A 72089-nucleotide genomic window follows, 5' to 3' on the forward strand; every position below is an offset into this window, starting at 1 on the left:
GGGTCAAGTTCCTTGAGAGAAAAGCGCTAGGAAAGTTGTTGAATGAAAGTCTGTGTAGCTTTGGCATTATTCCCAGTGATAATGATATTGTCGACATAGACTAAAAGATAAAAGATGGTGTCACCGTTGTTGAATATGAACAAAGAAGTGTCAGCAACAAAATTGGTGAAGCCAGATTGGAGAAGAAATTGGCGCAACTCATGATACCAAGCACAGGGGGCTTATTTGAGGTCGTAGATAATCTTGCGTAGCTTGCAGACATGATGAGGATGATTGTGATCAATGAAGCCCAGAAGTCGAGACATAAACACATTCTCAATGAGAGTGCCCTGAAGGAAGGCACTGTTGACATCAAGTTGTTTGAGTGACTAACCCTGGCTGATCACAAGGCTGAGAACAAGATGGACATTGGTAGGTTTAATGACTGAACTGAAGGTTTCAGAGTAGTCAACTCCAAGGTGTTGGTGGAAGCTTTTAGCAACCAATCGAGTTTTGTATATGTCTATAGAGCCATTAGGTAAATATTTAGTGCAAAAGATCCACTTACAACTAACCAAATTTCGAGTGGGATGAGATGGCACGAGGTCCCATGTCCCATTACGAAGTAAAGCATCAAACTATTCAGACATAACTTGTCGCCACTTAGGGTCCTCGAGGGCATAAGTAACAGTGGTGGGTTCAAGGGTAGGTTGTTGGAGTTGGGCAATAAGGTTAGGCTTTTGAATTGGCTTATAGATGTGTTTGAAGCGAGTGACTATGACACGAGGTGAGGGTGAAAGGTCGGGTGGTTGGTTAAGGTTGTTTTGAGTAGGTGGGGGTGGGTTACTGGCACGATTACACTCAGTTTCTGGCGCGGGCGCACTAGAATAGCTGTCGGGCTCTGGTGTAGGTGGCATTATTTTGACATGGGTCTTAGGGTTGACTTGGGGTGGTATGAGTGAGCAGATTTGATAGGGGAGCAAAGCCGACATTCACGGATGGTGTGGCCACAACTGGTAAAGTAATAGAGCACTACTCAGAGATAGTGGATTGAGTGGCGTGAGGAAGAGAAGTGTAGATACGTGATTTTCGATTACGATGACCACATTGTAGATACGTGGTTTTCACCATTACGACGGCCACATCTACCATGAATAAAAGTCGCCACCATTCATGTTGTAAGTGGGTGTGAATGGTCACCCGATATACATTTTTCAAAAAATGACATTTTTAACATTTTTGCGACTAACGATGGATAAGAGGTAATCAACCTTGAGATTCGGGTAAGTGGCTCGGTTGGAGAAAAGGGAAGGTGTTAGGCACCCTTTTCTCTCCGCCAAGTGGCGGTAACCTCTACGCAACTCGATCATTTTAAATTTTTCAAAAAGTGAAAAAGAAAGTGCCACGTGTGTGCATTTGTACCCTAAGTAGGGATTTTATTCTTGGCTTGATCATAGGACCATTTCATTGATGGGAATAACCCTCATAGACCTTTAGCCTTGGGATCCATTCATTCTAAACCATTTTAAATAAAATGAAGAGGAGGGGGATGATAGAAGAAGGTAGAGAGAGAGGGGGAGAGTGCACTTTTAACCCACCTTAGAGCTTCTCTTCTCTTCTTTCTTTCTTCTTCCATGTCTTCTTGAGTCCTTAGTGAAGTATGAAAGAGTGTGTACACATTTTTTAAGGTTGTAGTGAGAGTAGGAGAGTAGGGAAGAGATGAGTTGAGATTATTTTTCTTTTTTTTCTAATAAGACTTGGTAACCATTTTTGGGATGAGGGGAGAGGTATTTATAGATGTTTGGAAGAGGTTTAGGGGTATAATGGGGTGAAAGTTAGAAAAGAGGGATAATGACATAGGTTTTAGGGGTGGGAGGTTTGAAATTTAAAATGAAAGTGAGGGTATTTGTGTAAAAGATGAAAATGGGTGAGATTTTGATCCAAATGATTTGGATCATACCCAAATCCATTTGGGTATAGTATTTGGTAGGATAAGATGAGTGATGGTTGATGAAGATAATGGGAGTGTAAGGTGTTAGGTGTTTGGTGTTTGATTGAGTGTTGGATTGATGGAAGGGGTAAGGTGTTTGAATTTGGAGGGATGGGTTGTATAAGAGATTGGTTGATTGGATTTTGGGAGAATAAAGGAGGGAATGACATGTGGCATATGTGATGAGGAATTATGGTGATGAGATTGGTTGATTGGTTGATGGTAGTTGTTTGATTAGAGAGAGATGTATATGTTAGTTAGTTGATGATAAGGGGGTATGGGTTGAGGTGATTTTATTAGAGTGTTTTAAGGAGAATGATGGATGTAGATGTGGGTGGTTGTTGATGTTAGAGAATGATGATGGGTTAGGGTATGTTGGATATGGGTTGATGTTGGTAGTTAGAGAATGAAGATAGGTTAGGGTAAGGTATGGGTTGAGGTGATTTAAGAGAGAGGTGAGGTGGGTTAGATGAGTTGTTTAGAGAATGGTGATGGGGGTAGGTGATTAGATGAGGGAGGTGAAAGGTGGTGATGACATATGTCATCTTTTGATGTTGAGAAGGTGATTGGTTGATGTGGGTAATCGATAATGGGTTAAGGTTGTGTGTTGGATAATAAATTGGATATGGGTAGGATTTTATGGGTTTTGAGGTGTTGGGCTTGGGTTTTGAAAGTGGGTTTGGATTTTAAGAATTGATTAGGGTTATTTTTAGGAATGATTTTGAAAAGGTAGGGTGATTTTGGATTTTAGATGATGTAGGATTTATTTTTAGGTTAGGATTAATGCGAGGAATTAATTTAGAAAAAGGTTGAGTGTTTGTGGGTTTTGGAGTTTTTAAGGTGTTTGTGGATTTGGAGGTGGAGCGGTGGAAAGTAGATGAAGGATAGGTGTCCCAAGTCTCACATTTTTTTTATTTTTTTATTTTTTTAGGATTTTTAGAAATTATTAAATCGATTAAAATGCCACGTGTTGGCGAATCGGGCTTTTTAGGCCCGTTGGAGAGTTTCATCTAGCGTTCGATTTTTCTTAGATATAAAGGAGGTGCGGTGAGGTTGAACATGTGTCGGATGGGTCACAACCCTTTTTGTAGGTCCCCTAGACCATTGGGAAGTCTTAGGGGCCTCGGTCCAATCAAATTGCCATTTTTTAGTGGTTTGGGCCCTAGAATCCGTTGGCCAATTTCATTGCAAAAGTCGGTATTTTGAATGGAGTAGGGTAGATGAGAGCATGCCGAATCTTTTTGGTGGACCTACTAACCCATTGAGAGGTGTTAGAGGCTTTGATTTTGACGAAAAAAGCCATATTTCGATGATTTGAGCCATCGAGACCCGTTGGCCAAATTATTGAAAAAAAAAACACTACTTTTGGGCCCTTTTGAGTGAGGGCCCGTTCAAATTGGAGTGTCTACACACATCTACTAAGGTTAGAAGTCGCCACCATTCATATTGTAAGTGGGTGTGAATGGTCATCCGATGTACATTTTTCGATAAAATGACATTTTAGCATTTAGTAACTCACGATGGATAGGAACTAATTGAACCTTGAGATTTGGGATAAGCAGCTCGATTGGAAAAAATGGAAGGTGTTAGGCACCCTTTTCTCCCTACTAAATAGTGGTAACCTCAACTCAACTCGATCATTTTGATTTAAAAAAATGCAAAAAATAAAGTGCCACGTGTCATGCATTTGTACCCTAAATAGGGATTTGCTTTCGGCTTGATTATAAGATCATTCCATTAAAGGGGATAATCCTTATAAACCTATGCCTTGATGATCATTCATCCCAAGTCCATCTAAAATAATATTAAAGAGAATGAAAGGGATAATAAAAGAGGGAGGAGGAGAGGGTAAAGAAGAAGAGAGGGGGGTAATATACTTTGAATCCACCTTGATGCTTCAATATTTTCTTTTATTTTATTTCTTTCCTTCTTCTTCTTTGAGTCTTCTTGAGTTTTTAGTGATTTAGGAAAATGTAACTTCTTGTATGATTGAAGGAGTAGGAAAGAGATGATGAGAGAGATAAGTGGAGTATAGTAATTTTTTTGTGAGATTTGGGGGAGAAAATTAGTAGTATTTTTTTTGTAGCGAGAATTGAAAATAGTGGTTGGTAGTGAGAGTTGGGCCTTTTTTCTAGGAAGAGGATGAGGGTATTTATAGATGTTGAGGGGTTATTTTAGGGATATAATGGGGTAAAGGGGGAGAGTAGAGAATGACATATGTTTTAAAGGTGGGGGTATGAAATTAGGAGTTGGGAGGGGTAATTATGTAATGAGAGTAAATGAGTTGTGTTTTGATCCAAATGATTTGGATCTTACCCAAATCATTTGGGTGGAGTGTTTGATGAGGTGAGATGATAAGTGTTTAAGAGAGTGATTGATTGATTGAGTGGTATTTGGTTTAAAAGAATGGAGAGGGTGTGAGAGATGGTGACATGTGGCAAGATGTGTGGAGGTTAAGGGTTTAGATTTAATTGATTGGAGAGAATGGGTGTTTGATTTGAGAGGATGGGTATAGGTTTAGGTTGTAGAGATGCGTTTATACGAAATGATGATGGTAGATTAGGGGGAGGTATGATGATGATAGGTAAGGAGGAGGTGTGGGTTGATGTGTTTGATTTGAGAGAATAGGGGTTAGGAAATTATGAAGTAGGTTAGGGGAAGGTGGGTTGATGTGTTTTTTTAGAGAAAAGATGATGGGTTGATGTGTGGGTAGATGAGGTTTAATGGGGGTAGGTAGTTGGATGAGGGAAGTGAGATGGGGTGATGACATGTGTCATATTTGATTATCAAGATGGTGATTGGTTGATGTGGGTAGTGGTTTGTGGGTTAGGATTATAGGTTGGATGTGAATTATGTATGGATAAGGGTTTGTGGGCTTTTTAGTGTATTGGGCTTGGGTTATGGAATGATTTTGGATTTTAGGAATTGGTTGGGAGTTGTTTTGGAAATGATTATGAGGGTTTAGATTGGTTTAGATTTTTGGTGATGTGGGATCAAGTTTAGGTTGGGGGGACAGATGAGAGATTGATTTTAGAGGATTGAGGGTTTATGGGCCTTAGGTGGGTTAAGGGTCTTTTTCGGATTTGGAAGTAGAGAGATGAAGGGTATAGGAGGTGGTAGGCGTCCCAAGTCTCGTTTTTTAATTTTATTTATTTTTTTGAGATTTTTAAAAATCATTGGTTTGATTAAAATGTCACGTGTTGGCAAATCGAGCTTTTTAGGCCCGTTGGAGAATTTCGTTGAAAATCAGGTATTTCGGGATATAAGAGAGGAGCGATGAAGGTTGGGAAGGTGTAAGGTATGTTAAATCCCTTTGATTGGCCCACCAAACTATTAGAAGGTCTTAGGGGCCTCTATTCGATCAAAATGTCATATTTTGATTGATTTGGGCCTTTGAGGCCTGTTGGCAATTTTTATTAAAAAATCTGTTTTTTGGGCCCTTTTGAGTATGGACCTGTTCAAATTGGGGTGTTTACAAGAAGTATGAGAAGTGGCAAAGGGAAAAATTGACTCAACAAAGCGGACACGACGGGAAGTGTATAAATGAGTGGTACATGTGTCACGACATAGATATGCACTTTGAGTGGGATAATATCCGACAAACACGCAAGAAGAGGAACGAGACTCGAGTTTGTGGGATGTGTATGGACGAAACCAAGGATAGCAGAGACATCCAAAGCTTGGAAGTTTTGAATAATTGGGGAATTTGCCAAAGAGCTTGAGATATGGTGAGAGGTGATTTAAAGTTAGTGTAGGGAGGCGATTGATGAGGTAAACAACAGTAGAAAAGGCAAAAGGCCAATACGATAGAGGCATGGATGCATAGGTAAAGAGAGAAAGACTCATTTCGACAATGTGGCGATGACGACGTTCAAAGTACCCATTGTGTCTAGGAGTATGAGGTGAAAAAGTAAGATGTGAGACCCCGTTGATTGTTAAGAGTGAAAAGAGAGCTTGATATCCCCCCCCATTGTCAGAGCAAAGAGTTATGATTGGACTATTAAAGAATTTTTCTACTAAGGCTTTAAAGCGCACAAAGAAATTATGTGTGTCAGATTTGTGTTTGAGGGGATAAAGCCAGATATATTTTGTAAAATGATTGACAAAAACGACGTATTATTTAAAGTTATCAACAAAGTAGACTGGTGATGTTCATATATCAGTAAATATAACTTCAAAAGGCAAAGAGGTAGAGTGAATAGAAGTAGAAAATGGTAATTTATGATTTTTATTGCATTGACATGAATTACAATTAAAATTGAAATTGGATGGACGAGAGACATCTAAACCATTCTACTCTTTTTCACCATTTCACCCCAACCTACCCCTAAAATAACCTCCAAGTTCCTATAAAACCCTTATCACTCTCAACTCACAGCACCTAATGAAAAATTAAGAAAAATATTCTCTCATTCTCAACCCTCTACTCTAAACTCTCAATTCCCAACTCATTCTTAAGTTAAGCATCACTCTCAAAGTCAAGCATCATTTTCTCTCAACCTTTTATCTTCCATTGAAGAAAAGTCAAGGAAGATTCATTATTTGAAGGTCAAGAAGATCAAGGTAGGTTTTGGACAAAGAATACCCCTTCTCGTCTCTCTACTTTCTCCTCTTCTACTTCTCCACTTTCTCTACACCTATGCACACACCACAAAATACTTGAACCATCAAATGGCCCATTTTTCAATAAGAATGCCCTCAATGATTTGAATCAAAATCAAAGTCCCTTGAGGGCACATATCGGATCTTTTCAAATTTTTTAAAAAAAATATTTTAAATCAATCGAATATGAGATTACCACCAACGATGGAAGGAATAGGGTGCTTAACACCTTCCCTACTCCCTAATATGAACCCCCTTACTTAGATCCAAAGTTGGACTAGTAAACCTTATCCGTACGAGAGTCACTAAACATTATAAAATTGATTTTTCAAAAGGTGCATCACGGGTGACCATTCACACCCTTTAAAAAAAAATGGTGCCGACTCCAAAAACCCAAAATGATTGAGATATTTGGAAACGAAAATTTCGTGTCCACAGTACTCAAATGAGACCTAACTTTTATTATGTCCTTAATATAACTACCTAGAACAAGACTTGGAAATGATCAGGTTCATATTGGTAGACTCAAAACCGACTAATCGGTTTAAGGTACATCAAGTAATCAGGCAATTGGATACCCATTAACAACCTTAGCCAAAACTCATGTAAAGATGACCTATGAAGTGGCATTATTTAGTGTCTCTAACACGCGGTAAAGGTATTTGTGAGAAACACCATCTCAGCTTTCATGTTACTTGAACGCAAGTGGAACGGCAGCCAAATCCCTAACCTGTCTTTACGTGGGATTTGGGAAAAAGCAAATAAAGCTAAAAAGATCTCCGTCTTCAAATAGTATCGATATATCGAATTCTTGATTCTCTTTCCTTTCTAAGGTTAGGCCTCTCTAATTTCCTTTCTGTTTCTCCCAGTAATCTATTTCATTTTTTGTAATTATCTAGAATTATTGTATTTGATGATTAAATTTAGGGTTTGGTTGTTCTGCAATACGTTCTTGTTCTTAGAGACAATTAAAGAAAAATAAAACAAAAATAATTTCAGATTGATTGCTGGATTTTTTATACTTTTTTTTCCCCTTTAATTTCACACCTTGTATTTAGCAAGAACAGGTTTCAACTTCATCAAACCACATATAAAATTGCTTTTTTATTTGCTTGTAATTCTGCTTTTATAGCCAAAAATACTTTGGATTCGAAGTCACTCGACGATGATAACCAGTGAACGCGTTGCGAATTTGGCTTTAGCAGGTGAGGATTTGAGTATTAATTAATTTCAGATTATTTGTTTGTTTGTAGGATTCTTGATACGAACTTAACCAATACTTTAATAGGAGTTCATGGTGCTTAATGTTAAGCAATAATCACTTATCACTTGGGGATTAGGTCTCAAGCATGGTGACAAGTTCGGGATTTGGGAAAATTCAGCAAGGGAAAAATAAAATATATTGTCAGTTGACATTAATATTATACAAAATTTCATATTAAAGTACAATCTGAAAATGTATTTTTCAAAGGTTTGTGAATAAGTTGGGATTAAATCGCCAGTTGAAAGAATCATGAATTAATCACGACTTTTTCAAAAAATCAGAGAATCTTGTCACTATGGTCACAACCCACAAGTCATGACACCTCACCACACTCCTAGCTGCCCGATCGTGGTGGCCCACTACATTGGAGCTTTCACTTTGATACCCTTCTTTTTATGCGCACTAGGTAGCCCTCTCCCGGTTGTGGGAGTTTTCACTTTGGTACCCATTAGTTGGCTTTGATGCCATTTGATATGAACCAATAAACCAAAAGCACATGGGCAATAATGGTGCATAAAGTTTTAAGCCCTTATCTTTTGGGGTCATAGCCATAACAACCAAGTTTGGATTCAGCAATTATTTCAGTTCGGATAGATCTGGACAACATTTTGGCAAACAATTGTGGGATTATACAAATTATTTGTGGGGTTTCTTCTCGAAAAGCCATCATATTCAATCTCCCTAAAAACATACTATCTTGTTCTTGAGATTTGAAGGTTGAAGAAGATAGAATCTTGTGGGTAAGTTTTTTTCCTTTGAGGTTCATTTTTTGTGCTTTTAGGAAAATTGTTGATTAATTTTTTGATTTAGTCGGCTGGTCCCTTTTTTGATAACAAATCGACTGGTCCCTTATTTGGTGAATTTTGTGACAGTGGTCATAATATAAGTTTTAGACCCAAGTGTTCAGTAGATGACGCCATGATGGTACCTAATAAACTTGCTTTAATAGTTGAATTGCAAGCTCAAACAATTGTCTAATAATATCTTTTATTATATTAAAAAAAAAGTGCCTAATATATATATATTTTTTATGGGTAAGCTGGACTTGACCCACGACCTTAAAGTTGCTTAATTTTTTAATTGTCTAGTATTTTGGTGAAGCTTGTCTTGATGAATCTCGCTATGCATGCTTTTTATTTGATAAGCATTTGAGTTAATGAACTCATATGTTTTGTGTCCCAGGTTTAACATTGGCACCGCTTGTTGTGAAGGTAGATCCAAATTTAAATGTTATTTTGACAGCATGCTTGACGGTATATGTGGGTTGTTACCGGTCGGTCAAGCCAACCCCACCTTCAGTAAGTATAGTGGCCTTGTTAAATTTTTTATTTTTCTTTAGTACAGGTTGCCAATATACCTTTTCTTTGGTATCGTTTTAATGTGATAGCTTAATCATGCAGGAAACGATGTCGAAAGAGCATGCCATGCGCTTCCCTTTTGTTGGGAGTGCAATGCTCTTATCCCTATTTTTACTCTTCAAATTTCTATCGAAAGACTTGGTTAATGCTGTACTAACATGCTACTTCTTTGTACTTGGGATCATCGCACTTTCGTAGGTTCTCTCATTGCGGGTCATTCTCTAAAGTTTTAATTTTGAGTTTCGTTAGTTTTATTCTTTCAGTATTTCACATCATCTGTTTTTTTTTTTCCCTTTTTCTGGACAGTGCAACATTGTTACCTGCAATTGGACGTTTTCTTCCAACACATTGGAATGACAACCTTATTACTTGGCATCTTCCTTATTTTCGCTGTATGTTCTATTTTCCTCTTTTATTCCAAATGCTGATTGTAAATGTTTGTCCTGTTTCTATTTAGGACATATTTGCATTGTTTCTTAATAGTCTTGGTGATGGTTTATTACTTGATTACTGGCTTTGTTTATGATATTTTGATTGCTTCCATTTGAAAAACACTATGTTGACACTGATACCCAGAAACACGCACACACGCACACACACACACACACACACACACCACACACACACACTATTTTCCCACGTCATTCGTAATGGGGATAAACATGATTTCTTTTCCAGAAATTATGTTTTTCTTTTCACATTTTTAAGAATATCATTATTCGGCTGCCAAAATGTTTTCAAGACAATAACGCAGGTGGTCATTTCACTGGCACAAGTCATACTCAATCAGTCAATGTAATCACCAAATCTGATTTCTACAGATATGGTTCATCTCTTCAGAGTAGCTGACTTAAAACCAGTGAATGGTACAAAGAAACTCTTGTTGATTTTAAACAAGAATAAATCGTTGTTAAATTCTTGGGAGATTATGTCGATCATACTACTAGGTATTAAAAATAGCTTGAATCTGCACCTCAAATGTCCTATTAAAAGCTGTATGTAACTGAAGAGAAATTGAGTCATCTCTGATTTGATTCGAGTAACCTTTGTTTGGGATGCTTTAAAATTTATTTAAAAATAATTCATCTCCTTTAGGTTTAGTATGAATATGTATGACTTCAAGTTCAACAGGAGAATATTTTTTGACATTTTTGTTTTACAATAGTAAAACTTCAGTGCTTTAGATGGAAAAGAAACAAGACCTTAGGGTCCACAATTTGGTATTAGGAACCTTGTATCCATGTGTTACCAACATGTCCGAGATACTGAGTATGTATTTAGTCTTCCTGCTCTCTAAATTTTGCTTGTATGTTTAACAGGACTCCAGATTGGTATGTTTTTATTGTTCAACATATGCTTCTTAGATGACAAACATTTTCAAATTTGATTTCATAAATGGGTTGATGCTGTTGACTTACACAGGCATGTACAATAAAATGACTTTCTGTTTCAAATGTGGTGTCTGCTTACGAGTTGTTGTAGTTTTCTTTGTTGGGGAAGTTAGTAGATTTTCATCTTTTAAGTACACTATACTATGGTTGTGCACTTGTTTACGTATTGCTTTCTTTTCTTTATTTCTGTTCCTTTTAATGACCATTTGATCCAGTCGCACACTGATTATACCTGTGTTATGCAGAATGATTTTACCTTTGTGCCTTTCTTACACAGCTGTGGAGGTTGAGTTCACGAGGTCTCAGGTTCTTGCAGCAATTCCAGGAACTTTCTTCTGTGCATGGTATGCTAAACAGAAGCATTGGCTTGCAAACAACATCTTGGGGCTTGCATTCTGCATTCAGGTTTGATTGTGTCTGTTGCACAGAAGGCTGAATGTTCGCGTTTTGTATTTTATTAATCACATATTTATTCTTCAGAGTCCTATATTGCCTTGGGAAACTGGTTAGTTCCATTTCCGCAGCTACCAAGTTGGAGGGTCACATATTATTAGATGCCTTACTTTATCATCCAAGCCTTATCTAAAATTTTTGGGTTGGCTGCTGTTCTGCCGTTCAATTCTGTCTAAATTCACGTCTTCTGTCCAGTAATATGTGTTCATATCTGCTCTCATACCCATAGTCACCAAAATCCTTGACTTATTGAAAAAGTCAAGATTAAAACCTGAAATTTTCCTTTACTGATTTAATCACGATTTGATTGTGACTTTTCCACTAACTCTCGACTGTAACAAACTTCATGATTAAATGATGAACATCACGATGAAATCACAAACTTTGTGATTAAATTGAAAAAAAAGATGTCCTTGATGAACTAGTAAGAGAAGATGACCACCGATAAAGTGTTTGATAAGGAGGATGCAAATGAAGATGTCATTGATTTTGTCAATTCATGAATTTTAACTTACACTCATGATTGTAATCTTTTTGTATTTTGAACAATATAAACCTTGATTGTCTTATAGCCTATAATTACTTGCAATTTAATATGGGGTTTGGTTTTTTGTTATTGTAATTTAACATGGTATTTGATTATATAATATAAGAACAAAACCTAGTAGGAACAATTACCTGGTCCTAACCCTAGCTCAATTTTTTCCGATTGTATCCTGATTTTACCGTATTTTTTGAATTTTGTCCTTATCGCGATGGTGACTGCTCATAGCTCAATCCACGTTCTTTTTGGTCAGCCTCTGGCTCTCTTAAAACCTTCAACTTGCACCTATATGTTTCTTGTTTCTATTCACAAGCTTTTGACTTAAACTTTATCCTCTTGTAGTGTTAAAAAAGTGCGTTGACGCTGCACCCTGAATATATTGCAGTTTAAATAAGTTAGTTGGTGTTTAAAATGCATCGCGTCAGAGGAAGTTGTTGTATTTGGTTCTTCTAGAACAAAGATACATTCTTAGTTTGTTTACAATAAATACTTTCTCTATCTCTCTTGCACACACACACATACACTCCATGTCCATGTTCAACTCTCTTTTGAAGCAATGTGATTTGGGATTTTTAAGAGGGTGTTATGGATTGAATGATTGTAAGTTTCACATGCAATTCTTTGGGAAAATTCAAGAAAGTGAATGATGAATGGAATTTTTTTTTATAGGTGACTAATGGAATTACCTTTTATGTGTTGGATTGACCTTAATGTCATTCTCTTTCCCCATGAAAGCTTGGGGTTGTAACTTGTAAGATCACGCCAAGCATGTGTAATTTTGTGGAGAAACTTGAACTTACCAATCTCTTCTTAGCCAATGCATTTTTCCCTTGGACAAGTAGTGAAGTAACTCCAACATTGTGCAATCTTGATTATATCCTTACTTAGAAAGTTGGGAATCTTAGCCAAGTGGTTTAAAAACTAAGGTCCATACCTTCCTGTGGTTTCAAAACTATAGTCGGGCTGCAATCGAGTCAAAAGAATCAGATCTTTGTATCAATATACTGGTAATCCTGGATCTGTAAGAAAAAGAGAAGTTTCAATATTGATTCATTCATAAGTTCTGAAAAAAAAAAAAAAAAAAAAAAGAGACCCAACAAGGAGAAGAGATAAAGTATAACAAAATAATCAAAAGAAGGATTCAAATCACAATCAATTCAAGAAGATTGTTTTATATGCTCAAAGGACTCTATTCATATCCTTCAACAAGTTGTTCTAAAAAGAGGAGGATTTTGTTATACTTTAGTGAAAATCACTGTGTCATGGGTTGGTGAATGAAGTTAGATCTCTGAACCATGTTAGCTAGTAGTTTGGATTAACAAACTAAGTGTAGAATTCCATTCTAAAGTTGGATCTTCTAACTATTGATTTTTGGAACAAGTAAAAGTTGTCTGGTATTATCCTAATTATCAAAAGGTATTAACTGCGGTAGAGATTGTGATTGAAGAAACAATGTATGTGAACAGCATTGTGAATGTCATTATAAATCTATCCAAAGATGGGAAATTACAGGATAAGGAATTGCCTTGTACACAACTTCGAAGATCAATAGTGAATTGTGCTGCTTTCATATTAATGACAATATCGACCACATCTTTAAGGGTGCTAGTGCAAAAGATCGCATCCAAAATATGTTGGTGAAAGGGTCTATGGGCAGCCTCTACTACGTGATTCTCTAAGAAAGTATAGATCTGTGTGCTAAAAAAAAAAACAAAACAAAAAATAAGAGAAGACAAACCTTCTACAGCAACTTGTGTTCTATTTATCAGAAAATAGAACCCTACTCGATGAGATGTGAATTGTCGAATTAAATCTTTCGAAATAAAAAAAACTCTCGTTGGTGCGTTCTATCCATAAGGAAATTGAAGTCCAAATCTCTTTCAAACTCGTTGTCGAGTTTGTATGAAACTAAAACTCTGTTTAGAGTAAAAAAAAAAAAAAATGGAAAAGAGCCACGAACCCAATTTTACAAAAGTCAGAGTTTTATCAGAAGAAAAATCTAATCGAAGATTCCGATTCTAGATCGATGAAGAATTTCAAATCCAAGAAGATTTATCCAAATTAGGAATCAATCTTAAAGATTTCTAATGGAATAAATCTCCTGATCAGATGAAGTTCCAAAAAAAAATATAAATGATTTGCGGCCTATTGTGAGTCCGCTCAACTAGACCCGATTAACATTGAGGTTGCTCAATCAAGAACAGCCCCAAGATCGGAATCAGCCTCAAAATCTGAATCAGTCAAACTCAAACAAGAACATTCCATCAAACGTTTCTTCAGCATAGATTGAATAGCGTCCTCAACTCACGATCCACGGATGCTTATACTCGGTTTGGATCAGATTTAAACGAACCCAGACGGTTCGTTTGTGGGTAGAGGCCGCAGCCCCTGTTTTGGGCACACAAAAAAAAAGAAACAAAATTTTTTTTTTTTAAAGAAGACGAAGGAGAAGGAAGAGAGGTTACCTGTGGGCACATAGTGGTCTAAGAATCAACGTGTTGCTGCAAAATCTCTTCAAAAATCAGCACTCCAAGAATCAATGTGTTGCTGCCAATCCCTAAAAAAAAAAAAAAATCAATTGCCGCCATTAGCAGACGTCTGTGTTATTTAAAAGTGACGAATCTTTATTGAAATCAGTTGGTGTTTGAGATGGATTGAAAAAAAAAAAACTCACCCAAATTCGTTGAAGAAGAAGGCGTTCTTCTTTGGCACGGTGATGAGGGCAAAAAAACGGGGGGAAGAAGAGAAGAAAAGAAAGCAAGAGAGATGGAAAGTTGCCGAGATCCAAAATCGGTTTTCAAAACCTACGAAACTCTCCTTCTATGGCTGAGTTCATGGCTGAAATCTGAGAGAGAAGCAGCTCCAATCGAGTTCTCAAGAACGAACTGAACTTTAGAGAAAGAGGGATTTAGATATTAGTTTGGATACAAGTTCTATCGGCACCCCAGCTTTTAATTGTTAAACCACAAAGGGTTTATACAAAGGCGTTAAAAAAATCGAAAAAAAAAAAAAAGAAATTGATAGCAAGGCTACTCTTACTAACTTAGTAAGACTCAAATCTTACTAAGGGACGTTGGCTCCTTTGGAGGACGCCTAAATCCAACTTCAAGACTTTGAAGCACACATGTACAATGTACAACCAAAGCACATTATTCATGTGGGTTAAATTGTTCTCAAGGATCACTCATCCTTTAGTGAAAAACGTCCTACTATAAGATTCCAAAGACACGTGGCAAATCTTTCTAAACTCGAAGCTTTCACATGTCAGCCGAGATAATCAAGGATACCTCATCCTCAGCCTCGCATTCGATGATGCATCCTTGAGGGGGCATTTGTAGGCACCAAAATTTTGAGGAGGCCTTTACAAATTTTATAAATAAAAATCCCTAATTTTATAATGGGTCTCAAATCCAAATTGAGTCCATTAAATGGGAACGTGCCTCTTACAAGCCTGGATTTTGGGCTTTCGCAGATAAGGCCCATGATTTAAATAAAAATCAAGTGATCCGCATATTAAATATTGGGCCTCAAACCCAAGTAAATGAGTTTGGCCCAATAATGATCCATAGAATCCTTAAAATGGGATTTGGACAAATTTAGCCTTTTAAACAAATCAATTAAACCTCTTTAAGTTGGGGTATAATTGGAAAGCTAAATTATTTTAAGTCTATAAATACAAGAGCCTCTCTCATTGAGAGGGGATCTGGATCACTTTCTCTCAGAAGACAGAAGCTCTCCCTCTAGAGAAGAAGAAGCTCTCAAGCCCTCCTCCAGAGACAAAACAAGGTTCTTCAGAGATCCGGACTCCGACGAAAGAGAAGATCAAGCATAAAGCCCTTCTCCGAAAGCCAAGAAAACATTCTCAACCGATAAAGCGCGAAGTCCGGAGAGAAGAAGATCTACAGAAGATCAAGCACAAAGCAAAGTCAACGTCAAAGCATCATTCTCAGCCAATAAAGCGCGAAACCCGGAGAGAAGAAAAGCTACATACATCATCACTATTTTTTTGTACTTGACTGTTAATCAGAGGAAACACTGGGATCTGTATCTCCTTTTTCATCGAAATCAATAAAATCATTTGCGATTATTTTTCACGAATCTCGAGGTAGATCCGTAGAAATTTATTGTTGACTAATCAAGTACAAAAAAAATAGTGATGATGTATGTAGCTTTTCTTCTCTCCAGGTTTCGCGTGGCTGAGAATGATGCTTTGACGTTGACTTTGCTTTGTGCTTGATCTTCTGTAGAGGCTTCTGTAGATCTTCTTCTCTCCGGGCTTAGCGCTTTATCGTTTGAGAATGTTTTCTTGACTTTCGGAGAAGGGCTTTATGCTTGATCTTCTTTTTAGTCGGAGTTCGGATCTCTGAAAAACCTTGCTTTGTCTCTGAAGGAGGGCTTGAGAGCTTCTTCTTCTCTAGAGGGAGAGCTTCTGTCTTCTGAGAGAAAGTGATCCAGATCCCCTCTCAATGAGAGAGGCTCTTGTATTTATAGACTTAAAATAATTTAGCTTTCTAATTATACCCCAACTTAAAGAGGTTTGATTGGTTTGTTTAAAGGCTAAATTTGTCCAAATCCAATTTTAAGGATTCTATGGATTATTATTGGGCCAAACTCATTTATTTGGGTATAAGGCCCAATATTTAATATGGATCACTTGAATTTGTTGGATAATGGGTTTTACCTGCGAAAACCCAAAACCAAAACTTGTAGGGGGCACGTTCCCAATTAATAGACTCAATTTGGTTGCGAGGCCCATTTATCATTTTTAGGGTCTTTCTTGTAATTTTGTGAAAGATGTAGAGACCTTGCCAAAATTTCGATGTCTACAAATGCCCCCTCAAAAATGCATTGTCGAATGCGTATCTGACGATGATGCATTGTTGATATGTTGTAAGGAGTGTAAATGCTTTAGTAAAGAGTAACCTTTATGTTGGCATTTTCATCTGATTTCCTTGTAATGCTTTTTAGTTCCTTTGTCTTTCAAGCTATTGAAGCCTAGTGAAGGTCCTCAATTTTGATATCGATCGTACTTTGCCTCCTTGAAAACTTGTTGAAGGAGAACACAATCAAAATGAACTTCCTTTATCTTTTTGACTTGGTATTTTGAAGGATTTACTCGAAAAATTACAAGTACTTGAGCTTGGAGGAGTTTGTAACGCATGACCTCAATTTGCAATCATGTGGGAAGCAACCTTTTGATAGTTCCCAAGAAAATAATCTTTCATAATTTTCTTTTTAGATAATATTTTCTTGAAAACCACAAAATTATATTGAGATTTAGTTTACTTGAGAAGCACCATATTATACCCCCAAAATATTCCAAATCAAAACTTAATGGTACCTGAGATGTATAGGATTAGACCTTCAAAATATCTAAAACCCAAGGCTTGTGTATATGAGTTGTATAAGATCAAACCCCCAAAAATATCCAGCAACTCATATATGTTTGAGATGCATACCCACTGATCAGTTTAAATTTCAATCAACAATTGTCGCTGTTGATGGTGATGATGTCCTCATGTGGTGAACTCAAAGCTCGACCTCTAGTAGTTCAAAAGGAAAAGCTGTGGGAAAAATGGTTTTTTTTTAAAAAGAAAACCCACTTCGATTGATATTGGTCTTTTGGTGTGTTGTAACTACGTCGCCTCAGAATCCGATTGAGTCGGCTTATATATATTGAGTCATCTCGTATCGGGTTGGGCAACTTTGAATGGACTTACAATGGGCTTTGGATTTTATTGAAGGTGAACCAAGAACCCTTAGTAAAATTCCAATCTTACTAAGTTAGTAAGCTTAGCTTACTATCAATTTCTTTTTTTTTTTTAATCGATTTTGTTTTTTAACGCCTTTGTGTAAACCTTTTGCGGCTTAGGAATTAAAAAATCGTGGTGTCAATAGAAGTTTTAACCAAACTAATATCTAAATCCCTCTTTCTCTGTTGCCTTCGATCTCAATCTCCCTGTTCTCTTCGTTCTCAGCCATGATTTCAGCCATGGAAGGGGAGTTTCGTTCTCAGCCATCGACGATTCTCCATCTCTCTTGCTTTCTTTCCTTCTTTTTTTACGTTTCTGCACCCACAACCGTGTCCAAGAAGGACTCTTGAAGCTCATGTTCTTGCATCTATAATCCAATCCTCCTCAAGGCAGTGTTTTAATTCTATACGAACTTGACGACGAACCCAACGAGGATTTGGACTCCGAATTTTCTTATTAATAGAGATCATCGTTGATGGAAGATGCAATTCGAAACACAAACTCTGTTTTGATCTCTTCTTCTTTTTATGCTATTTTTGTTGGAGCAATCTTCACCACGGCGCATCTACTCACGTCCTAGTTGCAGCCACTTATAGGTATTCTTCTCTCTCTCTTGATTTTCGACAAAAACTTGAAGCATTTCTATGAGCTTTCTCGTCATCTCCACGGCTTTCGGCGACTCTCGGCCGTTCATTATTCAAGCTTTTTTTATTATTCAAGATTTGGTTCAAATCCGGAATTGAAGAAACGTTTGATGGAATGTTCTTGTTTGAGTTTGACTGATTCAGATTTTGGGGCTGATCTTAAGAAGCTCCTAAGATCTTGGGACTGATTCCGATTTTGGGGCTGTTTTTGATTGAATAACCTCAATGTTAATCGGGTCCAGTTGAGCGGACTCACAATGGGCCGCAAATCATTATTTTTTTTTTTTGAAACTTCATCTGATCAGGAGATTTATTCCATTAGAAATCTTTAAAATCAATTCCTAATTTAGATAAATCTTCTTGGATTTGAAATTCTTCATCGATTTAGAATCGGAATCTTCGATTAGACTTTTCTTTCAATAAAACTCAAACTTTTGTAAAATTGGGTTCGTAGCTTTTTTCCATTTTTTTTTTTTCAAAACTTGTGAATGAATTTCATTGGAGCTTCTCTTTCTCTTACAGATCCAAGATTACCAATAATATTGATATAAAGATCTGATTCTCTTGGGTCGATTGCAGCTCGACTACAGCTTCGAAACCACAGGAAGGTATGGATCTTAGTCATTCTTCCCATATATTTTCTTTGAACTTTGTCATCCTCGCATTTCCTTTCTTATGAATTGTAACCAGAATTACAAATTGAGAACTTATAACCCTTATCAGTCAACTTTTAGAACATTTATCTGTTAGTCTATTTAACGGTGGCCAATGTTGAACTATTAAAAGTATTGCGTGATAAACGATGTACATGTAGAAGAACCATGCGACGAACCATTTGTCCAGCTAGTTGGCCAATCTCTAGCGCAACTGTTCATCAGTAGTGCTTAGGAGGTGACAACGTCAACTGGCTGACAAACGTCAACTGGCTAGAAGAATCAAATGACGCAAGATTTGTATATGCAGAAGATCCATGCGACGTCTATTTGTCCAGCTAATTGGCTAACCTCTAAAGCAACTGTTTTTTTCAGTAATGCTTAGGAGTGGATAACGTTAACTGGCTGACAAACGTCAACTGCTTAAGAGAATCACGATACGTAAGCTTTATACACGTAGAAGATCCATGCGACGAACTATTTGTCCAGCTAGTTGGCTAACCTCTAAAGCAACTGTTTATCAGTAACGCTTAGGAGTGGATGACGTCAACTGGCTAAAAGAATCGCGGTACGCAAGCTTTATGCACGTAGAAGATCCATACGACGAACTATTTGTCCAGCTAGTTGACTAACCTCTAAAGCAACTGTTTATCAGTAACGCTTAGGAGTGGATGATGTCAACTGGCTAAAAGAATCGCGGTACGCAAGCTTTATGCACGTAGAAGATCCATGCGAAGAACTATTTGTCCAGCTAATTGGCTAACCTCTAAAGCAACTGTTTATCAGTAATGCTTAGGGTGGATGATGTCAATTGGCTGACAAACGTCAACTGGTTAAAAGAATCGCGGTACGCAAGCTTTATGCACGTAGAAGATCCATGCGACGAACTATTTGTCCAGCTAATTGGCTAACCTCTAAAGCAACTGTTTATCAGTAATGCTTAGGAGTGGATGATGTCAATTGGTTAATAAACGTCAACTGGCTAGCAGCATCACAATGTCAGTTGGTTGACAAACGTCAACTGGTTAAAAAAAAACCATGCGACGAATCATTTGTCCAACCGGTTGGCCAATCTTTAAAGCAGTTGTTTATCAGTAATGCTTAAAAGTACACAACGTCAACTGACTAGCAGCATCATAACGCTAATTGGCTGACAAACGTCAACTGGTTAGAAAAACCATGCGACGAATCATTTGTCCAGCCGGTTGGCCAATCTTTTAAGCAGTTGTTCATCAGTAATGCTTAAGATTGTACAACATCGACTGGCTAGCAGCATCATAACGTCAATTGGCTGACAAACGTCAACTGGTTAGAAAAACCATGCGACGAATCATTTGTCCAGCCGGTTGGCCAATCTTTAAAGCAGTTGTTCATCAGTAATGCTTAAGATTGCACAATCATTGACTGGCTAGCAACATCATAACGTCAATTGGCTGACAAACGTCAATTGGTTAGAAAAAACCATGCGACGAATCATTTGTCCAGCCGGTTGGCCAATCTTTAAAGCAGTTGTTCATCAGTAGTGTTTAAGAGTGCACAATGTCAATTGGCTGACAAACGTCAACTGGCTAAAAGAACCATGCGACGAACTATTTGTACAATCAATTGGCCAAACTCTAGCGCTAGAGCATTATTGAGTATGATGATTTTTTTTATTCTTTTTTTTTTTTTTTACTTTTTTTTTTTGTTGATGTGGTTGAACCTGAAGTAACTTTACAGGCTGCCTACGTACCCAAAATGGGATCAAACCATAACGTAGTTCAGATGGATAATTCTCTAAGTTTTGCCTAGATCGCCCTCTCAGGTTTTCAATCTAGCGAGCTCAACTTCTTTTTTTATTATTATTTTGGACCGTTCACAGTTTTAACTCATGCCGGTCAGGAGTATCATGTAATTTAAGCTCGTACGATAATGAGCATTGCTAAACAGTTTAGGCTCGTGCCGAGGAGCATTGTCAAACAGTTTAGGCTTGTGCTGGGGAGCATTGTCAAATAGTTTAGGCTCGTGCTGGGGAGCATTGTCAAATAGTTTAGGCTCGTGTTGGGGAGCATCATTCTTTCAAGCATAGTATCTTTTGAGGAATTTGCCGTTGATTGGATCAAAACGTAATCCTTCTGGTGTTACAAGAATGTATGTACCATTAGTGTATACTTCTTTCACTATATGAGGCCCATCCCATTTTGGATCAAACTTCTTTCCAGAACGGTGTGAGAGGATGATTGGTCGTTGTACAGCGAGAACTAAATCGCCAACTTGAAAAGAACGTGGTCGAACTTTCTTATTGAATGCACGTGACAAACGGGCTTGGTAACACTCTAACCGTTGTTGTGCTTCCAATCTCTTTTCGTCTAACGCTTCAAGTTCAGCCAGACGTAACTTAGCATTCTCATCGCAGGTCAGACCTTCTTGGATCGCAATCCTTAGGGAAGGTATCTGACGTTCCAAAGGGAGAACAGCTTCAACTCCATAAACCAATGAGTAAGGTGTGGCTTGTGTGGAGGTGCGGTGAGGTTCTGTATGCCCACAATGCTTCTCCAATTCGTTCATGCCAATCTTTTTTAGATTTTGAGACAACTTTCTCAAGAAGCTTGCAGAGAGTTTTGTTGAAGGCTTCGGCGAGTCCATTTGCTGCAGTGTTGTACATTGTAGAACATCTCTGCTTAATGTTAAACTTCATGCAGAATTGATTCATCAGCGTATTGCTAAAAGATTTTCCATTATCTGTCATGATATATCGTGGAATGCCGTAACGGAAGACGATATTACTTTTGATGAAGTCGACTACCGTTTCTTTCTTGACCTCTCGAAGGGGAACTGCTTCAGCCCACTTAGAAAAGTAATCAGTTGCAGCAAGGATATAAAGATGTTGTCTTGAGGATTTTGGGAGTGGTCCAACGACATCAAGTCCCCACCCGTCAAAGGGCCAAGATGCGATTGTAGGATGTAATGGCTCCGGTGGTTGACGGATGTAATCCCCATGAAATTGGCGAGCTTTACACCTCTTTGCATGGTTTAAAGAATCTTTCACCATAGTAGGCCAGTAAAATCCCATCCTTTTTAGACTATGATGGAGTTTCGGCCCTGACTGATGTGAACCGCACACTCCAGAGTGTGCTTCTTCTAAAGCATCTTGAATTTCATCATCTCCGAGACATCTCATTAAGATGTCGTCGAAAGAGCGACGATATAATTTATCGTTGAAATATAGAAATCGAGGTGCCCTACGACGTATTTCGATTTTGTGCTTTAAGTCGTCTGGCAGCTTCCCATGCTGTAGATAGTCAATAAGTGGCTGTCTCCAATCTTTGACTTCGGTTATTTCGACGATGTTTGCTTCATGCGACTCGCAATTTTCATCTATCAAAGGAGGTAGTACCCACCTATGGCAGATGGGAATACTCATTGTCTCTCCTTCTAGCATTGTCAAACTTGCAGCAAGACTAGCTAAAGCATCAGCCTGCTTGTTTTCGGCTCTTGGTATGTGTTTGATCATAGCGTCTTCAAACTGACTTATAAGTTGTGTAGCATACTGGTGATAAGGTACCAACTCATGTTTTCGAACGTCATACTCTGTTGAGAGTTGGTTGATGACAAGCTGTGAGTCCCCATACACATAGAGTTGGTGTAACTTCATTTCTAACCCGAGTTCTAAACCACTGATCAGAGATTGGTATTCTACAACATTGTTTGAGCATAATTTCGCCAAGGCAAATGAAAATGGCAACACTTCATTTTGTGGGGTGATAAAAATTACACCTGTCCCCCGCTCCATCTCTTCTAGTTACGCCATCAAAGAACATTTTCCAAGCTGGAAGCACATCAATAGAGAATACTTCTTCGTCGGGCAAGTCGTGAGACAATTCCCATTCAGCCGGAATAGGATGATCAGCAAGAAAATCGGCTAACGCCTGCCTTTTTACAGCCTTTTGAGGGATGTAAATAATCTCAAATTCTGATAATAGAAGGGCCCATTTAGCTAGTCTTCCCGACAAGACTGGCCTTGTCATGATGTACTTGAGTGGATCAGCTCGCGCAGTGAGTCGGATTGTGTGCGATAACATGTAGTGTCGGGGTTTCTTTGTAGCAAAGATGATCGCTAAATATGTCTTCTTGATGGATGAATAGTTTACTTCTGCTCCAACAAGAGTTCAACTCAAGTAGTAGAGTGCACCTTCTTTTCCTTCGTCATTTTCTTGAGCCAACAATGCTCCTAGTGACATTTCTTGTGCACTAATATAGAGAATCAGTGGCTTCTCGGGAATTGGTGCAGAAAGAACTGGAGGCTTGAGAAGATACTCCTTGATACTTTTCAGAGCATTTTCACAAGCTTCATCCCATTCAAATGATGTATCTTTCTTCATCAGGCGACTGAAGGGATAACGCCCAACTAAGTTTGAGATGAATCTACGAATATAGGGAAGTCGACCTTGTAAACTTTTGAGTTCATGAATGTTCTTTGGTGCCGGCATTTTTTGAATGGCTTCAATCTTGTTTCGGTCGATTTCAATACCGCAATGCCGAATCACGAATCCCAAAAATTTGCCCGAGGTAACTCCAAAAACACATTTTAATGGATTCATCTTGAGTTGATACAGTCTCAATCTGTTGAAGGTATCACGTAGATGTTGTAAGTGATCTTCCCTTTTCTTGGACTTTACTACTAGGTCGTCAACGTAACATTCGACTTTGTCATGTAGCATGTCATCAAAGATCTTTTGCATAGCTCGCTGGTAAGTGGCACCAGCATTTTTAAGTCTAAAAGGCATAACTTTGTAACAATATATACCTTTTGGGGTACGAAAGGCCGTAAGCTCCTCGTTTTTTGGCGACATTCGAATTTGATTGTAACCAGAAGATCCATCCATGAAAGACAAAGCTTCATGTCCTGTGGTTGCATCCACCATAAGTTCTATGATTGGGAGCGGAAAATCGTCTTTTGGACATGCATTATTCAAGTCATGAAAATCGACACATACTCGAATCTGCCTATTTTTCTTTCTTACTGGAACTATGTTGGAAATCCAGGTTGGATACTTTACTTCTCGGATGAAGCTAGCTTCTATCAACTTGTTGTTCTCTGTCTCAATCTGTGGAATCAACTCGGGTCGAAAACGACGTTGTGCCTGTTTTATTGGGCAAACTCCGTGTTTAACTGCGAGCTGATGAACAGCGATCTTCGGGTCAAGTCCCGGCATTTCTTTGTAAGTCCAAGCAAATACGTCTTTGTATTCTTGTAGCAACTTGAGGTACTCGGATTTTTCATGATGGTTTAGAAGAGTGCTGACGAACGTGGGTCGCGGCTCTTCAATTGTCCCAAGATTTATTTCTTTCAAGTCGTCTACAGTGGCTTGTCCGCCTTCTTCAAAGATCGGTGGAGCATTTTCGAGTTCTTCATCTGACGACGTAGAATCTTCTTCATGGAATTCCTCAATGGTAATATGATTTACCGAAACGATATCTTCAGAATTGTCTGTTTCAACAGTTGAAGCTCTGCTGTTGCTCGTTTGGTTTGTGAGGATGATGGTGCGTTGCTTCACAATCAATGCATCTGATATTGAGACTTCTAAAGTTGCTTGTCGTTTCATGCGAGATAGAATAGCGCTATGCAAGCCACTACTATCTTTATGCTCCACATGTTTATTCATTGGCTTAGGTCGACGTCGCGATTCTTTTCGTATTTTTACCCCAACATTCTGACCAAGTCTAGATATAGCAGACGCCCGAGGTTTATGAATTTGTACATCATGATGATCATATAAAGCACCCAATCGATCAAATACCGACGTGATTGAGATGTGGCTACCAATTCGATGAAAGACCGATGTTCGTGGAACTTGTGTTTCTTCTACAGACTCATCGATAACCTCTACTGTAGTATGTTGTGAAGAAGCCGTCTTCATCTTAGAAATTTTGATTGGAGCCTCTGGCGTATAACCTAGCCCTGCTCGTGTGAATGAAACTCTTTCTCCAGCTCGAACGAGTTTGACTTGTGTTACAGTTAAACCATGAATTTGATCAGTCTGGGGTAGTTTACCCAATCGCACAGGATCACCTTTTCCATAACCGGCAATCTTGAATAACTTGGAAGTTTTAGGACCGAACCAACTTTTAGACTCTACTTTTGCGAGGTTGTCTTCATGGTTCTTCGCGATTGACATAGTTGGGACAACGTTTTCCACGGGTGTCCTTACTATGTAAGATTTTTGGAGAGGTGTAACCGGAAAGGTTAATTCTTCTTTCAACATCTCCAATTCAATTTTAGAGACAGAAGGCTTGGTCTTTGAAGAAATCTCTTCGAAAGGTGATTGTCCCGGTTTTCGTCGCGATTGTGGCACGTAACGAAGCATTGGGGTTGGCAATACAACTGTGGATGACGCGTCCACCATTGATTGACCACCTTGATCTGTCGAGTTTCTGGTTCTTGCTTCTTATTTCGTTCTTTTTGAAGCGGAAGATCAGGAGAAATCTCCTCGGCATCATTCGTAGTATGCTTTTCTTTGTCGGGTTTTTGCTTACTAGAATGAGGAACTGAAACTGGAAGTGCTTCTTGAATGACATCCCCTCCAAAATAAAATTTTGCATCTGCAAAATACGTTTCTGTCTTGTCAAACGGTTGATCTTCGGCTATTACATGTTTCTGCACACCATCTTGGTAATACTTGAAACATTGATGTAACGTGGATGGTACTACCCCAGTTTCATGCAGCCACGGTCGGCCGAAAAGCAAGTGATATGAAGTTTTACAATCAATCACGTGGAAGAGCGCTTTTGACTCCAAATCTGCGATTGAAAGCTTGACTCTTATCATGCCGATAGCTCTTTGACCACCCAGGTTGAAGCCTTGGATTATCAACTTACTGCGAGCAAGTTGATCCAATGAGATCCCAACTTGTTTCATGGTACGAATTGGCATGATATTCACCGCAGAACCACAATCTAGGAGACTTCTTTGAACTTTATTCTCCCTCACATAACCTGTGACGTAAAGCGGCCTATTGTGAGGTCGAGATCCCAATTGGAGATCCTTATCAGTGAAGGTAATTGTGGCCATACACATACTGTTTTGTCGTGGATCTAGGTCAGGTTGAACTTCCTGTTTTGAATCAGTTGAGCTTTGCTTTGAAGTAAGCTGAACCTTTTGGAATTCACTGGATAAATCCAAGTCGACTTGCGAATCTTCTATTTCCGAGGTGCTATTGTCTTTCTCAAGTCGTTGATCTCCATTACTGGAAGTAGTAGGATGTTCTTAGGACCTATCACTGACATCATCTTCTAGCATTTCTACTTCCACTTGATGACATGAAACCGTGCAGACTTCCTTTAAGAGCTTCCTTGGTAAGAATTTTAAAAGAGTAACCGGCACACGGGGAGGTTGTTGAAAGATGTCTTCAGGGTCTGCGGGCGGAACTCGGAAAGCCTTCTTCTTTGTTGCTCTCTTTCGTTTCTTGGACCCTGTACTTGGTTTTGACTTTCTTCTCTTTCTCTTTGGCTTCGAAATGGAAGGAGTTGGCACATATGTAGGGCGTCTTTTTTGACGAGTGACAACTGTCCACCCTTCATCATCAACTGAAGTAGACTCTGAGATGCCTGACTTTGATTTTGAAGCCGAATGAGATTGTGGTCCTTGTTGAAGTGAAGTGGGAAAGGTGATGATTTTTCTTTGATGTGGCGTTGCCCCCAGCGTGGGATGTGCCTTTTCAACATCAAAATGTACGGATATGAGTTTTGATGGTTTAGGTAAAACTTTGGTGATCTGAGGAGATGGAATCTGCGTAGCATATTGACTTGTCAAGAGTATTGGATCAAAAGATCCAAAAGTGACAGAGGTCATGTTGGAAGTAGCAACATTTTCGACACAGTCAAGTTCAATTTTCCCTTGACGTGCCAAATCCATAATCTTCTCTTTGAAGATGAAGCATTTTTCAATCGGGTGACTAATCACCCTATGATAGCGACAATATTTCGGATTATTGTCGCGACCTGCTTCCTCGGGTCGTTTGGGCACTGGCAGTTCAATGAGCTTTAATTTCAACAGCTCTTTGAACATGCCCAAGACATCAGCATCAGGAAAAGGGTACTCTTTTGCCTCAAGCTCTTTGAGAGTTTTCCAGGCTTTTCCTTTTTCTTGTGTTGAATCAGCTCGCGGCTGATCTTCTCTTCTTTTACCTGTAATCTTGACAGGTTTGCTAGTGGTGGTAGACAAGACTTCTTTAGTTTTGAAGGACTTGCCATCCTTCTTTTCCTGTCTTCGAGGCTCGCTTGGTCGTGGAGTCTGATGCACAGCTATACTTTGTTCCATGTCGTGGGCTCGAGTAGCTAGCTCTTCGAAATTGTGTGGTTTGATTCCTTTTAAGATGTAAAGGAGTTGCCACTGCATCCTTTGAACACACATTTCGATAGCAAAAGATTGAGAAAGTCGATCCATACAGTTGAGGGAAAGATTTCTCCATCGCTCGATGTACTCGATAACTGGCTCATCCTTCCTTTGTTTGACAGCGGCGAGCTCCACCATACTCACTGTTCTTCTAGTGCTGTAGAAGCGGCCGAGGAACACTCTTTCAAGTTGATCCCAATTGTCTATTGAGTTGGGTTCCAAGTCAGTGTACCAATCAAACGCATTGCAGCGGAGGGAGCGAACAAATTGTTTCACCATGAAGTCTCCGAATGTATCGGCGTTGTTGCAAGTTTCGATGAAGTGGGCAATATGCTGTTTTGGATTGCCTTTTCCTTCGAACTGTTGGAATTTTGGTGGTTGATATCCTGTCGAAAGACGCATTTGTTCGATGCGTTGAGTGTAAGGTTTGGAGTAGACCAATGAGGACTGTGGCATGCCCCCATACTGAGCACGAATGGTGTCAGTAATCATTGCTTGTAGCTGTTGAACGGAAAGTGAGGCAACAGACCCATGTGGTGGGTCTCGCGTAGCTTTACGTGAGCCAGCATAGTCTTTTCGTTCTTCTTCACGCGGAGTCGTGTACGCTTCAGGAGTGAATCCTGGAGGATGCGAAGGTCCAGCACTTGATTCATTCTCCTTGTCTTTATGCTCTAAACGACTAACAAGGGTTGCGATCTGAATGTCTTTGTTTTTCATTGCTTTTGTTAACTTGTTGATGGTGTCTGCCATCTGAGCAACTTGTTCCTCCATCGTTAGCGCTCCAGCTGTCATCATTGCTCTGATGGATGTGTGAGTTTGTGACGGAGAAGTAATCGATAAAGATCTAGACGATCCCTCGCTTGACTTCGAATCAGATCCAGAATCTGATGAGTCGTCTTCTACCACATCCGCCCACGATTCTTTCGTGGTAAGTGCCGTTTTTGTAGCATGTTTCTTGGAGTGATGCTGGAGAGGCTCCATTAGATTGATTCCACCAGTCTTTGTCATTGTTCGTGTCACATGATGATCGCGACTAATAACCTGATCAGATTCAAGATTGGAAGAAAGGATTTTCTTATCTTTCTCAGTAACGGCAGATGCGATAGCGTTGACGTTGCGAGATGCCATCGATGCTTTAGGTGATGTTCTTGCAGTTGACTGAAAGATGAGAGGTTGAGATCGTCCCACCGGGCATGCCAGAAATTTGTCGACAATAAATTTCAAACGGATCTACCTCGAGATTCGTGAAAAATAATTGCAAATGATTTTATTGATTTCGATGAAAAAGGAGGTACAGATATCAGTGTTTCCTCTGATTAACAGTCAAGTACAAAAAAAATAGTGATGATGTATGTAGCTTTTCTTCTCTTCGGGTTTCGCGCTTTATCGGCTGAGAATGATGCTTTGACGTTGACTTTGCTTTGTGCTTGATCTTCTGTAGAGGCTTCTGTAGATCTTCTTCTCTCTGGGCTTCGCGCTTTATCGGTTGAGAATGTTTTCTTGACTTTCGGAGAAGGGATTTATGCTTGATCTTCTCTTTAGTCGGAGTCCAGATCTCTGAAGAACCTTGCTTTATCTCTGGAGGAGGGCTTGAGAGCTTCTTCTTCTCTAGAGGGAGAGCTTCTGTTTTCTGAGAGAAAGTGATTCAGATCCCCTCTCAATGAGAGAGGCTCTTGTATTTATGGACTTAAAATAATTTAGCTTTCCAATTATACCTCAACTTAAAGAGGTTTGATTTGGTTTGTTTAAAGGCTAAATTTGTCCAAATCCAATTTTAAGGATTCTATGGATTATTATTGGGCCAAACTCATTTATTTGGGTATAAGGCCCAATATTTAATATGGATCAGTTGAATTTGTTGGATAATGGGTTTTACCTGTGAAAACCCAAAACCAAAACTTGTAGGGGGCACGTTCCCAATTAATAGACTCAATTTGGTTGCGAGGCCCATTTATCATTTTTAGGGTCTTTCTTGTAATTTTGTGAAAGATGTAGAGACCTTGCCAAAATTTCGATGTCTACACTCCAACATTGTGCAATCTTGATTATATCCTTAGAAAGTTGGGAATCTTAGCCAAGTGGCATTTCGTTGACCAACATTCAATTGTACCTCAATCTTTACACGTCTTCTGTCCAGTAATATGGTTAGGAAGATTGTGTGCGACTTTGGGTTTAGAAGATCCTTCAATGACTAAGTGGTGGATGATGTCGGTAGGTTGATTTCTTCCATTGAGTTGGTTCCTGTGCTTTATGATGAGGTGGTTTGTAGAATTTGGGGGAGTCGCACAACAAGGTCTCATGGTGAGATCCTTTCATCTTTCGTTGATTCAACCTAATAGTTCTCCTTGTCCCTGCATCGTTTTTTTGGGATGATAAGCCCGTCCAAGGTGTCTTTTTTATATGGTTGATGGTGTTAGGGAAGATCACTATGGTGAATCAGATCACCAAGGAGGCTATCAATGTGTTACTTGCGTAAGGGGAATGTAGAGTCAGCATATCGTATTCTAATTCATTGCGCGGTGGCCTATCAGATTCAGTTCTACTTGATTTCCTTGTCTGGCATTGTTGGATGTCTTATGTACTCTGTGGGTTTTGTTCCATTCTTGAATGGCATGGGGAGCATTTTTCTCGATGTCCAAGAGGATCTTGTAGAGCATTACTCCTTTTGCAATTTGTTAGGGCCTTTGGTAGGAGATGAATAACTGTATCTTTGATGGAAAAGAGCATTCATTGTAGGATATGGTAATCAAGAGTTTGGGGTGTCGTTTTTTAAAGATTTGTAGGGTAGATGGGAGTGGGTGTGTTTTATCATTCCTATATACTATATTGTGTATTTGGGTCTCTTGTTAATAAGTTGGTCATTTCAACCTCCCTTTTTTCGATCTCTATATAATCTCTTTACTTATCAAAAAAAGAGGTCCAATCTCGTTGGAGCATTTAATAAAGAGGTGAGAGCTTAAAAACAATTTTGATTGCTTTTCCTGGGATGGAGGTTAGTTTGAGTCTAAAATTGCAGATAAGGTGGTTAAAGGAGAGACATAAAGTTTTCCAATGTGTATCAAAATCATTGAGAATGAACAACTTCATCAATAGATCTAGAGAATAATACTTTTGATAATCAAGTGTATATCCATCGTAGGATCGTTGGGTTTTTATTGTTATCTATTTTTTTCTAGCTTTTGTTCTCTACCCTACTTGGATTGGATGGCATTGAGTTTGGATCAATCACAAAAAACCCTTTTTCTTTTGTTGAAAGAAGTCTTGTTTAAAATGTGTTTTGTACCTCTAACAATTGAAATAATAAAAAACTTGAATTTTTCAAATAAACATGTTTTTTTTTTTCATTTTAAACACTTTTTTTTTTTTTCAAATAATAAGCCATTTTTTTTGTAGGCATATGGTTACTTTCTATGGCCTTATGGTTATTTATGATTTGGTTTATAAATGTTGTTTAATGATAATATCTTGATGTTGTACTCTTTTTTTTTCTTTCTTTTCAATAGTGTATTATTTTTCTCGAAAGATATGGTTAGACTTTTTTTAATATCATAAAATATATAATTATCTGTGGAAATGGGTTATCATGCATAGATATTCAATAGTACTTTTTTATTAAAAAATATTTGGAAACTTAAAATAAATTTCTAATGAGTTGTATATTATATTTTTTATTTTATAATTTTAATATGTTTTTTTTAATATTTATTATATTTTCCTGCTTTGTTCTCGTTTCTTTCCCCCTTTATTCATTTTTTAAGAAGTTTTCCCTTGCCATTTTAAACTTGTATTCCGATTTGATAACCATGGCCTAGATCACATTTTCCCTAGCATCTATGATATTTGTCTAGAAAAGGAATTTTGGGGAGAGGGATTCTAATATCTGATCACACTTTCATCGTTAAGCGGTTCATGAACATGTTGAAGGATTTTTACAAAAGAGGATATTGGAGAAAGAGAAGAAGAACAATCAAGTCTCTCAAAAGAGCTTGTCAATGTATTTATAATAAATAAGGTGAATAGACATAAATGTCCTTACATAGAGAATAATAGAAAACTAGGAAAAATAGAAAAGAATATCATATTTCCCAATACCCCCCCTCCCCTCTCCTCTCCTGCCTTCCCCTCAAGCTGGTGCAAATATATCAACTAAGCCCAGCTTGACAAGACGAGAACTGGTGACAGAGGGAGTAATAGACTTTGTAAGCATGTCGGCAAGTTGATCTGAAGAAGATACGAATACAGTCTGAAGGGCACCATATCGAACTTTCTCGTTGAGAAAGTGATCATCAACCTTTATATGCTTCGTTATTTCGTGAAGGACATGGTCAAAAGCAAGCATGATAGTAGGCTTGTTGTCGTAAAACAGTGTGGAGGAATTATGAAATAGGAAATCCCAGCTCCGTCAGCTAGGATCAAAGTCAAATAAGCTCACATGTGCTAAGGGCCATAGCTCGATGCTCAGCTTCAGTAGAAGAACAACCGAGGCAAAAAGACGAAGCTTTGGCTTGAAGGGAGGTCTCTACAATCATCTAAGGGGCTAAAACATCAGCACCATCTCAAAACACAACAGTGCTGTCATATACCCGCCTTATCGCAACACATCCACACAACCAGCAGCACAGTCCTATCGCAGTCAACAAAAAACAATTTCTTATCACTGCACAACAGTACAACCCAGCCAACAACATACAATAATCACAGTCCAGAAGCACTGCCCTTATCGCAGCCACTAGCATAGCAGTACAGACCAGTCAGCAGAACAAAACATCAACACAGTCTAGCCTATTGCATGGACCTAATCACTCAGAGAAAGAAACCCAACACAGCCCTATCGCAGGGATCTAATGCCATGGACCCATCCTTATCGCAAGATGCGATTGGGACCAAAAAAAAAACTAAAAAATTCCCGTATGGGAGATCCTCCAACGAAGGCTGTAGTTGTTAGGGTTTTGGTCTCAAAGGTCTAAAGGGGTTGATGGAAGGAGAGAAGGGAGGGAGGTGGCGACAGTGAACCAAGTTCCTAGAAGCCCAAAAATCGAAGGAGAAAACCAATCGATGGACCCTCTAGGGCTTTGATACCAAGAAAAATTGTAGAAGAAGAACAATCAAGTCTCTCAAAGAGATCTTGTCAATGTATTTATAGTAAACAAGGTGAATAGACATAAATGCCCATACATAGAGAATAACAGAAAACTAGTAAAAATAGAAAAGACATCATATTTGCCAATAGAAAGGGTGTAACAAGACTTTTTGGTGGTTTAGAGGAAGCATTGTGTGTAGCTTTTGCAAAATCTTGGTTGAAGTTCTTTTTGATTGCCTTGAAGTCATCAACTTGACAGCAACATTGCTTCGCCTTGGGGCTTTTGATGCAGGATGGTGAGGAAAGAGGCCCATGAACTCTGATGTCCCCATCAACTTCTATGGGAAAATGCCAAATTTTTTGTGACGTGATTATCATTATGAATGCATCTACTCTAGAGTGAGCTAGGATCATCTGCAAAATCAACATTGAGAAGGCCTACAATCATTAGATTGGGATATACCATGACCTTGATATCATCATTGGTGTAGAGATTCCCCCTAGTATATTCTTGGAGAAGTGCTACGATGAGCTTAAATTAAGAGACACATGATAAGGGAAAGTTTCAGGTCAATTTTTGTATCAATGCTTTTCACTAGCATGTTGGCCTTTTTTGGGACCACGAAATAGAGGTACTCAGTTCACTTTTTCTCAAATACAAAAACAGCAAAACATTAGGTGGTCCTGAATCCTGATACTACCACAACTATCATAATACCTAAGGGAGAGATATTCACCTAGTATATATTATTCAAACAGTAAACATGTCAAGGAATTTGAATCACTCGATAAGTTGACCACATGACGCCTTCAACAAAATATTGGTTTGGTTGAATGAGGCCAAAAATTGGGTTTGTTGCCCACACCCTAATTTCTCAAGTGCCAAGTTGTCAGTTCCTTGATCTTATTTTCTAATGCTGACGTGTACCTACAAAGGCATTCCGAGATGTAGTCTTTTCCATAGATTCTTGACTCATGTCTTGAGGTAACTAAGAGTGACACATCATTTTTCAATGTGTTGCAATTTTTTTGTGTAGCCAGAAAATCTACCCTCCACAAATAGACATGTTATTCTTGATCACTGTCTTGTAGTTTTTGCCACATGTTTGAGTACCATACTTGGTAGTCCTAATCTTCTCTATTACATAAATGGTGCTTCTTAATAGATTGGGCATTTCAATCTAAGGAGCAATTTGATTGGATGATTTCAACTGTGCTACCAGTTGGTATTTATTATTACAGTCACTTGTTTATTTCTAGCCATTTGAGTAAAAATTCAATTAAACGGTGAAGAACATCCAGTGGGCTGAGTTTTGGTGTGAAAAATCTTTCATATGCCGTGAAAAAGTTGGTACTTCTGTTTGATTTTCACAGGTGGTATTCATGCATAAAAAGATGCCCTCAATGCCTTGCTTGTTCCATGTGGCCTATTAGACTTTGCAATATCCTTAGCTAATCAGGAAAGCTCCATCTAGATTTCCTTGCTACCCTATCAATGGTTGGAGAGTGCAAAGAGACCTATATATTCTTTGATATCTAGGATTTGGTTCTTGCTTGTTCTGTTGAGAATTCTACTATAGAGGTTGATCAAGTTAGAAAGCCTTCAGGGTGCCATCAACTGAATTCGAGTGTTCAATTGACATGTGGCATGAGTATTAATTAAGTGTTAATGAGTCTAAAAGTTGGCATGTGGCATGGGTGCTAAATGTCAAAGTGTCCAAAAGTGTCTGGCCAACAACTTCTGGGAATTCCAATACAATGGTATGATCGTGCCGATATTAGCATTTGCAACTGATTTTCTAGGTCCTATTCTAGTAACATATGGTTAATGGAGGAAACTTGGAGTTGGATACTACCAAGTTACTAGAGTACATGATCCACACACATAATGTTAATACATTTGAAAAAAAGTAGGGAAAATTGTTTCTACCCTATTTATGGTGGTACATGGTGCTTATGTTGTAGCTGTGAGGATCTAAGTGATTGGGTCGATGAACCTTGGTAAGATGAGATTTTGACCAAAATTAGCTTGGTTGGGTGATCCTAAACATTCTTGAAATATACCTTCCTTTGAGGCTCCTATTTTTTTTTTTTTCCGCTTTATTCTAGCCCTACAAAACAAATACAATTGCTTGGTCATGTAGGATCATCTAATAGAGGTGGATTTCAGTTTGAATAGTCATCTAGATTGGCATCTATATGCTGGGCAATTATGGTGATGTTCCTCCATGAATGGCAAATTATCATAAACATGCAATGTGACATACAATATCAAACCAATTACTCTATGAATATTAGGCCTCACCTCTTGGTACATACCAAAAGTCGGTCATCAATTAGTCTTACTTATACGTTGGAAAGCCCATCAGTGGGTAGCCCTAAAATCCACAAGTTCGATGGGCCCAAAATATGTATTCCACCAATGTGGCATGTGATTGTTGTGTTGATGCCACTAATTTGGAATTTCAATTGCACGTTTACCAGTAAGAAATATTCTTTTAATTTTAATTTTAGAGGAATATGTTTAATCTCTGGAAAAAATATATATATTTTAATCTGACACGTCATTTTTGACGTGGCAGGTTTCATTGCACCGTATTGTCACGTACCCTGGCGCATCATTCTGTGCTATAAAATGTCATGTCATGCTGGCACAACAAAAACTTGGAAATTGATAGTGCCAAGGTACCCCCCATGTCATTCCTTAACCCTTAGACATATTTATTTTGATAAGTCTCTACCCTTAGAGCAATAGTATTATGTTATACGCGATTCTATATTTATTTAACATCAGTAAAACATCTCTCTCCTCCATTCAAAATGGCTGAAAGCTTTTTCATTTTTTTAAAAAGAATTGGTAGTATTATTTAGTGTTAATTTAAAAAGCTTGCTCATGAGACTTACAGCCTACTCCTTGAGGCTAGCTAGTGCAGAAATGGATAGATTCTAGATTTTGTTTGGTGGCACTGTTACCATGTCTATTACCAATTACAATTACCATATAAGGGTTCATCGATTGATGGGTGTTGTCGAATGCTATGTGGTGGGCGGGCCTATTAAAATGATCAACATCTTAGAAAAATTCTCCAATGTTTGATGTTTTTATAGCACAAGTTCAATTGTGGTGGCAGTATGGCATCTCAGGGATGATTTATTGCTGTTTGAAATTGAAAGGATTCTGATGTTATTTGCAGGGAATTGAAATTCTTTCTCTCGGGTCTTTCATAACTGGTGCCATACTCTTGGTAAGAATTGAATCCTATGCTATGGTTACTTATTTATGAAAGAACATATTGTTTCAATGAACTAGATATGAGCTTCATTTACTACAACCACTAGGTCAGAATTTTGATCTGTCATGCTGGTCTTGTTGAATGTGCTCCATTGTTTATGTAAATCTTTTTCTTTGCATTGATAGTTGTCGCTCCTAAATCTTTATATTGGATTATAGATGTTAGCTGTACATCGACATGCTGTTACATTACTCATGGGTGTTACACTACACTTGGGTATTCATTTCTGGGTGTTTGATACATGGACAAACACACTACAGGTGTTTATATTTCGTTCGATCACAAGAGTTGTGCAAGCTGTAATGATCTGCGACTCTTTTTGTTGCATCTATTTATTGCCTCTTCTTCTGTTGGTGCCTAACTCTGATTTTTGGCCTGTTAGAGAGGCTCTTTTTTTTAATCTTCAAATTCTTATGTAGGGAGGCTTATTAATTTGAGTTGCATTATACCCTGTAGAGAACATCTCGAAAATCTGAAATACTGCATTTGAAGGCATAATATAAGCATCTGTTTCTGATGCTGTCATTCTAATATTTATTAGTTAAAAAAAAGCCTTTCGTTCCAAGATACACTTTTTTTTTTCCCTTCTGTATAAACTTCGTTATACTCAATCTACTTCTTTTGTCTCTTTCTGTAACTGCAGGGTGGCCTTTTTATATACGATATCTTCTGGGTCTTCTTTACTCCAGTGATGGTTAGTGTTGCAAAATCTTTTGACGCTCCTATAAAGGTTGGTTTTTCTAACTTATATGACATTTTTATATTTTCTGTGTGATGATTAGCTTTAATTCATGGTTTATATATGAAAAATATGTTAGTTTCTGATATTAGTTGCAGTAACTTTCCCATTCTTTCTTCGCAGCTTTTGTTCCCAACGGCAGATGCTGCAAGACCATTCTCTATGCTTGGACTTGGTGACATTGTAATTCCTGGTAAGTTAAAAATTTAGATGTTTTAGACATCTATTTCTTTCTTCATTTTGAAGAAGGTTGGCTACACAAACCGTGTTTTGGAGATCTGATACCAAAAATATTACTGGGGTTGACTTGTGTTAGAATGTAACTGGATTGTCGAGTAAATGTATTGGGGTTGAATTGAGTTAGAATGCACTTATTGAGTAAATATTCCTGGGAAGCTGGTTTGCTACATTCAGTGAGTGTGCTGTACACGTGGCTCGTGATTTTCAGTTTGGACAAAAATGTGGTCATTTATGATATTGCCTTGAAGTTGCACCGACTGGTATGGCAATAACCATTATGTCAAGGCCTAAACATCGATGAGTGAAAAGGGTCAAGTTGGCAAAAAGAAGAAGAATGTGGCAAATTGAGACTAGTTCGATTCTGCTAGTATGCTTGAGCCATCGGGGGAGGCATTGATTGGTAACAACCTCTTTGGGTTCGGCTTTTGATGGTGAGAGTCAGTTGCCTTTCTTCATTGTGTTTTCTATCTCCTCCAACATGTGTCCTTTAACGGTTGTTCCATTCTCCATGAGCTATTATTCACCTGAATATCCTTCACACTCTCATGTCTTACTATCACTGGTTCATTGTTGCTGGTTGGCACAAGGCACCAGTCGTCGGTGATTGCTGACAACCCTCATGGCTTTGACATTTTATGGTGAGGGTCAGTTTTGTTGATCTCCACTGACAAACATCCTTTAATGGTTACTCAACCCTCCTCAAGTTACCATCCACTTGAATACCCTTCTTGCAATTCTTGCTTCTTTTTTTTATTTATTCCGATTAGCATAGCCAATGAGTTGGAAATGATGCTAAGGATATTTTTGTGGAATGATTAAGAAGACTTAGAAGTACTATTTAATTGAGGGAAAGCTGGTTGTACTACTACAAAATGTGGTAATCTTGGCATTCAAAAAATTAATTTTATGTATTCAGCATTGCTTGGGAGACTTGGGGGTGGACCTTTTGAGTTGCTAGAGGAAGGTGATTTATCCAAGCATAGCATTGGCAAGTGGCAACTTAGGTTGGAATGATAGGGATGTTCGAATACCATATGGTTGCGGTGTTTGAAGAGGTATCACCAATGTTCATACTAAGTATCCTTTTTTTCTTCTTTTTTTGTCCCCCCTTTTTTATGCTTTAATTAAAAAAGCAACCTCTGTACTAAGTTTGAGAGAGGTATTTGGTTTAGGATAGGTATAGATGACAAAGTTAGGATTTGGGAAGGTAAGTGATGCGGTGCTAGTGCAGTAGTACCTACCAAGATTATTTTTCCATTCTCCCTTCTTATCATAATGGAAAAGCCATTCTGAGCAGGTCTTCATAATCTATTGAGATGGAATATGAATGAATGGGAAGTCAATGTTGCGAATCTAATTAACATCTCAATGATTTTCTGCATCTCCCATGGAGGATGACATATGGATAAGCTCGTGGAGCCATTATGGCATTTTTCAGTTGGATCTTTTTACTCAACTTTGGTATTTTATCCTCTATCCACATTTCCTACTGCTTTTGTATTTGGCTCTAGAGTTCCTTCAAAACTGGTACTCTTGGGATCTTGTATCAGGGCAGGATAGTTTCTGTTATTGATCATGGTAAGTTATCCTTGATTTCCTTGAGCTGCTATGTATCCTTTCATTGGTTCTTTAATAAATGAATACTTATAAAAAAAAAAATTAGGACATGAGAGTCCAATTGAATGTCTTGATGAATTTCGTTATGGGACAAGAACGCATACAATTTCCATCTCCTTTCAACCCTTCTTCAAATCCAATGAAAGCCTAACCTGCTGTTCTACTTCTGTTTGGTAACAGTGCTATTGTCCTTTATTAACATTTGCCACGTAAAATCATTGGTCCTAGTCCTCTCAATTCATATTAGCCCAGAAAAGCAGATTATTTTCAATCACATGCTTTGTATTGTAGAACTGGCCCCAAGATTGGTATTGTATCCTGGAATTCTCCAATGATGTGAAATCATCTCAGCTCTGTCTGCATTTTTAGTTTTCTTTGTTATCACAATGAAGAAGTGCATTTATGCAGTTGCTCAAATGTCGTAGGCAATTTATAATCTCTTATTTCGTATTCATGGGATATTGGCTTTCTGATAATATTATTGTGATGTAAGAGCTATGATTGTACATAGTCCAACATATATTTTATGGCTGACTCTTAATAATTGCGTTGAAGATGTAGTTCCACATTAAGGGGGACAGAGTGTGAACTCTGAATTGCTGATGTTTATAGGTGACCTGTTAATCTTCTTCGAAAGTGCAAAGTTAACCACTCAATCTTGTCTTAGTATAGTTTAGTGATTATTCATGGTAGCATTTTTTGGTGGGCATGATCACATTTGGTTTGGTAGATTCTTCATTTTGTTTACATTCTTTTGCAAGAACAGTAAACAAGTGGAATTATGAATTTCTTTCCTAATGTATTTCCACAAGCGACTTTTTGTTATTTGGTTTTGCTTTCTTGTATTTCATTAACGTACAAATTTCTTTCTTGTTTTTCCTTCCTGAAGGCATTTTTGTTGCATTGGCATTACGTTTTGATGTGTCGAGAGGGAAACAGAATCGGTATTTCAGAAGTGCATTTTTCGGGTACACAATTGGTTTGGTCCTAACTATTATTGTGATGAACTGGTTTCAGGCTGCACAGGTTAGTTACACAAGAGCCATAGTTTTTCATTTCTTGTGGTATATGTTTCCATTTCCTTAGCAAATTCCCTTTTGAATACAAGACTTGATCTCGTACTGGTTCATGTCCACACAATCAAAACACCATGTACCAATACAAGGTCAAGTATTCCTCTACTCTAGTAAGGATGCAACTTCTCTTCACTTAACCGACTTTCTTTGTGCACTTTCAGCCTGCACTTCTTTATATTGTACCAGCTGTTATTGGATCTTTGGCAGTTCATAGCATATGGAATGGGGAAGTCAAACCGGTTTGTTCTACACCCTATATCTGTTGTTTCGGTTGCTGCCTCTTAGCTTTATTTTTTAGTTTCTTTATTAATTGTACTAGAGTTTGCCCATGCCTATGGCATGCTCAGTCTCTTTGGGGGGTTAAGAGGGTAAAAGAAGAAAGTCAATAAAGTTGTAGGGGTATTATTGGAAAAGGGGTGGAAGGGTAAAGGCAATAAAGTTGGAGGATTATTATTGGAAACGGGGGAGAAGTAGAAAGAGAATAAAATTGGAAGGGGAATTATTGGAAAGGGGATAGAAAGGAAAAGGCAATAAAGTTGAAGGGTATTCTTGGAAAGGGGATAAACATTGGGGGAAGACAACCGCTGTGTTTTATTTTATAGATTTTCAGCCTTTTTGCCATCACATTCTATCTCTGCTATGGTGATGTCATAGTCACATAATCATAAGCTGCAATGTCTATTAAAACACTATTCTCCTTTGATCTTTCCCGGCAACGCTGATGTGATGATGTCATCCGTAAGCTGTGACTTACCAACTGAACATTGATATGTTGGTATTAATAATGCAACATCTAGCATAATATTGAAGCATAACCATTTATCAAATATATATATATATATATATATATATATATATATATATATATATATATATATATATATATATATATTTTCAGTTTGATCAATACTCCTTGCCTAGATGACACTTTATAAGCGCTCTTCTATTTACACTAATTATATGGGTTGTCTTCTTTGGGTGATGCTTGTCAGTCAATCTTCATTAATGCTTCTTCCCTAGAAGTGTCCTGATTATAGTTGCACTAAATATATTATGTGTTGGTTTTATTGATCTTAAAACCTAGGTTCTATTCCCGCCATCATCGTGTTACTGATGATCTCATTCAAAACAGGTTTACTGATAATAATAAAATTGAGTTTAGTTCAGACTTTTGGTTCAACTTCACAATAACTGGAAACTCCTCCATCTTACCACCAACTATTCTAAAGTTAGTTACAACTCCAACGTACGTATTGTTTGTGTCAAGGAGAAAATTAATAATGATGCAATTACTAGGGGGCATAATTAGGTAGCCGTTGAAAAGCTTTGATGTTGTCAAGTACAAAATGATTAAGTGGACTATGTTAGGAAAGAATATGAAGGGACTTGTTTCTTGTATGTCCCTTACATGCTGAAGACTATTTTTCGAAGAAAGATGGGGTTGCTAAGACCTGAATTGATCACGTTTAACTTCAAAGGATGACAAACCCAGTCCAGTCCACCGGATTTATGCTGAAATTGGGAAAATGGATTGTAATAAGATTGGGGTTCTTACTTTGTTGGAGGAGCTTAATTTTTCTTTTTTAGATTTTTAGAAGCCCATTTAGGTGGAAGGGCAAGTTCTTTTTGTGTGGGTTATGTTGGCCCTCAACGATATTTCAATACACGACAAAGAGGAGGCAGGCTGGATTGGTCAGTTTATGGAGATCCACTAATACTCTTGATTGTTCACGTTTTGGTATAAAATGTTAAAAGAAGTTCAAAGGTGTATTTTTTATGGACATCTGTTGGGTGTGTTTGCCTGTTTGGAAGACAAAATGACCGTAAATTCTACTATATGTGGCCATGTACATGTCCAACATAAGCTCATGTGGATAGAATTCATGTTTCTGTATCTGGTCAACAGAAGGAAAAATCCGGAAAGAACGATGCGAACCATGACCTCAAACTAAGCTGTATAATTTTCAGATTACTCATTAAAGTCCATAAGTTTTCGTCACGTGTTTGATAATACTTGTTAGCTATTATTTGTGTTGGTCTATTATCTAATAATTTTTCGTCCTGTGTAGCTGTTGGAGTTTAGTGAGTCTAAGACTGCCACTTCATCTCAAGATGGAGAGTCGAGTAGTAATGATGCCAAATCCAGCAAGAAAGAGGAGTAGAGTTCTTGCTGTCATCAATTGCGGAGCTAAATTGCGTAAGACGTGAGGTTGTTTACTTACATTGGGGATTCTGATACCTTAGAGCTTGTCCACAAATTAACATTGTGGAACTAGACAGAGTGCCATTGTAACAGAAGTTGGTACTTTAGTAATTTTGTTTTTTTTCAAACTTGTATACATCTTAAATATAATAAATCACAAAACATAAGCTCTATATATCAGAGCTAAATTCATGTCACGTCGTGTATATGATTGCATGAAAGATTGCTGATTATCTGACACCCCTATCACAGAACCGTAGATCATTTGCCTTGGAATACACAAGAATCACATTTATGATTGTGTTTCGAGGCAAATGATCCGGTTCTGAATATGACAGTGCTTGGACCAGCAGAAGATGAGGTGAGGAGAAATTGTTCGAGACTCACTAGAAACATGAAGACGTTAGTAAGAATATTTAAGTTCCTAAAACCCTCCTCTAACATATGCCCCCTTCACAGAACCGTATATCATTTGCCTTGGGATACGCAGAATCGTAAATCTTTTAATTGTGTATCTTGAGACAAATGATCTACAGTTCTGTGATGGGGAACGTATGTCAGAGGAGAGAGTATCATATTATCACGACCCTTGTTAGCAATCACCCATTTAATTCTTGAAAAATTCACAAATTTTTTGTTTTTTTCAATGAAAGTATTATTATTCGGATTATTGAATTATTTTGAATAATTTACGAATTTTAAGTTTGAAAATAATAAAACATGTTTTTTTATGAATTTTTATAAAACTCGATGAAAAAATAAAAATGCTACTATAACTCGTATGTTGTAACATGTAAGTTTGTAAGTTGTGATGTGTAACATAAGTCAATTTTGAAGTAGTTATGCTTCAAAATTTTGAAAGAATCCACATTTTTATATGACAAAGGTCCTTCTTATCTTTAAAAAAATAATGACATGACTGTACATTTATTTGAAATTATGCCTAAATTTTTTAAATTAATGATTTGTCCCTTAATTTAGGTCTTCTTTTTTTTTTTTTTCAATCCAATGCAACAATAACCTCAATGTCCTCATTATCACCACCATCATTATTACCATAACCAATTTCATCATCACCATCACTGTCATATGGCTGGATTTTTTGTTTTGAAATTTTTGAAATGAACTGGATAATACAGGTATGAAACATATGCTGCATATTTTTCATTTATCGAATTTTTGATCGGAATTTTGCAATCCAAAATTGAATACAACTTGAATTTTTCACGAACCGAATGTTTGCCATATTCCGAATTGCTAACAAGGTTCATGACTCAATATTAAATTGTGAGACAGTGCTTGGTCCAACGTATGATGATCGATAATCTCTTTGGATTGCTCAAAAGTTTGGGAAGAATCTAATCAAGATGGTTGATAGTGAGAGTTCTAATTAGGATGCATTAATAAATATAAAAAATTATGGCCCCCTCTTCCTATATATATGAAAAAAAAAACTTTGTGTTATAAAAAATAATTGCTTATGGGTTCTTTTAATATTTAAAATTAGCTTATTATCCCAATGAAACCATAAAATAAATGGGATCGATTCTTATGCATATTTTATACTTTTTTATATAATAAAAAATTATAAAATAAATGGTTTACTCCTTAATTGCTTAAAAACTAAAATGTGATTGCTATCATAATGGTAAATAAAATGTGAATAACCTAAAATCGTGAAAATAGGATTGTTGGAATAAATCACAAAATTCACCAGAAAATCTGCCAAGGGGTTCTGTCAAAAAATTCGAAAGGAAATAATCGACTATTTATTCTAATTTTTTTTTATCATTTTAAAAAATGCTGATCAATTTTGTTCAAAGATTTTCTATTGCCACATCAACTTTTGTTAAGGCCACCCCAGATGTGTGCAAAAGTTAGCAGAAGTTGGGGTGGCAATAAAATCTCTCTTTTTAATGATTGGAGAATTTTTATTTTTATTTTTATTCTATTTCTTTGCTCAAAATTTTTTTTTTCTCTGGCCAATCTGTCCTCTCAAAATTTGTTCACATTTGTTTTCCAATTTTTTTTTAAATTTATTTGTATTAACCAAGCTAAGATGACTCAAATCCCCTTTCTTGATCCACTGAATCTAATTTATCTCCATTATTTTCAGAAACATTTTATCCCAAATAGGGTGGCGACTTGGGCGGGTCAAACCCGAACCCGATTGGTTCAACCTGACCTTGGTGACAGTTTGGGCCAAAAACATTTGACCGAATCAAATCGGGTTGGGTTTGGGTATAGATATCGAATTTGCTCGAACCCAATTTACTTGAAGCTGAACTTAATATAATTATAATTTATAAATATTTTTAAATATCTTGATTCGTTCTCATTCACAAGTCACATTTCAAACTTTAATTGATTGCAAATTTTATAATTTTTTTACGTTCCACTATCTTTATATAAGCCATTATTACTACTATATTATCTTTACTATTAATGAGGAAAGACCCAACCCGACTTGGATTAGGCTTGGGTTGAACATTTTATGCTCAAGGTTGGATTGGGCATGGGCACGGGTTGGTATTTGTCAATTGTGGGTCGGGCATGGGTTGATCCTCAACCCGCTCGAGTTCGCCATAATCCCAAATAGAAGGAAGAAAGGAAAAATAATTTCAAAATCTCTAATGAAGTCTCATTATGTTTCAAAAATCGAACCGATGATTGAATAAAAATTTGGTCACCATTCATTAAAGACCCTAGTTCATTTTGGTTGGATCAACTCATTCATTAAAAAAAAAAAATAGAAATATTTATGTTTTTTCTTAAACTATTTTCATATTTTTTCATTAAATATCCTAAAATATTTATGTTTTGAGTTTCAATTTTCATCTCTAACCCTAATACAATTCATATTGGTCAATAAAAGACATCATCACTGACCCAAACCACAAATTACCATTATTTTCCTCTACTACACTAATAAACCTCAAAGTACTTCCTTCACCATCTTCCAACAACTCTATAACTTGTCTAAGTGGAAACTTAAATAAAATTTTCCCAACCCTAGGATTAGAAATGACCCAATTTGAAATAATTCCCTTTTTAGAGTGCAAAGCCACCCAAAATTCGCTCTTCAAATTCCTTTGATTGTTGTCGGGAAAGCCTGGAAGCTCGATAAATACACCCCACGTCTAAGTGTTTGGTCCTTGAAGCCAAAACTTTAGGATTCGACAATTTGTGGTCTCTGCAACAAGAACGAACGAGCAATCGTTGCTCATTGCAACACCATTAGAGAAAGCTAGGCTTTTTAGCATGGTTTTTAAACTCGGTTTCGTGTCTCATCTCGTCCAGGTTCGATATTGAGTCATCTCGGACGAGTTTTCCAATACGTTTGAGACGTCTCGTGAGACAAATAAAAAAATTGAACGTGAATCCTAAATCTCGGTCAAAAAAGCGACTTTGTGAGTTGGTCTCGTTCAGCTTTGATATTGAGTTAACTCAGGCGATACATCTCAGTCTCGGACGAGTTGTTTTAAAACCATGCCCCGTAGTAACACCTTCACTTCTTTGCTCGATTTATTGTATTTCATCAATCTTCCCATCTTGTCGCCAATTAAAATTGCCCTCATAAATTGTCTAGAGTAATATTACATAACAAGATTTAAAATCTAGTCTCGATGCATTGTCTTGGTTAAGAGAAATAACTTTAGGCCCATTCAATAATTTCAGATGTGGATTGAGGATTTGGGTTTCGATTCGATAAGATTCCTATTTAATAACATATGATTCTAGGTCAATTATATCCGGATGGCCCGTCCACTAAAATGTGAGGAAGTATGATTTATAGTATATATTTTGTTTAAATGTACCAAGTTTATTTATATTTGTAAATCTTGATCTGATCCGAACCCTTTCCGATTGTTATCAGGTTTGGATCCTAATAGTGGGATCTGACCAAAAACTAATCCGACTAAGGTCCAATCAAATCGGTTTCAGGTCATGGTTTTAAATCTCGTCTGAGATTGAGATGACTCGCATCGATCTCGTTAAGCAACGATATGGATTTACACAGTGTCTCAGCATTCACATCATCTCGCGAGATAAACGAGATATCTCGGACGATATTCTGAAAATCTTGGCCGAGTCAACCGGGATTTAGTAGATTTTGATTAAAATAATTAATTATTTTTAAGATTTGCAATGTTTATTATATAAATAAACACGTGATTTTACGACTAAACATTTCCTAATCTATGTTATTTTATTACAAAACTATAATTATTTTAATTTAAATATATGTAAATCAATCAATGTAAACCGAGTTTAATGGATTATCTTATCAAGATGAGTTCACTCATCCAAGACAACTCGGTCTCGTCCATGGACAAGACGAGACGTCAAACCGAGTTTTGAAACCATGTTTCGGGTTTGGATCTAATAAAAAACCAACCCAAGAAGGGTCAGATCCAATAATTATTGGATCAGTTATGAGTCCAATCTGATCCTTATCGGATTGGTCTTAGATGGATCCCAATTTAAAAACATGGGAAATTTCCCAAAAAGGTAAACAAAAATTCCAAAAATAGTAAATTATCATTTTCGGAATTCAAATATTTTTGTCAAGGTGGTAAAAATGAATTCATGCTCTACAAAATAGTAAATACTTTCATTGTTTTAATTTCAGTAAAACAGTTTTAAAAAAAAAGATGCTTTGTTTTATAAAACAATGAATTTTTTCCCTATTTTAGGTAAAATATTTTAATTTTGAAAATGGTAAATTACCGATTTTAGAATTAAAATGAACATTGTGCCATTTTGGTAATTTTTTTAATTTTCAACTCATGTTTTCGTAAATCACCCAAACAATGTGGAGAAAATTACCTTCTCTGTAAGTTTGTACTTGAGTCTGTGAAGTAAATCACATCTTCATCGTCGTCGATATCCAAACTATTGGTGAAATGGAAGGGCTTGTCTTCGGCCTTCATGATTAATTGAGTGGCTAAACCGCCATCGAGTCCCACCAATAAAAGCCCGAAGTCAGGCATCAGTAATATATAACTCTCTTGTTTTATTATGAAATCTTTGGCCTAATGGCCTCCATTTATTATGAAATCTTTGGCCTAATGGCCTCCAACACACATGTTCACACAATACTCTTTCCTTCACCGTAAGAATAATGTAATACTTATTTATCAAAATGGTAGAGTTTTCAAACTTATTTATCAAAACGGTAAACTATAGTAAATGCAGACTCATTGAATTAAGATGATAAGATATTACTTTATATAGAATTAAATTGAGGAATATGATTCGTTCAGTTGACACTAAATTTTAAAATAAAACTTTAACGATGAAAATTAAGGAAATTATAAGTGTTTTTAGATAATTTTGATGTTTATTTGACTTGGTCAATGTTTGGTATAATTACATTTTTTTATTGTTTCTTGTTGAGGAGCATTGATGGTAAACTGATCATTTTGATAAAAGAAAATCAGTCCATTATGATATACCAGACAAGTGATTGTCATTTTGACATGTGGCATTGATGACATAAGTAATAAGATGTGAACTTTTTTTACAATGAAAGAAATGAAATTTCCTGATTCCTGATTATATCACCTCGCAACATTCAAAAACATGATCCAATACCATAGTGCTATTGAGAATGTAATTATCTTAATTTAAAAAAATTATTTTTACTGTTAAATTTTAATTTTAAATTTGGATATTCGATAGCCATCCATTTTCAACACCTTTTATCAAGCACGAAAAACTTTATTTTTTTTTTTTATATAGATAATGTTGAAGTAACATTGTAGGGTACATCATGGGAGGCATTTTTGATGTAGAAGTGAGTAGGAACTATAGATGTTTTTCATCGAGATCTCACTCATATCTGGGTATTGAATAATTGACTCAAGTTCTTTGTTTTCTGGTATTTGTGATTGACCTTCCCCTGTTAAATTCCAGGTTGCAGGTAATTGAATATCATTCCATAAAATTCTTTTGAGTACTAATTTATTTGATTTATAGATATTATTTTGTAATAAAAGGGTTTCTCCTTCCAAATAGGGTTTTGTTAAAGCTCCTAGATTTATTGTTGTTGTCATTGTTTTGTAAACAATTCTAAAAACTAAAGCTAATGGTTGTGATCCTAGTATCATGTTATATCCTGAAATTTGAATATTTAGACTTAAGACTTTCATTATACCTGGATCTGATAATGCTACTGTAAAGTTAGAAAAACTATCAAAGTAAATGGGTCCATCACAAAGGCTTGATTCAACTAATCCTAACAAAGAATCTGAGAAGTTTAAATGTCTTTTGTCTCTTAAGTAGAGTAGTACTGAGGCTTTTAAACCTATTCTGGTTAAGGATTTAATACCTACTTGAATTAATCCTATATGTAGAAACTTGTGTTTCTGTTGGTGTTTTAATATTAATTCTTTTGAAAATAATTCTACTGTTTGATGTTCTGTGACTAAAAGGATTGTTTGTTCACAGACTTTTATTGTATAATCTGTTTTTGTAAGAAAATTTTCTTTTTTTCTATATGTTTTTAATGGGAACCATGAGAATATTCCAATTATAGATTCAATGTCTATTATTGAATTTTCTTCCATATTCAAGACGTCTGGATTTTCTGGATCTGAACTATGTCTTCCAGAAACTAATTTAATCAAAGAGTTTATTTTAAACTTATATGTTGAAACTTATCTGAACATCAAAATCTTTTCTTATATTTTATTTTATGCCTCGTTATAATTTTGATATAAAAGAAAGATATCAATTACTTATGGTTTATTTTACTGATTTAATTGCTAAAGAATTATCTTACTCAAGACAAAACAGACCCAGAGACGAAGAATATTGGGAAAATCATCAAAAACTAGTTGAAACAAGAGAAGAGTATTTTAGAATTTCACAATTAAGATTTGAAGAAAGAAACCCTTGGATTAAATTGTTACCAGAAGAAGATCGTGTAGGATTCAGATTCAGCTTCTAAAGATAAATTCAAAATTCCTGATTAAAATGTCTAAAAGGATTAAAATGGTATCAGAGCCGATGAAAAAGCATCGATGGTTCCTACCCATTTCCATGTCAGAAATGTCCTCCTGCAATGTTATTGTGATTTTTTTTTTCTTTCATTATTTTTTTTATCATGAGTATTTTCATGAAATCTAGAAGGTTTTGGTATTCGATTGTCAAAATCATAATCCATGTGGATCCCATAATACTTTTTAGATTTAAAATTTAAAAATTAAGATTTCTTAGTGGATGTGCAAGCAGGAGAGAGATAGTTTATCTCTTATTACTTACGTCATCAATACCACATGTCAAACCAATGTTGGGTTGTGAGCAAACAATCACTCTATTTTCGATCTAGTGAAAAATGGTAAGAATAATGATGAATGCACACGATTGGATATGTAGCTGAGGTGACAAGGGCACAGAATCACACATCTTTTTCATGTATGTCCCCATGAAAATGATCTATAATTATGTGCCCTTGCCACATCAGCCGCGTATCATCACCGGGTGCATTCATCACGACTCAAGTGGTAATTACAAGTTGAACAAGGAGTGCTTTTTTTTTTTCACTCATAGCCCCCACAGCTCTTTGATGTGTAAGCAAAATGACAAAATTAAAAGAGACAATTTATCTCTCCTACCCATTGGTCCTCTGACCAAAAAAAATTAATTTTAAGATTTCAAATCTTAAAAACATCATTGACCCAAATTTGATTACTGCAATCTTTTAGGTTTGATGAAAAAATTCAATTTAAAGAATAATTCAAAAAGAAAATAAATAAATTTTGAGTTTGATCTAAAGTGTTGAAAATAAATAATTATTAAAATCTCAAATTTAAAAGTAAAATTCAACGATAAAAACTTATTTTTAAAAAAAATTTCATAATTCATAGAATTTCATCCTCTACAATCCTGTGATATCAAATCATATTTTTAGATGATACAAGGTGATGCAATAAAAAAATTTCTTTTTTCATTATGGGCATGAGAGAGAAATTTTCTCTTGTTTTGATTTTGACTTTTTAGCCATATGTCAAATGGTTGTAGCACTGTGAGTAAAAAAACCATGCCTAGCTATTCTCTATTTTAAATGCTATCTTGAATACCATATTTGATAGAATAAGTAGTTTTTTACAATCGATAAATAGAGTTTTTGATCAAAATATCTCCATGTGAAAACTTATATACTAACTTTATATGGATCTTTAATTGATCTGTCCATAATTAAGTTAAAATACGAAATTCAAAATTCATTATAAAACATGTCCAATTAATATATCATGTGTCCCTAAGATATTTGTTGACTCGAGAAAAGGAGTAAGTGTCTTGCCCCAATACTGAAATTTCTTGTTTTTTCATGAGTCACTCAATCATGTCCCCTATATGTACAATCTTTGTTTTATAAGTTGAATTTGAATAAACACAAGTAGAGTTGACCCCATCAAGTTGGATGAAACCTATGTCACTAATTTCATTTCCAATATCGAATTGTTCAAGAATCTAACCATTCAAGCTTATTTTTATTTTATTTTGGAATTTAGCAAAATTGTACTTTTTCGTTTCGTTTTTTTGGCTTTGGTGGACCGCAAATACCAACCACCCTAGCATGTGCTCAACAATTAAATATAGTCTCTTTTAAGTAGAGGGCCATAGAGAGATTCAAAAGTGTGATCTAAAGAGCAAATTCAGTCACTCTTACCATCTCAGCTAACTCCTAATGATTCCCAAAATTTGCGAACTTAACCATTTTATCATTAGATTCAAAAATATTATAGTTTAAATTTTTTAATATTATAATTATACTTATAACTTCTATGCTTGAATATAGTGATAAAAAACTATGATTTTTTAAAATAGTTGTCGATTAAATCATGATTTAAAAAAAAAATCATGAAGATTTTGATATAAAAAAACTTTGATTTTAAAAAAAAATCACAATTAATTGTGCTTTAATTTGAAGCTCACTCTTGCTGAATTATTCCCGAGCCCCAACTTTGTCACTATGTCAGCTTGAATTATATACATGCATAAGTAACCGAACTAACAAACCTAAATGAAAAAAAAAGGATTTGTTCTAGGGTGGCAAACCATGAACCCAAATTCAAATCAAGCGAATCGACGAACTAGGTAACAAAGATTGAAACTGAGTTACAATATCGAGTCAACTCAAAATTCAAATGAGTTGAACGCATTTTAAAGCGTATAGATATAAACATCCAATTCAAGTACCTATGCGGAGAAGTAATGGCAAATTCAATCAATCCTTTGTCTTCTCCTTCCCATTTCAGGATTTTACCGTCACTAACTCCTGTATACAGACCTTCTCCATTAGGATCAAAAGCTAGACTCTCTGGTCCAAAAGCACTTCTGATTAGTTTTATTGTTTTAGCTTCTTTGAGCTTATCATTGGCTCCATTAATTAGAGTTAGTTACACACATGGTTTTTAAACTCGGTTTCGTGTCTTGTCTCAGTCAGGCCTGATATCGAGTCGTCTCGGACGAGTTTTCTGATATGTTTGAGACGACTCGTTCAAAAAATCAAAAAATTGAGCGTGAGTCCTAAATCTCGGTCAAAAAAATGACTTTGTGAGTTGGTCTCGTTCAACTTTGATACCAAGTTAACTCGGGCAATACGTCTCGGTCTTGGACAAGTTTTGAAACCATGGTTACACATAAGTAAGACATTATAGGGTAATTTAAACATGCCCCTTTGGTTTTCACTGAATATTTGAGATAGCCTCATGTGTTTTCAAACCGATGAAATCCCCTTTGAACTTGGCCTTCTATAGAAGATCAATAGGAAATGTCTTAAATGCCCTCATCTTCAATTGTAGCCCAAAAGAACATTAAACTCTTTTTATTAACTAGCTACGTACATATATAGGGTAAATAAGACAATATAGGGTAATTTAGACATACCCCTCTAGTTTATGGTGAATATGTGAAATAGCGTCTTTATGTTTTCAAATTGATGACATGCCCCTAGACTTTGGTCTTCTATGAGAGATTACTAGAAAATGAATTAAGGAAGGACCTTCTTCCTCAATCACTATAACTTCTAGAATATATGAGGTTTTTTTCTAGCTATTCCATTTCTAATTCAATCTTTTGTGAAAAATTGTAATTTTTCGCAGAATCTTGAGGTTGACTACGAGAGTAAAATATTTATCCATGAATTTGAAGACAATGAATTTTTAAGAAAAATTGAAGGATTTTCCTGTGAGAGTTGGGCTTTTAAGTCATTTTATATTAGTCTCTTGGAGAATACTACTGTCAAGGAATGCCATCAGTTTGAAAATACAAGGGTGATTCCTAAATATTCATAAAAAGGAGGGTCATGTATAAATTTCCCTTCACCCCAAATGTTATAAAGTTAGATTCCACTTGTAACTTGTGGAAAAGGAGTTCGATTTTGATTGAAGTGGCCTGGCTTTCTCAATTTTGACAAATCTTTGTTTTACATGACACTTGGCATCATTTGTTTTCAAACTGATGATACATCCCTCCATGATTTTAGGGGAATATTTAAGATACCACTTTGTGAAAATTGAAAATTTTGACCATGAAAATTGAAAATTTTGACCAAGAAAATTCGACAGACCAAAGCCTATAAATTTTAGACCAAATTTCAATGGCTCATGGCCGTTGAAATTTTTTATGTTTCTCAATTCGACAGTTTAGAGTCATTAAATTTCTCCCATCCTTCAATGGTTTCGATCAGTCAAAAAAATAATTTGACAATGAAAATTTTGACGTCTTGGTCTGTTGAAGTTTATGAAATTCAACGGCCTTAGACCTTTAAATATAGACTTTTTTCACGTTGTGTATGTTCCTATGATTTCAAACTGATGATACGATCCCTTTATACATTTCGAGTTATGATCAATGTGGTTGTTATTGTCGTTGAAGAAATTGAAAATGATTGATTTGAAAAAAAAATGTATATATTTTAAAGTCATGTTTCATGTGTATATAAGAGAAGGCAATGGGGTATCTCAAGTTTTCACCAAAAGGCAACGGACCAATTATCAGTCAAAGCGGATGTTTCCATAAATAAATAAAAAAACAAAGTGGCTATATTTAACTACTGTCACATGTAGGGTGGTTGGTACGTGCAGCCCTCCAAAGCACAAAAAAAAAAAAAATAATAAGTCTCATCTAAAGTTCGATGGAAATTATTGGATCGAGCCAGATAGATTATGGAAGAACCATGGACTGGTTCATTTGAATCTAATAAGATTATATATAAAAAATAGTGAGAGCATATATGATACATTAAACAATAATAGAAGACATCGAGATGTCAGTTAACTTAGTTGGTAATGTCTTTAGGTGATGATAATAGAGACCTGGGTTCAAATCTTGCAAACATTGAGTTATTGAACTCGTTAAAAACAAGCTTATCGATCAAAATAATAATAATAATAGAAGACATGACTTTAGACATAATTGAATAGAAGAGCACGACTAGTGTATTTAACCTTAGATTGTGGCATATCAGAAGACTACATTGATGTTGCCAATCATGCTTATTTTTTGGAAGGTATAAAAGGGTGTGGCAATTTTTGAGGGAGCGCCATTAAACTTTTCATGAACCTTACTATATCAATGAATAACTAGATTTCTTGTGGTTGTCCAAAGTAATGAGATGAACAAACGATGGTCTAGATTATCTGATAATTGGATTATCAGACGATGAACCCAATCTTTAGATACCCTCCAATAGTGATTTAGAGGCAAAGAGTGCTCCTTGAAAGTGGTTGGAAGCTCTCGAGATTCTGCAACATCCACCCTCAATAAAAGTAAATTTCAGGTTTAGAACTGCAACTCAGGCAATTTGGGTAAGGTTAGGGATCTACTTAATCCTAACTCAAACTTAACAAACACCAACCTATGCCCATGCCCAGCCCAAGTTGGGTTGGTTGAGTTAATTCAATTCCCATTAATACTAGATAATTTAGTAATGGTATGGGTATATAAAGATAAGTGATATGTAAAAGAACTTAAAAATTAATTATTTATCCTAAATGTGTTTCAATTTCCAACAATAAAAAAAAAAAAAAAAATTTAAGTTGTAATATAATCATTACAAGGTAATATGGAATCACATAAACAAAAGCATTAATAAAAAAAAAAAAAAAAATTTGTTTATTCAATTAAAATTTGTTTAGGTTGCTTGATACCCATGCTCGAGCCTAACCTGATTTGAGCTGAGCATTTTGTTTTGCCTAAACCCTTGAGATCGAATCCTAGCTAACCATCCACAAACCTGACCCAAGGCTAGGTTCGACCCAACAGGTTTGGGTTTGACCTGCCCAAGTTGCAGCCTTATTACTAGTCTAGGGTGATAGATGGGTCTTTAATAAGCATCAAACTCAATATACCAAACAATCAATTAATGAAAGTGTGTGTCTATATTGATCGTCGAGAAAATGTTTTAGGAATGGAAGTGGGTTCAAATAGTGATAAAACAGAGGAGGGGTATCTCTAATATCAACCAAAATAAACGGGTGTATAGGTTCGCTGCTTTTCACAGACCATGAGCGAATTGAATTGTGAACTTAATCGAAGCTGATCTTGGTTAGAGCGAATCTAGTAACATATAAAATGGTAAGAATCACAACTTCCCCTCCAGCTCCACCCAGGCTACTCAATCGTCTGGATTGTTGTCCACGTAATACCCAAATCATTTTGTGGTGATCGTTGTCGCCATTTCATGTTGGGTATCATAAATGGCTCCATCTCAATTATTATTAACAATGGAACATTGAAATTCATTTTGAGAATTACTACCAACCCTAGATACTTCAACTATGATTTTATCTAAACTCCACTTTTCATAATTGGACCTAATTCTGACTCTAGATTGTGACTTAATCTCAAGTTAGAAGTATCTTACCATTAAATTTAAATAGAGGTTTGAACATGCAAGAAGAGTATTGTAGGCAACAAATTTTGAAAAGACTCTTATAAATGGGTCCCATTCAACACCCTACACTTTACCCTACATGTTTTGTCCTACATGGGTTAGAAGTTTTGGAATAGGCTGATTTTTGGTGAGGTTGATCTCTACGGTTAGAAGATCATCCTCACCAAAAATCAGTCCATTCCAAAACTTCTAATCCCATCAAAAATGGTTTACAAAAAATGGACGGTCCACGATTTTTCAACTTGTAAACATGGGGCTAGAAATTTCAAAATGGGCTGATTTTTGGTGAGGAGGATCTTCTAACCATAGAGATCATCCTCACAAAAAATCAGCCTATTCCAAAACTTCTAACCCATGTAGGACAAAATATGTAGGGTAAACAATAGGGTAAATCGTAGGGTGTCGAACATTTCCCTTTATAAATTTCACAAATCAAGTTAAAGTCCCTAAAAGTCATAAATGGGCCTACACATCTAGACCTTCTAATTTTCACAGATAAAACCCATGGTCGAACAAATCCAATTGATCCACCTTAACTATTAGGCTTCACACCCAAATAAATGAGTTTTGCTCAACAATAACCCATATAATGTTTAAAATTGATTTGGACAAATTTAACCTTTAGATGAACCAATCAAAACTCTTTAAGTCAAGGTGTAATTGGAAAGCTAAATTATCTTAAATCTAAAAATACCAAAGCCTCTCTCATTTGGAGAGGAGGGGGATCACTCTCTTAGAAAACAGAAGTTCCCCCTCTAGAGAAGAAGACGTTTTCAATCCCTCCTCTAGAAATAAAACAAAACTCTTCAAGAGACTTAGACTTCAATTAAATAGAAGATTAAGCCTAAAGTCCTTTTTCGGAAGTCAAAAAATCATTCTCTATCGATAAAGCGTGAAACTCAGAGAGAATAAAATCTATAGAAGTCTAAATAAAAAATCAAACACAAACAAAACTATCGTCAAAGTAACCTTCTTTGCAAATCAAACGCCAAGTTCAAAGAAAAAAAAATAACACACCTCATATTTATTTTTATACTTGACAGTTAATCAGATGAAAAACATTGAGATATGTATCTCTATTTCATCAAAATCATTTGTACTCTTGTTTCACGAATCTCAAGATAGATTTATGAAATTTGTTGTCGACAATCATTATTCTCGAAATCTTTTACTAAAGATTTTGTGTCAATTAAATAAATCTCACTTCTCCATTCCACTTTATTCTAAAGTATGTCTTTTATTATTGAAAAAGTGTTTGTATATGCTTTAAGAGTTTTGTTAACATGTGCCCTAAGGACACAAGATATACTGCAATAAATACACCTTGAAAATTGAATTTTGTATTGAAAACCCCCTAAAAATATCTTTTTTTTTAAAATACCCTCGTCCACTTGTTCCCAAGGTGTAACAAAACCCCTGCTTTAATTATCTTTATTTAGATTCTTTTAAGTTTTTATCCCCATAACTTTATTATTTGTTTTAATTGGCCTTCATTGAAAATAGCTGGAGTTGGATTTATAAGTTAATGGGAGAAAGGATTTTGTACTTCAGTGTGTTAAGTACCTACATAGCTCCATTTCTTCTATTTGAACACGTGGAACTCTATTTGGGATCTATTGATTTATGTTAGAAAGATCTTTTTCCTTTGACCTGGATATGAAACATTCTTGGGGCCTAATTTGTACCAACTAGACTCAAGCGTTTTTCAAGGTTGTCTTAAGGGCCAATCAATTGCCACGTACACACAAAAGTGATATAGTTAAAGACATCCTCGGAGTACAGGATCCGGACTCTTGCCTAAAAGATAACGCCTAAGGAAAGCAAATAAGCTTTTATTTAAAAAAATGATTAAAAGTTAATTCTTACACATACCCCCTCTACGTTTTGGTGAATGTTTGAGACACTCCTTGTGACTTCAAACTGATGACACCCCCCTTGACCTCGGTCTATTTCAAAGATTAATAGAAAATAACCTAAATGCCCTCCTCTTCAATCTCAATTTATTTTCATTTTTCTCAAAAAGAAAAAAAACAAAAAAAACAAAAAAAACAAAAAATCTGTCATATATTCATGCTCTTCAATTTTTTGGATAATTTTTTTTAACAATAATCATGGTCCATTTTGACAATTTATGATGATGAATGACAAATGAAAAATAATATGCTCATAATTTTAAAGATTTAGCTGTCACGTTTGATCTATTTCTACGATTCATAGAAATGAATGACAAATAAAGAACTACACAATTATAATTTTGAAGACTTAATCGTAACATTTGGTTTGAATGTCCATTTTGTCACTGTAACATATGCATTTTGATAAGATATATCTAGTGTGGAGTTCAAAAAATTGAATTAATGATCTCGACAATTTTGACTTTCCGAGCTCGATGGTAGATAAATTTTCTTGAAAAATACCCAAAACGAATATGTTACAATGGCAAAATGTACACTAAGATCAAACGCTACATTTTGATTCGAATATCCAACTCCATCAATCTTATTCAGAGTATCATATTTGATCCCAATTTGTCTACTTTTCCATTATAATATATGCATTTTGGTTATTTCAGAAAAACCCATCTAGTATTTAGTTTTAAAATTTAAAATCGTTGAGATCACCGATTAAATGTCAATTTGACAATTTATTTATTTTTTGAACTCAACACTAGATGAATCTTCTTGAAATATCAAAACGTGAAATAGACACACAAATCAAATATTATGACTAAATCTTTAAAATTATGATTATGTAGTTCTCATTCATCATTTTATTGTCAATCTTGATGATTTGAATTATTTTATTCTTTCAATTTTTCGAGGTCAACATTAGATAGATCTTCATAAGATATCCAAAATGTGTTTATTATATTGATGGAACATGTATTCAAATTAAACATTAGGACTAGACCTTCAAAATCATGTGTATGTCATTATCCATTCGTCATTAGTCGTCACAAATCGACAAAAATGACTTCGAAATTGTTGAAATTATGATTATATCATTCTCCATTTGCTATTCACAATCACATGTTGCTATAATTAATCGCAATCTCTGTTAAAAAAAAAAACTTAAGTTAAAATAAGAAAATAACAAATTTTTTTTTTAAACTTTTGTCATGGCGAGGGGGGTTTTAAAAAGAGACATTTTACTAGCTAGATTATCAAGTTACAGTAAAAAAAATTAGGGAGTATTTAGAAAGGAATACCTCCCGAAAGGTCCATTAAGTAATTTTCTCAAAATTCAATCTTGTTCTTGAAGATGAAATTTTCACGAGAGCTGCGATTGGCACCCTAACTTTTGCTTAGTACACCCTAGTTCCTTAAATTATTTCTCTCTCCCCAATTAAAAATTAAAACACTCTTCAAACATTGCAAAGGTTTGCCATAAATTACACTATCAACGTTACAAAATATTTTAACACTCATTCAAACAATTTCAATAGTTGTTTACGATTATGATTAGACTCATATAAAACACTAAACCCAAAAAATAAAAAAATATAGCTAAAGAAAACGAGAGAGCTTCTATTAGCAATCCAACTTTTTTACTTATTCTCATCCATTCATTTCTTTTCTTTATTTTTAATTGGAGTGTAATAAGTAAATATTGGAGTGCCAATATCAGCTCTCTTCTTAATTCTTTTATGTCAAAGGTCAAAGGATATGTCATTATTGGTTTGAAATTAGAGGAGTGTATCCCAAATATTCACATAAACATGGGGGTATGTCTAAAATCACCCAAAACCAAAAGAAAGAGAAAATAACAAAAACGAATAACGACAATTATACCAAAGGTGCAATTCTCAAAACAACGCCTTGTAGTTGTACCAAAGTTCTCTCTCTCTCTCTCTATTTAAAGAGTTAAAAAATTATATATAAAAAAAAAAAAAAATTGTGACTCGTTTAATCCAACAGCATTGCTTTTATATGGAGAGAAAGAAGAACGAAACCCATAGAACTTCCCCCAACATGGAAGGTATCGATGTTCATCTCTTATTCTAAGATCCCTTTTGTTGATTTTTATTTTTTAATTTATATGTAGAGTTTTCTTGAATTTTAAGGGATTCCCAATTCATGCAATTTCTTCCAATTGGGCGTTTTTTTTTTTTTTTTTAATTCAGGAATTCATGATTTTCTGAGAGAGAGAGAGAAAAAAATGTTTAGGGTTTTGGTTAGATTGTAATTCATAGAATTAAAATGAAATTTGTTTTTGTTGTTAGACCAACCATGTTTGTTTAGGATTTGTAGAGGATTTTGCATGCCAGGTTTGTGTGGCTTCATCTCTAATTTAGTGGTGTGTAATTGTCATATTTATTGGCGTTTGTTCTTGGATTAGCGATTTTATAATGTTTGAAGGGTAATTGTGATGAGATTTTGTCAAAGAAATTACATGCAACTTTGGAATTGTGGATTTTTTTAATATCTGTTTTGATTGAAACATTATTTTGGGGAAATTGAACATAGTATATAATGTTTTTCATCTAAGTTGGATTATTATTAACCTTCAATTTAGGCAAGTGGGTAGAGCGATCGAACCATTTTCAAATCCTTTGATCAAAAGAGATAAAGTACCAAGATTAGGGTATGAATGCTACATGTCACAAAGAAAAAGATCGTTAAAGAAAAAGGGAAAAGATTGTGTTGCAAATGTTGAAGGTGTCACTTATCACGAAGAGAAAACACCTTTTGCCAATCTAGCTTCTTGTATGTGAGGAAATCGTGATTAGTGCTTATGAACTCTAAGTACAATTAGATTAGGGAATTAAGACATAATTTTGGGAGGAGATGCGTTTCCACGGGGAATTGCTTTTGGAAGAGGATGTTTATAGGCGGGAACTCAAATGTGTTGTAGGGAAATATATTGAAGATATGTGAGGGTCATGGCGGACAACGGATTGGAAAAAGGATCTACACTAAGCATGTACTTTTTTGTAGGAGGTATGGATGAATTAACTGCTCATTTCAAGTAGAAGCCCCCCTTTTATGTCATTTGGAGATGAAATTAGCAATATGCGGTGCAAGGACACTTCTAGGAATAAAGTACAATTTAAGATTAATGCGCAAACAATGCCCTGGAGAGATTAATTCCATTGTTTAGGTTCAATTATACACAAATATGGAGAAACTAATGAGGATATGACCGTATAGTTAAGTGTTGGGTAGATAAAAGTAGATGTGTGCTTTGGGAATGCTACGTGATTGGTATGTACTAACCAAACTAAAATAAATTTTTACAAGACAACAATAAGTCCATTCATGCATTATGAGCTGAATGTTGCATTGTCAAGAAATAACATGTTCATAGAATGAGAGTATCATTGATGATATGATGATGCGATGGATGAGCATAGACAAGGAAAGAAAAATTAGTGTATTAAAACAAAATTTAGGAATTGCTCCTATAAGTGGGAAAATAACTGAAAGTCTTGTGAGATGGTTTGGGCATGTGCAAAGAAGACCTAAAATAACACTAGTGAGAAGAGACTCTTTGGTGCATTTGAGGGCTCTTAAAGGGCAAGAGGAAGGCGAAAATGACATGGATGGAGTTTGTTAGAAAAGATATAAGGAACATGCCTCAACTGAAGATATGGTTCATGATAGAGTCAAATTGAATTTGTGTTGCCTACTCCAATGATTGGGATAAGGTGCAGATGTTGAGGATGGTAGTGATGATCTCCTCTGAAATAGGCATGTCAAATATAATTGCAATACTATTTATCAGGCCCTTTCAGTGGTGGATAGAGCAACATGTTTTGCCTCGTAGTTAACTTAAAGTCATTTTTCCTGCCCTAGTTGTCCTATTTACTTTTTATTTTATTTTATTGATAAGCTGGACTTGAACCCACAACCTCAGAGTTGCTTTGCAATGTGTCAAACAACCAACTGAGCATTGGGTCTAAGCCTAAGTTGTCCTATTTACTCTTAAAACTATTTGCTTTTTCCTGATTACATTTCAGAATCTGGCGAAGTGCATCCTAGAAAGGATACATTTCTTCCCGAGGATAACAAGAAAAGAAGGCTGAAAACGCCTGCCCAGGTTGAGGCTTTAGAGAAACTTTATAATGGTACGGATGATCCTCTCGTCGCATTTCATTATCTGGTGTCTTGTCTATGTTACCTGTTTTTTCATCTCAAATGACTCAGAAAAATCTTTATTTTCCTCAGAAAACAAGTACCCGACTGAGTTAAGAAAAGCACAGCTTGCGGAGGAGCTAGGATTGTCAGAGAAGCAGGTCTCTGGATGGCTTTGCCATAGAAGGTTGAAAGACAAAAATATGTTGAAAGAAGAAATATGTGGAAATGGACGACAAGATCTTTCAAGTGGTGTTATACAGGATCGTGGCAGTGGACTTAAGCAGGATTCATGTAGCAGCACCAAACAAGGAGAATATATGCATTTTGATCCAAGAGAGGTAGAAAGTCGAAGGTTCTATGGACAGAATTATCCGACATCAGACTTCACTTACACAAAAAGGGGTCAATATAAGGGTACCAAAAATTATAGTGCAATGGACGATACTTCTTTAGGAAGTAGTTCAGCTTCCCAAGAGAGACAGAGTGAGGATCCTTATGATATGGAGCCTTTGAGGTATTCATCTCGAAATTTCAACTGTATGTTGATGAATGCAAAGGCTGCAAAGGCCAAGGGATATTTGAAGGTATCGGGATATTTTAACTCGCAGGATGAGATTGAAATTGCTGCTATTTCTGCTGTTAAGCGGCAATTGGGGAGGCTTTTCCGGGAAGATGGTCCACCACTCGGTGTCAAGTTTGAGTCACTTCCTTCTAGTGCTTTTGATTCACCGATTAGAGATTCAGTCAATGGTAACACTTTTTTTTTGTTTGTTTTTTTAGCTTATGATGAATAATACGATGCTGGTATTATATTTGGGTAATTTATTAAAAACCCCATGCAAAATTGGTGATATTAAGATTACCCCGTCGACCAAAAGTCAACATCCCTTTTTTATTAATTAATGGTGAAAATTTGTTTTTATTTAAATTTTGATTTATTAAGTTCTGATATTTTTGAAAGAAAAAAAAAATTGCACCGTTAAGTTAATTGCAAGATTAAGTTTACCACCCTTGACCAACAGTCAATGTCCCTTTTTTTGATGAATTAATGGTGAAAATTTGTTATTATTTAAAATTTGATTTCTTAAGTTCTGATGGGTATTTTGAGAAAAAAAAAAGAATCAAAATTTCACCATTATGTTATCAACAAAAAGGGATGTTGAAATAAGGTTGGGGGGGTGGGGGGTTGTAAACCTAATCTTGCATTTTGCATTGGGGTTAATATTGCCAATTTCTCAGGGAGATTTACTATGTTAGATAAGATTATTGGATCTCTTAAGCATTGGTTACAAACGTCGCGGTTATATTTGTGGAAGTCTAAACTTTAATCCATTTATCATAATTGTACCAATGCAAACATATGTATCTAACAATAACAAGAATCTGAAAACAGTTAAAGATGTATTGGAAAGAGAGTTTAATTTGGGAGCAATACCTCTACTAGAGGTTCCATGCAACAAAGATCCTAAGAGGCTAATAGATCTTTAGTTTTCTTCCATAAATCACCCTTAATTTTTAATTTTTAATTTTTTTATAAGTAAAATTTATTGAAAGAGGACAAGGAGTCCTCAAGAAAGATACAGACAAAGATCACACCCTAATTACATTTTCCCATCTAAATATAGAATTTTCAAAAAACTGTCCCCTAAAATTCTTAAATTGCTTACACAGTAAGAATAACAAACCAAAGAAATTGAAAATAAGCTCTTGCATGTTGCTTTCATTCTCATGGAACGTGCGCATATTCCTTTCTTTCCACAAGCCCCAACAAATTGCAAATGGAGTTGACTTCCACATAATCTTCTTGCAATAAAAGAAGGAAGAAACAACCTAACAATGATGACACCAACGAACTTTAAACAAGGAGAGGAAGTGCGAGTTGAAGGTTGTAAAGCATGAGACTAAAAAGAAGTTGGGTTAAGGTAGTCAGAGTGGAGTAAAAACATTGTCATGACTCGTGAGTTATACATGCTACCAACCAAACTCGCAACATAACCTAGCTACTCCCCACAGATGAAATCAAGAGTATAAGATGCAACCACATAAGAAAAACACTTTCCTTTCTGACCGAGTAAGATTTGAAATCTTACTAAAAGTCGACGCGTTCAAATAGATTACCACTTTGGCCAACAAACACCATAGCACCCTAGTTTTAATGGAAACTCAAATTCAATTTTTTTCTTTTTTTTTTTTTTTAATAAAAAAAATTCATTTTAAGTTTCCACCAAGGTATTGAAAAAATCATCCACTGAATTCCCATATCCCATATTACAAGTCAACGATGAAGCACGACCTTTTTTGTCATTTTCTTCTTTAAATCTCTTTTATCTTTTATACTCACTTGGCATAGATCATGTTGAAAACCACTTCCATTACTAACATGTGAGAACTTAAAATTTTAGTAAGGGGTGGTTGAGCTCAGATGAATTACCACATTGGAAATTGAGTGTTACTACCCTCTAGATTTCATGGCAAAACACAAATTCCAAAGATAAATTCTTTAAAACAAAATAATAATAAAATAAAATGAAATAAATAAAAAAAGTATTTTTTTTATTCAAGTTTTTGAAAATGGATGGCAACCAAACTTCTACCGAATTCCCAACTTTAAAATTAAATTCAACAGTAAAAAAAAAAAAAAATTGTTTTCTAAAAAAGGTTCAAAGTTTAAAGCATTTTATTCTCTATACCCGGTGACCTTGGATGATGTTCTTGGGTGGCACAAGGTGAACTCAATGACCTTTAACAACATTAGAAACTTTACTAAGTTAGTAAAGCTTGTTTACTTCTTCCCATTGTCCAATCCATTACACATATTAATCCTCACAGAATTTTCCTTCACATGGAAGAAGACTTTAAACCAAATATCCATCACACACATACAATTTAAAACTCAGTCACAGAACTCAATTAATCATCATATCTAATTATTAAAAATAAACTAACACAAAATAAATGGGAAAAGGGTGGAAACTACCTGCAAAATAGGCTTAATAACAAATTATATAAAAAAATCTCTTTCTTTCCAATCTTTTGAGGGTTGGGGCTGAACTTGTGAGAGAGAGAGAGAGAGAGAGATAAAAAGGGTCTTAAAATTGATTTGTGTAGCTTCTGGCGATTAAGCACTCCCTTTGTTTAACTTTTACTGTTGCTACTCACACCTTGCTTTTTCGTCTTCTTTTTTTGACCTTGTTAAAAAGGGACGAGAATGACGATGGTAGTAGTTCTGTTGGATTGTGAGGACTTAAAAAAAATAAAGAAAACTATGAGAATGGAGTTAAAGGAGTTACGGGGAGAAAAAGGAAAAGATGATAAGGATTTGTTATGAGAAAGAGATTTTTCTAAGAAATAAAAAAAAATATTTATTTGTAATTGAAGTCCCACACACCTACACAGAACATTGTGTATATGTGTGAGAGAGAGAGAAAGAGAGAGAGATAGATTGAAAGATGGGATATGGAGATTTGGGAGTAGAGAAAGGAGAGACTTGTGAGTGGAGAAAATATTTTTTTTTTCTACCTTTTTCTTTGTCTTTTACACTTAGCTTACTCACCTATTTATAGACTCATAAAAGTTTATCTTTTTGTTATAACTTTCCCTTTTTGTAAGGCATCTTATGAGTTGAAAAGGTAAAAAAAAAGGGTAGGAAAGAGATTGAGTCAAGTGGAGGTTGATTGAGTCAAAGAATTGGGGGAGAGAGGAGTGATGTGAGTGAAGGAGTTAGAATTGGATTGACTGGGTTTAGGTAATTGAGTCAGGTTCAGATTTGGATGAATTGGATCAAATTTCTCTATTCTCCCTTTACCATTTCAGTTCTATGATTGTGTAATTTTGGGGTGTCTACAATTGCCTCTCTTTGTAAGAGTTGCTTGCAACGAATTGCAAAGATTGTATGCTACCCAAAATTACACGATTCTCCCAACCAGGCTCTGGTGATATATGTAGTTTTAAACTCATTTTGGAGTATTTGGTAGTTTATACTCATCACGATCTGTACAATATTTTAAGCTCATCACGGAGTCTTGATGATAAACTCGAAACTTGATACACTTCTAGGAACTTGGAGAATAATGGATTGCTTTGTTAATCTTTACTTGATCTCGTTGGTAGTTTATGCTCATTTCTGAAGTTTTATGGTAGTTTAAACTTGTTTTGGAACGTTATGTTAAACTTGATTGAAGCTTTGTTTGACTATTGACTTGCCGCCTTTATTCACCTTGATCCTCTTTTTCAAAGAAGAATCCCTAAAATTGCACAATTGAAGGGCCATAATGGTAAAGGGAGAAGAGATAGAAATTGGATCCAATTCGTCCAAACTCAAAAACCAAATCCAACCATTAAGCCCAACTCAATTACCTAAACCCAGTCAACCCAATTCTAACTCCTTCACCCACGTCACCTCTCTCTTCCCCCACTTCTTTAACTCAGTCAACATCCACTTTCTTATCTACTTGACTCAATCTCTTTACCACCTTCTTTTACTTTTTTAACTCATAAGATGCCTTATAAGATAAGCTTTTAGGAGTCTATAAATAGGTGAGTAAGCTAAGTGTAAAAGACGGAGAAAATTGTAGAAAAAAAATTCTTTTTCCACTCCCAAGTCTATCCATCTTCTTTCTTTACTCCCAAGTCTCAATTTCCCATCAATCAATCAATCTCTCTCTCACTCTCTCTCTCTCTCGCGCGCACACACACACAACAATTGTTTTGAGTATGCGGGACTGCAACTGCAAAGAAATATTTCTTTTATTTCTTAGAAAAACTTCTTTCTCATAACAAATCCCTATCATCTTTTCCTCTTTCTCTCCCTAACTTCTTTAATTCCATTCTCATAATTTTCTTTATTTTTTTTAAGTCCTCACAATCCAACAGAACTACTACCATCGTCATTCTCGTCCCTCTTAAACAAGGTCAAAAAAAAGAAGAGGAAAGACAGTTTGAGGAACAACAATAAAAGTAAAACAAAGGGAATGCTTAATCACCAAAAGGTACTCAAATCAATTTTTAAGATCCTTTTTATCTCTCTTTCTCTCACTAGTTCAGCCCCAACCCTCAAAAGATTGGAAGGAAAAAAAGATTTTTTATATAATTTGTTATTATGCCTATTTTGCAGGTAGTTTCCTCCCTTTTTCCATTTCATTTATGTTATTTTATTTTTAATGATTAGATATGGTGATTAATTGAGTTTTGTGACTGAGTTTTAAATTGTATGTGTGTGATGGGTATTTGATTTAAAGTCTTCTTCCATGTGAAGGAAAGTTCTGTGAGGATTAATGTGTGTAATGGGTTGAACAATGGGAAGAAGTAAGACTAGCTTTACTAACTTGGTAAGGTTTCTAATATTGCTAAGAGGCATTGAGTTCACTTTGTGCTATCCAAGAAAATGATCTAATGCCGCTGGGTATAGAGAATAAAATGCTTTGAACTTTGAACTTTTTTTAGAAAACAATTTTTTTTTTTCTATTGAATTTAGTTTCGAAGTTGGGAATTCAGTAGAAGTTTGGTTGCCATCCATTTTCAAAAACTTGAATAAAAAATTACTTTTCTTTTATTTCATTTTATTTTTTTTAAAAGAATCTCTTTGGAATCTGAGTTTTGCCATGAAATCTAGAGGGTAGTATCACACGATTTCCACTGTGTAATTCATCTGAGCTCAACCACCCTTACTGAGATTTTAAGTTCTGCTATGTTAGTAATGAAAGTGGTTTTCAACATGATCTATGCCAAATGAGTATAAAAGATAAAAAGGCTTTAAAGAAGAAAATGACAAAAAAGGTTGTATTTCATTGTTGACTTGTAATATGGGATATGGGAATTCAGTGGCTGATTTTTTCTATACCTTGGTGGGAACCTAAAGTAGATTTTTTTTTAAAATTATTGAATTCGAGTTTCCATGAAAACTAGGGTGCTGTGGTGTTCGTTGGCCAATGTGGTAATCTATTTGAACTCATTGACTTTTAGTAAGATTTCAAATCTTACTCGGTTAGTAAGGAAAGTGTTTTTCTTATGTGGTTGGATGTTATACACTTTCTAGTTGGCTTCACATATGCAGAAATAAGAGATAGTCGCTAAGAGTGTTGCACGTGGACCTTTATGAAATATTGCATGTTTAGTGAATACCATCAAACATGTTTTTCTCTATGTTCTAGGTTAGCCACTATTTTTTATTTTATTTTTTACCAATCAGACTATGGTTCCATAATATCATTCTCATCAAATCTGGGGTGCTGTCGAATTTTTATTCAGAAGATCACAAATTAGTTATACCAAGGGAATACTCAAATCAGTTTCAATGGAAAATCGGTTTAAGTATCCTAATTGAGGAGAGTCAACATATTTTCTTTCCTTTGGGTGACTAACTTATCATATCTATAACAGGCGACTTCCATAAAATCCCAAACATGTTTTACCCCATGATTTTTGAATCAAAGTGTTTTCAAGTGTCCCTTTAAAACTTAATTATTCTTAGGGCCCAAACTGAAGACCATCATAAATCAATAAGCTTGCTCACAACACATGCACACACATTTAATTGAGTTAGATTGAGTTGAACCATGGGTTTCGAATCATTACTGGACGAGTGACCAAAAGCAGTGCCGGAACATGCGTTGGAAGCCCTCGAACCACAAGTGGGTCAAATACCTATGGTTCACCTAAATCCGACTCGATTCATTGTACATAAGTTGTAAATATCAAAATTTAATTACAAAAAATGTGAATCAAAAAATGAAGTGAAATTAAGTAAGTAACCGTGTAAACGGGTGAGTCGGAGTGCCTAACACCTTCCCCGAGTCACAATTGAACCTCCGAACCCGAATCATTGATTCATGGATTATTCCCTGGAGTTAACTCACCAGAAAAATAAATCGTTTTAAAAGTCAAACTAAATCTGGTGGCCATTCACACCCAATTAACTCAATGAATGGTGGCGACTCTGTATCACGTGCCAAATTGGCAATCGATTCCATCCGGTCGCTACACTACTGATTTTTGTTATATCAAAGCAACTTTTGTTTGAGCTTTTTGTCTCTTAGGGAAGTGTTTAATGAGGATGCTTATAGGCCTACCAATGTGAAAAAGGATAATAATAGGCATCATTTTGAAAAAAAAGAAAAAAGAGGTAAGTCTGAGAGGTGAAATTATCATTGAATGGGTTGTATTATTAGTGCAGGTGAAACATAATTGATGTTGTGAAACTTAATGATTCATCTTTTGCTTCTCTTTCTGTCCATTTCCTGCAAGCTTTTCTGGGAAGAACCTTTTGCATGCTAAAAACCTATAAATTTGATGTTTTTGCACATGTTTGTGATCATTGAGTGTGGATTCAGGGTGAGGCCATCTTATTATATTGCAACTTGCAAGCTAAGGAACTGAAAACTTTTGTTTTGTAGTTGTAGTTGCTTTTATTGTGTCATGAAGTTTGTTGTACCCGTCATATTTTTTAAGGAACTGCAAATGATTGTTTTACCTTTCATCTTAATTAGTAGGGGTTGCTTTTGGTCAATGCTCTTGTGCTTTCGAATCTCAAATGTGAAGTCCTGATTTTACTTTTTAAACTCTGATTTATAATGCTTTGTGGAGGCTTACTTTTCTTTTCTTCAATTTTTTTTTTGAACTCCTTGACAGAGCCATATTATGTGGGTGATCCCATCATGCAAAATTCTCCGAAAGTCCCCAGAGTTCATAAGGAGCGGAATTTTGACACGGTAAGTCAACTTTTGATCAATTTATTTTTTATCTTTGCAAAATGCATTTGAAAATTAATGGTAAAGTCAACTATGCCTACGGATCTACGATAATTTCAATTATGACTACCTATCAAAGGACTATGATTATTGTGATATGTAACAAGGACACTTGTTTTGTTAGTAACCATGTACTCAAGTGTAGAACTCATGTTGGCACACTTTTTGTCAAAAATTATAATGAATTCAAATATTTGGTTTTTGGTTATTATTTGGTCTTTACCATATTGTTTACTTCACATGAAATCATGAAACAAAATTATTTAAAGAAAAAAAAATTGATGTGTAAAGATTTATTAAGCATAAAAGTAAATAGGAGGTCGAGAAGACCTACCAATGAGAAAACAAGAACAACTAACAAGAAAAGTCCTAGACTCCTTTCCTATATAGACTTGGGGAGTTGGAATTGATGGCTTGTATCAAACCAGATGACAACGATCTAATGGCCAAGGAACTTTTGAGAAAACAATACTTTTTCTACAACTCTAGAACCTTCGTGGGAATTCCCTATATCTATTCTAGAACTCTCCTATGTTTACATGAAAAAAGAACCCTCTTGACTCGTTCAGAGTATTCTAAATGTTTTAGCACCTTTCAGGCTCTCTTAGATGTTTCCAACTTGTCTAAAACTTGGTGAAAGGGAGAAACTTGCTATGCATTCCCATGATAAACGGATCGAGCCACTTTCTCCTTGTCTTTCTTACCACACATTACCAATATTGTAGTTTGATGTAAACCGGAATCCTTACCTAACGGATTAGTGCAGAATGAAGAGTCAATTCTACCTTCTTCAATATGTGATGAAGAAAAGCTGGTCTTATTTATGTTGTTAGAAGTTAGAACCAACTCTAATAGCTAAATAGATGAAGATAGAACATCATCTGTCACACGATTACTACTTACTATATATCTTGCGTTAGTTGTCTCAACAAGTGAGGTTCTGATTTTGCTACCCCCCATAATATTCCTTGTCATAAAATTCTCAAAATAAAGTCATCTTTCAAATGGTTAGTATTATCCCATATTTGGTCTCTGTCTCACCATTACCTTGGCTTGCATGTAAACAACCATAAAAATATAATTCCACTCTAGCAAAATAGAGGAGAGCAAATTGAACCTAATTTATATATATATATATTGCATTAACCGAGGGACCATGTAGAGCATGAACCAAGGGTCATATTTGGGCCACGTGGACTGCCATGTTGTTCCAAATGACGCTTCACCCCCTACAATTAATGATTAAGATCAGTTTTGAAGAAAAAAATATTGTTTATAGTCAAATCTAAGACTTAGAAAATGGATATATATATATATATATTGCATTAACCGAGGGACCATGTAGAGCATGAACCAAGGGTCATGTTTGGGCCACGTGGACTGCCATGTTGTTCCAAATGACACTTCACCCCCTACAATTAATGATTAAGATCAGTTTTGAAGAAAAAAATATTGTTTATGGTCAAATCTAAGACTTAGAAAATGGATGGTTGTTGAACACCCAAGGTTAAGATTAAAATCCAACAGTGAAAATAAATCTTTTTTTAAGTCTTTTTTTTCAAAGTTCTTAGAATTTTATGCTCTATAACCATATGCTACCTGATCGTGTTTTTGGGTGCCACTTGGAGACCTGGTCCATATAGATAGGGGATCCTTTGGAACATGTAACCCCGTTTATATATATGGGGACGGTTCATGGGACAATAATTGTGACAAAATCTAGGACAATGGTTTTTGTCTTACATGGGTTAGAAGTTTCAGAATGGGCTGATTGTTGGTGAGGATGATCTCCTCACCATAGAGAGAAAAAAATCAGCTCATTCTGAAACTCTAAACTGCATCAAAAGTGGTTTACAAAAGATTGATGGACCACGATTCTTCAACTTGTAAAGAGGGGTTAGAAGTTTTGGAATGGGCTGATTTTTGGTGAGGATGATCTTCTCACCATAGAGATCATCCTCATAAAAAATCAGCCCATTCTGAAACTTTTAACCCCATCAAAAGTGATTTACAAAAAAACATTTTCATAGATTATGTCACAATTATTGTCCCATTAACTGCCCCCCACCCCCCCTATATATATATATCTGTGTGTGTGTGTGGGTAGCGTTCATTAGACAACGTTTTAGACAAAGTTTTGTCTTATATGTCTAAAATGTTTAGGAATGGGCTGGGTTTTTTTTTTAAAGGATGATTTCCTCACCATAGAGATCATCATCACAAAAAATCAGGCTATTATGAAACTTTTAGCCCATATAGGACAATACACTTTGTCTCTTGAACCAGATCCTATTTATATATGGGTAGCGTTCGGCAACCATTGCTTAGGGAGCCAACGTTTTAACCTATATGGGTTAAAAGTTTCGGAATTGGGCTGATTTTTTGTGAGGTTGATCTCCACACCATAGAGATCATCCTCACAAAAAACCAGCCTATTTGTAACTCATATAGGACAAAGCGTTGGCTCCCAAATGTTGGCTGCTGAATTTGATAAAGAAGAAAGAGAGTTGCCTGCTATTGTATAACAAATTTGATAATTTCATTAATAAATCTGACCAAGCTCAATGGCTTGCGCCACTGCTCAACTCATATCCCTTAACCCTATTAACAGTCCAAACTTAGTTTATTTAGTCGTCTGACACCCATATTTTAACTATTATCAATTCTTTTTTGGAAAAACATTACTGCGATCCACCTAGAAGGCGTCCACATTTCTTTGATCCAACCCAAAAGGTTGATATACATATATGGGCTAATGAAAGCTCAGACCAGGCCAATGATTGAACCCATGGTGGAGCCTCATTGATAGCATCTAAGACACAAAAGAGGCAATTGCCAATGATCGAGTTCACAATGGGCCTACATTGACGTTTTTCAAGGCACATAATGGCCATTCGATCATCTCCTAACATTGGCTGTCCAATCTGATTTGAGTTGATTTGTGGCATTTTCTTCTCTGCAAGCCATATGTGTTAACTAACCAACTACACCAAAAGACCGATCTGTTGGAGAGGCGGAGAACTATGAATATAAGAGGGTCACGGAGCTTAACTGGGGTATGACACACCTGAGAGTGGAGGACAATATACACTCAACACTCCCCTCACCCATAAGGGTGGAAAGAATCGAACCCGTGACCTATACGAACCTAGTGTTTTAATACCATGTTAACTAACCAACTACTCCAAAAGACTGGTCAGTTGGAGAGGGGGAGAACTATGAATATAAGTGGGTCACATGGCTTAACTGTGGTATGACACCTTAGAGTGGAGGAAAAGATACACTCAACAATATGATAATTGGGGTTGTCTTCTTCAACTACACACATTGGACAATGGACATATTTTTCAACTATCACTCTTTTGGAGGTTATTGATTGATCACCATAAGTTTGAGGGAGGGTAAGGAGTATGTGATTATAATGCATTGCAATAAGGTGGGCAGTGGCACACCAAATCATGGTCATGAAAATTAGATTAGATTAGATTACTTAAAGATTAGGATTAGATTAGTTAGAGTTTATCTCTAGTTTGGATTTCCTTATGTTGCTGGCCATACAAGCTTCTGGTATTCAATACTATTTTTTTCTTTTTCAGTAACATGACTCTTGAAGAATCTTAGGAGTTGCTTATCTAGATGAGTGTTATATAGAGATTTCCATGATTCAAAGCAAGCAATATTGACAATGTCTGACTAGAAAGCATGTCATATGTGGAAGTGCATTCTAGTGCTGCCTTGTGAACCAAGGACTTTTTGGTTGGGTTGTGAACAAGGAACTCAGTTTGCAGAAGCTCAGCTGCAAACAGAAAATAAATATTAAAAATCAGGGTATCTTTTTGTGACCAGTCATTACACCCCTTCCAAGGCATTAAATTTTGATTTTGATGTTTATTTCAGTCCAGCCTGGAATTCAAAATATTTTGTTAAAATATTTTGATTAGTGTGAAAATTTTATGCAATTTTTATGGAATTGATGGAAATGTTCGGAATATTGAATGTTATAGTAAAATTTTAGGAAATGATATAACACAAGTTAAAATGTAGTTATATTATATATCATAAAAATACAATAAACAACTATATGAAGTGTGAAAATGAAGATGA

General features: G+C 35.9%; 2 protein-coding genes and 1 pseudogene across 4 annotated transcripts in view; 2 read left to right on the plus strand and 1 right to left on the minus strand.

Moving 5' to 3' along the window:
* The first annotated feature begins 7271 nt into the window (after positions 1-7271).
* Positions 7272-41426, plus strand: LOC147384086 (signal peptide peptidase 1-like). The gene is made up of 12 exons (XM_086426042.1): positions 7272-7404; positions 7704-7776; positions 9018-9133; positions 9236-9387; positions 9500-9585; positions 10862-10989; positions 35280-35330; positions 36022-36108; positions 36241-36310; positions 38864-39000; positions 39212-39289; positions 41120-41426. Exons 2-12 carry the CDS (start codon positions 7737-7739, stop codon positions 41210-41212), a joined length of 1038 nt encoding a protein of 345 aa, XP_086282168.1. The 5' UTR covers positions 7272-7404; positions 7704-7736; the 3' UTR covers positions 41213-41426.
* Positions 41427-44099: 2673 nt separating this feature from the next.
* LOC147384087 (protein STRICTOSIDINE SYNTHASE-LIKE 10-like) lies at positions 44100-53177 on the minus strand (annotated as a pseudogene).
* A 4819-nt stretch (positions 53178-57996) lies between these two features.
* Positions 57997-72089, plus strand: part of LOC147384088 (Homeodomain-like superfamily protein) — a 19996-nt gene continuing 5903 nt past the window's right edge. For 2 of the 3 annotated variants that reach the window (XM_086424761.1, XM_086424763.1), the window contains exons 1-4: positions 57997-58141; positions 60123-60230; positions 60331-60990; positions 67867-67946. In XM_086424761.1, coding sequence (XP_086280887.1) covers positions 58093-58141; positions 60123-60230; positions 60331-60990; positions 67867-67946 — 897 coding nt within the window. In that variant the 5' untranslated portion in view covers positions 57997-58092. Of the gene's footprint in view, positions 58142-58284; positions 58431-60122; positions 60231-60330; positions 60991-67866; positions 67947-72089 lie in introns of those variants that run through there. The other variant, XM_086424762.1, reaches the window with a different exon arrangement.

This window comes from Akebia trifoliata, chromosome 15 (genome assembly GCF_017979445.1).
Source record: "Akebia trifoliata isolate Shusen 1 chromosome 15, ASM1797944v1, whole genome shotgun sequence".
NCBI lineage: Eukaryota > Viridiplantae > Streptophyta > Magnoliopsida > Ranunculales > Lardizabalaceae > Akebia > Akebia trifoliata.

Coding starts and splice junctions, on each gene's coding strand:
- LOC147384086 (XM_086426042.1), top strand. CDS start 7,737: ATGATAACCAGTGAACGCGTTGCGAATTTGGCTTTAGCAG. Junction 35,331..36,021: donor TAACTGGTGCCATACTCTTG/GTAAGAATTGAA, acceptor CTGTAACTGCAG/GGTGGCCTTTTTATATACGA. Junction 39,001..39,211: donor ACTGGTTTCAGGCTGCACAG/GTTAGTTACACA, acceptor GTGCACTTTCAG/CCTGCACTTCTTTATATTGT.